The sequence below is a fragment of the Acinonyx jubatus genome, chromosome B2 (assembly GCF_027475565.1).
Source record: "Acinonyx jubatus isolate Ajub_Pintada_27869175 chromosome B2, VMU_Ajub_asm_v1.0, whole genome shotgun sequence".
Taxonomy (NCBI): domain Eukaryota; kingdom Metazoa; phylum Chordata; class Mammalia; order Carnivora; family Felidae; genus Acinonyx; species Acinonyx jubatus.
In genome coordinates, this window is record NC_069385.1 from 111,248,905 (window position 1) to 111,320,488 (window position 71,584).

At 49.0% G+C, this 71,584-nt stretch overlaps 2 long non-coding RNA genes and 1 pseudogene across 2 annotated transcripts; 2 read left to right on the plus strand and 1 right to left on the minus strand.

Annotated features, from left to right (window-relative positions):
* Positions 1–20,015: 20,015 nt before the first annotated feature.
* Positions 20,016–37,743, plus strand: LOC128315640 (uncharacterized). The gene is made up of 3 exons (XR_008298618.1): positions 20,016–20,751; positions 22,235–22,410; positions 36,713–37,743. It is a non-coding gene; the product is annotated as an uncharacterized LOC128315640 (long non-coding RNA).
* A 5,081-nt stretch (positions 37,744–42,824) lies between these two features.
* LOC128315641 (uncharacterized) lies at positions 42,825–52,811 on the plus strand. The gene is made up of 3 exons (XR_008298619.1): positions 42,825–45,383; positions 46,765–49,550; positions 51,768–52,811. It is a non-coding gene; the product is annotated as an uncharacterized LOC128315641 (long non-coding RNA).
* Positions 52,812–57,494: 4,683 nt separating this feature from the next.
* LOC106985416 (40S ribosomal protein S6-like) lies at positions 57,495–58,311 on the minus strand (annotated as a pseudogene).
* Positions 58,312–71,584: the final 13,273 nt, after the last annotated feature.

Consider the following 71,584-nt stretch of genomic DNA (forward strand, 5'->3'; position numbering starts at 1 on the left):
TCCATCTGGGGAGGGATAAAGGTTCTACACTTGATAAACACATGCCTGCACGGGTGACCCTTTGGAAACATGAGCTGGGTGAGCAGCAAGAGGTGAGGCTGCTGGTCTAGAAAGCTGAGGCACTTCTGCATTCCTGCCTCCTCCTGCTGGTGGATGGGCCCAACCTGCTGGATGTGTCAAGTCCCTACAGCCTTATCCCTGACACCAGCCCGTTCCCTCCTCTCCAGCTCCTTCCCTCCTTTCTTGAATGAGACTGTAATGCCTGGAGCCACAGATGCCATCTTGTTCTTGTGACCGTTAGACTGAGCATAGGGATGAGAGCCAGCATGTTGGGGCTGGTGGCGTGAGAGGAGTCTCTAATGGAAAGACTGAGTAGCTAAATCAATACCAGCAACACCTGTCCCTGGTTACTTGCTATTTAGGGAAGAAAACCTCCTTTTAATTTAAGCTGTGTGGTTGGGTTGCCTGTTAATTGCAGCTGAATGCATTTCTAATGATGCACTTGGTGAGTCAAAAACAGACCGTAAAGATCTGGCTGGAAAAGCCACTGGATCGTCAGGGATCCCCTATCTGGTTGTTAACTGGAAGGAGTGGAAGTGGCTTCACAGATGTGGTATTTGACCAGGTTCTCTTTGCCTACAGGATTCCTCTCCTTGTCCCTTCTTCTCTGTAGGGTGAGAGGTGCCTTGACTCTCAGCAAGCTGAGTATTCTCAGATTCTTGCCATCTTAACCCCATCTTGTCCAATACTTGCCCAAAGAAAGATCTTTTCTCTAGGTGCCAAAGAAATGGGATGTTTTCCATGTCTTCCATGCAATGTCTGCAATGGACTTCCATGTCTCCTCAGCAGCCCCCCTTTCCAGGTCATCCTCGGAGATACCAAACACATACTCAGCCTACCATATAGGGTACAAGGAAAAACCCAGAATAAAATCACCAAAAACCTTGGGAGAGAGGTATATTGGAGCATGACCTGTAACAACAATTTCTCTCATTTTCCAGCAGCCCACTTACATCTTCCCAATCTCCAAAGGAGGGTGTTTGTTGTTGTTGTTGTTGTTGTTGTTATTGTTATTCACTTGGCTTTGATCATTTCTTCTTTTTTAATTTATTTAATCATTTTTAATTTACATCTAAGTTACTTAGCATATAGTGCAATAATGATTTCAGGAGTAGATTCCAGCGATTCATCCCCTATGTATAACACCCAGTGCTCATCCCAACAAGTGTCTTCCTTAATGCTCCTTACCCATTTAGCCCATCCCCCCACCTGCAACCCCTCCAGCAACCCTCAGTTTGTTCTCTATAGTTAAGAATCTCTTATGTTTTGTCCCCTTCCTTGCTTTTATGTTATTTTTGCTTCCCTTCCTCCTGTTTTGTGGATAAAGACCTTACTGGGGTCCAAGCAGGCAAATCACGGGTACTGTACAGAGCTTCGGAGCTGGGTTATGTTGTTTGGTGATGCTCTAACCTGTAGCCAAGCTCGTTGGTGACTCTGGGGTCTTCAGTGGGGAGGGAAGTAGGCTGTGAAGAAGGGTCTTCCAGGAACCGATTGTAAACTGATTAGCTTTACTTTTATCTGTTTTTATACATTAGGGATGAGGTTTCTGCATGTTGGCTGCACCCATGTAATACTCAACTAACCAATAATTGTAGCTAACATTTCCAGGGCTCTTAGCTGTGTTAAAAGCAATTCCATCACCATTTGAATCAGGTGTGTGTGTGTGTGTGTGTGTGTGTGTGTGTATTCTTATTCTGTCCATTTTCCAGGGAACTGAGGCTCGAAGAAGTGAAGTGTCTTAGCAAAAGTAACAGCTTTTGTGAGACAATGATAGGGTTCAAATAACAGGGTTTCTGTTCCAAGTCCCCTAGAGGTGATGACTCCCACTTGTGAAAACCCCAGGCTACGGTGGAGATAGAAATCCTGGAATTGAGGAGCACCTGGCCAGATGGGAGAGGAACAATCTGAAAGAGGGACACCCAACCCATGCTTTGAGGGAACCCAAGGGGTTTCTGAAAGGGCCAAAAGGACAGAAGGTCTCCACAAGAGGAAGGGATGTCACATGGGGAAATGTTGTGTCTGTGGCAGCCCTATGCAGCTGCCTGCACTAAGCATAGTGAGAGGAAGAAGTGAGACAATCATCCTGACAACTTCCTAAGCAAGGTGAGCCAGCTTTTGAAAGAAGAGAGGAAATAGAGAGCAGTATTGGGGGCGGGGGCTAAGAATAAAGATTTCTGCCCAGGAAGAATTCTGGAGAAGTTTGCCCCTGGCGGGCCACCTGCTCAAGCTACAAAGTTCTGCTACATTTGGGTCGGTCTGCTTCCTCATAGCTCATCTCCCTGGCATGAGAGCTGCCCATTCATCTCCGGAGCCAGCCCAACCTCAGGCCCAGTGGAGCGAGGACAAGGACAAGTGCCAAGCCACCTGTGTCCATCACAGCTGCATGGCCAGCTCCAGCTGGCTATGGAAGGACACCTTGGAGGAAGTGCAGAGAGCTGGACAGAGGCAGGAATTGGGGCTGGACTCTGAGTTCCCCCATCACTTGGGAGCACTGTGTCCCCCATCAGACTGGAGGCTCCCTGGGGGCAGAGAGTGTGTCTCCTCCCATTAGACTGGGAGTTCCCTAGCAGCAGGGGCTGCTCCTCCATCAGACTGGAAGTTCCCGGGGGCAGAGAATGTGTCTCCCCAATCAGCCTGGGAGTTCTTTGGGGGCAGGGCTTCACAGACCTTCACAACCCTTTAAGGGTTCTCTGAGCACAGAGATCTTTTTTCTCCCTGCCTTGGATGTGAAGAACAAATAGTGCCCTCTGTGGTGGGGGCAGGGGTGAGGGGGTTGGTCTTGTCAGTCTGGGCTCTACACTTCCTCCATCCACCATGCTATGATTTAGGGACTTGTTGCCAGTAGACTGCTCAAGTTTTCTTTTCTAAAATCAATGTCTCAGAAAAAACCCAACATTTTTATCTACCCTTCCTCACTCCCACCCTGAATTTCTCTGTGGGGCAGAGGAGAACACCAGTCTCAGTCTCAGGCTCTGATTGGCTTATTAGTTCAGGCTACTGGCAGTCAGAATAGAAGCCAGGGTCGGCCTGGGTTCAGCCACAGGGATTCTGGGTAATGTAGTTCCATGCCTCCTCCCTGCCCTCACAGAAGAAAATGGCTTCAAACCTCAAAGTAGCTTCTGTGAGGAGGAATCCTTCTCCTTTCTTCAGAATGGGAGTAATGATATCATTGGAGCAATAGGAACAATTTTCTTCATAACCTAGCACAGTTTAGTGATTTCCTGAAAGAGCGGGTTTCTTTGCTACAGATATGCAATGTCTGTTTCTGATAAGATTCTGTCCCCTCTCTGCTGGTAGATGTTGTAGTTTCCCACTGCATGGGGCTGGGGTTGGGTGGTTGAGTGGGATGTGATAATCAGGAGACTGCTTGCTCTTTCCCTGGAAACACCACGATAGCGATGTGCCACAGGGCCTGGTTCCTGCACATGGTCCAGTCTGGTACTTACTTGTTCACAGTGAAGTTTACCAGTCCACAAAGAAATAAGAAAATAAAAAATATGTAGCTTGTTTGTCATAAATTTAAAGGCATTTAAATGATTGTTTTTTGTGGGACACCTGGATGGCTCAGTAAGTTAAGTGTCCAACTTTGGCCCCGCATTGGGCTTTGTGCTGACAGCTCAGAGACTGGAACCTGCTTCAGATTCTGTGTCTCTCTCTCTCTCTGACCCTCCCCCATTCATGCTCTGTCTCTCTCTGTCTCAAAAATAAATAAACATTTTTAAAAAATTAAAAATAAATAATAAATAAATAAATAAATAAAAATTTAAAGGCATTTAAATGATTGGCTTTTGTGGGGTGCCTGGGTGGCTCAGTCGGTTAAGCGTCCAGCTTCAGCTCAGGTCCTGATTTTGCAGTTCATGAGTTTGAGCCCTGTAGTGGGCTCTGTGCTGACAGCTCAGAGGCTGGAGCCTGCTTTGGATTCTGTGACTCCCTCTCTCTCTGCCCCTCCCCTGCTCATGCTCTGTCTCTCTCTGTCTTTCTCTCAAAAAATAAATAAACATTAAAAAAATTGTTGAATGATTGTCCTTTGGATTTATTTTTTTTCCTGCTTTTTGATGTAAAAATGTATGGGATATGTGGGGCTATGGGTGGGAGTTCAGGGGGTGGGGATGTAGGGAAGAGGTCTGTGGTGGGTCTCGAAGTTATTGCTTACGTATTTGGGATATTCATAAATACAGTGCTCAAAAGTCAAGATATGCTACTAATTATCTGTAAATTCTTAATTATCTGTACTGAAGAAAGGGAGAGGTGGGGATAATATAGGGAATCATTCAATAATGGAAGTGAAGCAAGGAAGGAAAATAACATTTATTAAGGACTCATTCAGAAAGGATAATTGACTTGCCCAAGGTCACCCTGATAGTTAATGTCAGGTCTGGGACTAGAATGTACGTCTCCTAATGCCTGGTCTGGCACACTACCTCGATTATGGTAATAGTGATCACGAGAGCAGTGAGCAACCATGAACACACACTAAGCACTTCACAAGTGTTTTCTCCCTTTGTTCTCACGGCAGGCAGCCCCGAGAGGTAGGCTTAGGAGCTCGCCTACTTACGGGTAGATGATTCAAAGCTATTTTCAGTTCAAATCAAGACACATTCACTGAATGCCTGCTAGGTTCCATCCCAGGTGCTGAACTAGGGACAGGAAATGAAAGATTAATAAGACAGAGTTCCTGCCCTTGGAACAGCTCAATGGGGGCAACATAAGCAAGGGAGTGCTTTCAGTAACACTTGATGAGTCCCACACAAGATTTATACAAAAGGGGTAGGTGGGAGTTCATTGAGAATGAGGCCAGATTTCAGTGGTGCAAATTGGGGGTAGCGGGCTCTGGGCAGAAGGAATGCATGGCAAAGCTCATGTGGAGTGGTAGCCACACAATGTGCAGGGGCAGGGGAGAGGGGAGAAGGTGGTTATAGGCTTGAGTGTCATCCTTTAGGCAGTGGGGAGCCATGGAGAGTCTTTAAACAGGGACATGGCATGATCCCATTCATAAGTGATAAGGTGCTTTGAGGCATCAGAAGAGGGATTAGAAGAAAGGTGTGGTGGGGGTGAGTGGGGGCCAGGAGACCAGCCAGGGGCTTTCCTATTCTAGACCAGGTGTGATGTGCCCTGAGCTGGGGTCCTGGGGATGGAGCTGGGGCAAGTTTGGAGATATTTAGGGAACGGGATCACAGGATGTGGGGACCGGCTGGGTGTAGGGATAAGAGGAAGGAAGGTGTTAGTGAGGGGCTAGGTTTCCCCTCTGGATAACTAGGTGGTTGGTAGGGACGGGGACTCTGTAGGAGAGCAGGTGGGAGGGTGTGGATGGTGGGCTCAGGGTGGAACACGATGAATCCAAGACTTATAGCACCTATCACCTTCCCCCACCATCTTCTGCAAGTCCTAGTTCTGCTGTCCCCTCCATAGCTGAGCATGTGGGTCAGAGAAGGGAAATTTAGGGCTGCTTTTGGAATTTGGTGAGCCTACAAAGAGTAGACCCCAAGCAGTATTACCAAGGACCTGGGTATCTGGGAAAAAAGCAGAAGGTGCGCCCGATCCCTGCCCTGAGCCCTGGCCTAAGGGACAGTGAAGGGGCTTGAGACACACCCCCACACCCACACACACCCCACCATGTGGACAGAGCCTCATTAAGGACCCTTACAGAGAAGACTTTTCCTGGCCTTATTTCTCACCTGCCTGGGAGACAGTAGAGAATTGGGTCATCTCACAACTGGGTCATCATTTTGGGGGCTTATCTCTCTCCTGCAGTGACTGAGATAGAATAGTGCTCTAAATAATTGTCATTACATACCATTCATTTGTTCTTGCCAATGAATGCCTTGTTATCCTTGTCCTCAGTGCTGTGCTGGACACAAGACACACAGACTCATAATACAGGCCATGCCCTAAAGGAGCTCACAGACCATCAGGGGATATGGGTGACTAAGGACCTGTGAGATAAGGTGAGCACTGCTCCTGTACAGGTACCTTCAGGGATGCTCTTGGTGGAGCGACCTCCAGGGATACTTAAAAGCATAGGCTCTGGAACCACACAGCTGTGATTGGATGCCAGCTCCTCTTCTCTCACAACTGTGTGACCTTGGACATACTTAACTTCTCTGAGCCTTCATTCTCCCATCTACAAAATGGGGATAACCTCACACCCATCTCCTGGGGTCTCTGTGAAGATTCAATGATTTATTGCATGAAAAGAGCTTTGCACGGTGCCTGGTGCAGAGCGAGACCTCCATGGTGTTAGCTGGCATTTCTTACCATGATCACTACAATCTTCATCACAAACTCAGAGGGAGTCTTCAGGGAAGAGGTTGCATGTAGAAAAAGCTGCTGGGGGGAGCTTCATAGAGCATATGACATTTCGGTTGGGCAGAAAAGTTGACATTTTGCGGAGCGAAAAAATCAGGCCCAGGGAAGCTGACCCAGGCAGAGAGAGCAGGAACAGAAGCAAGGAAGCATGCAAACGTAAAATGGCCAGGCCTCTAGTCTCCCTGGAATATGGAGGGTGTAGAGAGGGAGGCCCCTGAGAGGGTAGGTCAGGGACAGCTTGGGAAAGGCTCGAATGCCACATTAAAGAATTTGGGCCTTATCCCACAGGTAAAAGTGGTCCTGGAGGAATTTAAGAGAGGTGACATGGTAAGATTTGCCTTGAGGATTGTAATGGCAGCTGGGTGGAAGGTGGATCAGAGGCAGGGGGCTGCCCACCTCGGCCAAGAGAGAGATGGCAAGACTTTGAGCAAAGGCAGTGCAGGGGATGGTGGGGAAGATGTTTAGGGGGCTGTGACAAGCACTTGGTTCTGTGAGGCTACAGGATCAGAGGGGAAGCTGGACCCCCAGTTCCCCTTAGTAACCAGGAAAGATGCTAGAGTCACAAAGTGAGATGATGAGGCCTCCAAGAAGGTGGACTGGGGCCTTTGGGCTCCCTCCACCCAGCATCCCCAGCTTTAGAGTCACCCCTGTGCTAGCCACCTGCAGCTGTGGCCTATGCCTGACCCTGGTGTTGGATTTTGAAGGCCAGCAGACCTGGTTTCCAGGTCTGGCTGGGCCACTCACACACACCTAGCTATGTGACCCTAGCAAGTCTCTTTACCTCTGAGTCTTAGTTTTCCTCTTCTGTAAAATGAGGACAATAGTAGCTACCTCTGAGGGTTATTTCCAGGATGAAATGCATAATGAATAAAAGCACCTAGCACTGTACCTGGCACTAGCACGTGCTCCATAAATGGTAGGTGTTCATTGTTATCATATCCCTGGCAGCATTGACCTTGCAATCTCCTCACTCTGCTCCACCCCCACCCTTGCCTCCACTGTTCAGAACTCCTTCTGCCTGACCCTTCCTTACTACACCATGTGGTGATCCAGGATTCCAAGATGGATTTCTGGCTGGCAGGAGAGCTTTCTGCCCTCCCCTGCACCGGTTCAAATTCCTCTTATGTTTAATCCTGGCCTCTGCCTGAGACAAGTGGAGATCTACACCTTACTCTTTGGGGTGCCTCATGACCTGGGTAGAGTCAAGAGTCCCTGTCTGGGTGGGAATCTTTGAAGTTCTTCTTGGAGGCAGAAGGATGGACAAATTGACCCCAAGACCCCCCACCCCGAGTCCTTCCCTAAGTGTCTAACTGCTCACCCCTCCTGCCCACTGGCTCTGGGCCTGGTTCTAGAAAGAGTTTTCTGCCACCTACAGTGAGAAGTAGTCTGCTGTGTATCGGCCTCGTGTTTATTTCCAATCAGTGTATGGGGCCGGGGAAGGCGTGGCCGGATGTTCTACATCTCTGCAGCCTGGCTCTGTCACTGCTGAACAGATCCTCAGAACTGATTGAAATATGCTGCGTGGGTTTGGAAAGAGGTAGGGAACACAGGAGCTCAACCACAGCCATCCAGAGTTGATGCCTCTGCTGCCCTCCCCCCACCTGGCACTCGTCCCTCTCCCACACTGGGCTGCCACACCAGGTGTGGCCCTTTCAACCGGCCACATCTGGAAGCAAAGCCAGGCATGTTCCTCTCTCTGTGCCCACAGCTCACTCCAGCAGAGCTGCAGGACAGCATCTAGGGGCTCAGCCCGCTGGGAAGGGGAAAGCGCTCAAGGAACCCCTTTACAAAGTTCTCTAGTTCCACACCCTGCGACGCCAGGGGGAAGCTCCCTGTAGGAGCCGCAGCCACGACCCCGGCTAGAATCCCATTACCTGGCTGTGTGTGGGTCCATGCCTTGTAACTCTTCTTGTTTTCACATGGCCATCTCTTTCTTCCCTGTCTTCCTTCTGTTCTTATAAGGACACTAGTCATAACAGATTAGAGGCCACCCTACTCCAGCATGACCTCATCCTACCTCTATTATATCTGGGTGACCATATTTCCAAATAAGGTCATGTTCAGAGGTACTTCTGTCTTTTGGGGGTACACAATTTCACCCATAAAAAGACTGAGGGGGTCTTTGGGAAGATTTTCCTCCCAGATAAGGCATCAGTGTCAAAGAGAGCCACCACCCTGCCTCCATCCTGTGCTTGATCCCATCCTGGGAAACTTGAAGAGAGCTGTGGTCATCTTGGGCCCTGGAGGGGGATTATCTCTTGCTAAAGTTGGCAGCAAAGGAAATGGGAAAGTGAGATTGGTGGACTGCTGCCCCAACTCTGAAACCTCCTATCCCTCTACCTCTGATTAAATGGGACAAATATGCAGAAGCCACATTTTATTGGGGGTCCTGTTATTTGTACCCAGACACATCCTAGCTCATCTAGTGATCCCCAATTTCCCTGCTCAGTTCAGGGCAATGTAAGAGCCCTGGGATTTCAGAGCTGGAAGAGACTCTGGAGGTCACCTACCCCAACCTCTTCATTGAATGGAAGATGAAACTAAGGCTCCATGGGGAAAGTGACTCACTTAGGACCACCCCTGGTTAGGGGCCCAGCCAGGACTCATATCAGGTTCTCCAAATTCCCAATCTCCCACCATGTTTCTCTGGCTCCCCATACTCATCACTCTTTCTGTAGGGAAGCAGGGTGTTGTTTGAAAGGGGGGGGGGACCTGCTGGGTGGGCAGCTGAGCTATCAGAGGGAGGAACTGCATGATGGGACAAGAGATAAGAAGGATTCCAAGGGGGACATGCAGGAGCTTGCCATGTTGCAGAACCTGTTCAGCCTCAGGGACACACATTTATTCTAATCACATGCTCTGTGCGGGGCTTGCTGCTCTGAATTATGCACCTCGAAAGGGCCTTTCATCTCGCCAAGGGTTTGATGCCAGCCTGCTTGGCCGCTTGTGCTGGGCTACAGTTTAGCCTCCAGAGCAAGTCAGGGCAAGGAGGTGGAGAAGGCAAGTGGAAATGCCTGGGACCTTTCCTTTCCTGAGGACTCAGCCTGCCCGTTTGCTTCCTTACTTCCACTGAGGCTGGTGGGATGAAGCAGCACGTTTGGTAGGAGGGAGGTAGTGATCCGTCATCACCTGGTCAGCCTAGGAGCCTTGGAGGGACTCCCATGATCGTGTACTTGGCTGCTTTCCAAGAGTGCAGAGAAATCTAACTTCGTCAGCTCAGTTAAATCAAGATCTGTTAAATTCAAAGAACCTAGAATTCTAGTGTGCTGGATGGAAGGCACCTGAAGCATCTTCCAGTCTATGCTGCTCATTTTATAGGAGTGGACACCAAGGGCTTAAAGAGGCTTGCCCTAGAGGCAGAGCCAGTCAGAATCTTAAACGTCAGCCTCTCTGTTTTGCCCATTTTTGTCTGAGGCAGAGCTTGCTGGCTCTTGAGTTCAATCAACAAATACATTTGAGCCGTGGGGTTGGCAGCTTCTGACATGGGTCCTCTGATCTTTGCCTCTTGTTGTTCACGCCTTTGTGTAATCCCTTTTCCTGAGTGTGGGCTAGACCTAGTAATTGCTTCTAATCAACAGAATATGGCAAAAGTGACCAACGTCACTTCTGTGGTAAAGTTATAAAGGACTGTGATTTCCATCTTACTAGCTCTCTTCTCTTTCTCTCTCTCTCTCTCTCTTTCTCTCTCTCTCTTTTCCTGGCGTCTCTTCTCATGAATTTGCTCTGATAAAGCAAGGTGAGGAGGCTTATACTGCCAGAAGCTGAGGACCACCATCGGCCAATGGCCAGCAGGGAACCCAGGCCCCCAGTCCAACAGCCATGGAAGAACTGAATCCTGCTAATAACCACAGAGTGAACTTGGAAACAAGCCCTTTCCCAGTTGAGACTTCAGATGAACCTGCAGCTTTGACTGACATCAAGATTATAAACTTGTGAGAGATCGTGAAACAGAAGACCTAGTTATGCTATGCCTGGATTCCTGACCCACAAACTGTGGGAAAATAAATGTGCATGGTTTTAAGTTGCTAAGTTTTGTTATGCAGCAATAGATAAAGAGAATCCTTATGCTAGGGTAATATTTAGAAATATATGCCTATCACGTTCTAGGCAGTGTCAGGAATGAAAAGCAATGGTTAATGTGGATTTACAGGAACTTATAGTTTGATGAGTTGAAGTATGAATAATAGTACCCAACATTTAATTAAGGTTTCCTCCGTGCCAGGTATTATGCTACCCTTTACATGCATTAATTTCTTTAATTTTCTTAATCCTCACAACAACCCTGTGAAGCCTATTATTAGCCCCATTTTACAGATGAGAAAACAGAAGTGCAAAGAGGTGACTAACTCTCCCAGGGTCACACAGCTAGTGAGTGATAAAACTGTGATGTGAGCCCAGACATTCAGGCCTCAGAGGGAAACAAGACAGTGCTTGTTCATCTAGAAGGTTCTCAAATGCCTCCTGTGTGCTTGCTGTTATTCGTTGCTGGGCATATAAAGATATGCCCATGCCGTAAAGGAGCCAGTGGTTCTGCCCCTCACTAGTGATGGCCTTGATCAAGTTGCCTAACTTTGGCATCCTCCTCTGTTAAGGGGATAAGGGGAATAACAGTCCACATGGGGTTTAAATAAGATCAGATGAGCCAGAAAGTGTAAAGCATATGTAATATTTCCTGCCAGATAGTAAGTGTTATGTTTGTTCTATATAAGTAAGTAAATAAATAAATAGCCGTGTCAGCAGAAAGTGACAAGAGTGCATGGAAATTGTAGGGTGCAGGGTGCAGTGAGAGTTCAGAGGGAGCAATGTCTTTTACCTGCCATCTTTTGTACATGTACTTTCAGGCCCGGGCTCATTGGTGGGCTTCCCATGCAGCCTGTGGTCTTTTTTGATACTCATTAAGTATCTCATTAAAATACTTAGTGGCTCTAAGGTCAGTCTTCTCCTGCCAAGAGGCCCAACTCTTGACTGGTGTTCACTTTTCAGCCTAAGCTTCTCAGGATGAGGGATTTTGAAAATAATCTTTCCAAGTCCCAGGGTTCACTTGTGTCTCTGACTCCCCTCCCTGCAATGCACAAAGGCTCAGAAGTCATGGGGTAACCCCCACACTCTCATCCTTCCTCCTTTTCTCTATTGGCCAGAACAGCAATCCTTCTTGATACTTTGCCCAAAGTCCAGAAAATTAAATCATTCCCAACAGGGGAAATATAAAGACCCTGAAAATTCTTCATAAACTATAAATGCCAAAATGCATCCACAGATATAACTGTTGTTGGCCAGGTCTAGGGGATGTGTGCAGAAAGCAATGGCCAAAGAGTGCTTCAAGCTGGAGGTGGGACTCCAGCCAGGCCTTAAAGAGTGGTAAAAGAAGGAAGAATGGAGGAGATAGGGGATAGCCATGTAAGAGGCAACCAGCACCACCAGGGTGCCATGAAATGCGTGGCAGATGTTACTATTACTTACCCACATTGGTTTTTCTCTCTTTAGGGCACATGAAAGGTTGGTACCCCCCACCCCCACATTTGCTGTTATGTTAGGTGGGTGTCATTGGACTCAATTTGGTCAACAGGTTGCAAGTGGAAGTGATGCATGTCACTTACATGCTCAAGCATTTAACGGGAGCTACAAGTCTTCAGTGCTTTTTGCTCCTGCCACGGCAACCTCAGGAGCCTATGTGTAGATGGCAGAGCTGCCAGACTGAAGGGACCTAGCACACTGAGCCATCATAGGGAGGACAGCTACCCTAGAGAGTTGCCTGGACCCACTGTGAATTTTGTGTGAGTCATAAATTTAGAACTGTCATATTGAGCCACTGAAATTTTGCTGGTCCTTGTTCTTGTGATGACCTAGCCTTCCCTGATGTCCACAGAAAGGTATATATAAGTAGTGGTACATGGGGTTCATAAGTTAAGGGGGACCAGAGGCAGCCTGGTATAGGGCATCAGAATCACCTTGGGGATACCTCAAACCATCACAAAAATTCTAATTCAGCTGGGTGGAGTCTGGGCATGGGTTAATTTTCTAAAGCTTTCCAGGTGGACGCCTGGGTGGCTCAGTTGGTTGAGTGTCCAACTCTTGATTTGGGCTCATGTCATGATCCTAGGGTCATGGGATTGAGCCCCGTGTTGGGCTCCATGCTGAGCTTGGAGCTTGCTTGAGTGAGATTCTCTCTCTCAATCTCCCTCTGCCCCTCCTCCCCACTTGCACACACTCTCTCTCTCTTTCTTAAAAAAGAAAAAGAAAGAAAGAAAGAAAGAAAGAAAGAAAGAAAGAAAGAAAGAGCTGTGTAGGTGCCTCAAGGTGCCAGCAGGTAGGAACCGTGGATATTGCCCATCTTCACCTCTTATTATGACATAATCATAAGTAAACTGCTTTATCCTCCAAGCCCTGTGTTTTGGATATAAAAGGACTTCAGACTTGACCCAGTGGATTGTTCACTTTGAGAACGTCTGTGGCTGGTATTTTTAGTCTGGAGCTGGCTTCTCTGGCCATTGCCCTGTCCCCCTGCCCAGGATGCACTTGCGCAGGATGTTTGCTGTGATTCTCAGTACCTCTGACCTGGCCTGTGCCCACAACTCCATGCTATGCGATTTTGACATTTTATCCACTGATTGGATCAACAACCGGGCACCTATTATCCTCCAGATAGCCAATTTTGGACAGCATCCTCCTTCCATTGCAAAAACATTAATTTTTATTTTTATCAGGGTTTTATATATTTCAATTAAATAGGTTTTTAATGCGAAGCGACAGTGCCCAGCTACAAGCTGTCCACCCAGAATCCCCCTCCTCAGCAGTAACTTTTCAACTCTCTAGCTTTTTCCATTGGTATTTATTTCCTTGTTATTGACTCTTCCTTGATTTTTCCCTTCTGAGACGTTAGCTATTGACTTCCTACCTTCCTACCATGGAGTGTAAGCATTGAGCATGTTCTGATATTCCTCCTTCTAACCCTCCACCCCCAGCAGCTTAATCATGTTCCCCACCAGTCTCCCAGGGGAGTTTTATCCCAATTTTTCGTTAAAAATAAGTATTAGATGTTTACATTAACATTTATGATTATATAAATACTGTTTAGAAAAGAGCTGTGTATGATAACAGTATCTTTATTAAACTATTTTTAATTTTCTTAGAGCTAATAATTGTCTCTCTCTTGTTTATTCCTTTACTCACATTTTAGACTTTTGGGGGGGATCAGAGCTAAGTGGCTGTCTTCCATCTGCTATGTTCAGCCAAAAACTATGACAGATTTTCCATTTGTGAAAATTTACAAATGAGTCCTTAAAATCCTCCCCTCACCCCCCCCCCCAAACTTAAAGAGGAACAGTCTAGATGTCTGTTACACCTGTTTACCCTTGTCTTCTAGTTTCTGTCTCAGAGTAATAGCTATCTCCTCTCAGTTGCCCACAGGAAAATGTGTTTTCAGAGTCTGGGGAAGCAGGATCTATGTTTGTTTGTTTTTTCTTTATCCAGGAGCTCTTTGAGGGCAGTGGGTTTATCTTTTCACTGAGCTCCCTAAGGCAGGGATGTGTATCTTCACAAGACTGGGGCTCCCTGAGGACGGGGCTGTGTCTCTTCCCTCAGACTGGGTTCCCAGAAAGCAGGGCAGTGTCTCGCCCTCAGACTGGGGTTTCCTGTGGCCAGGACTCTGTCTTTCTCTCAGACTGGGGCTCCCTAAGGGCAGGGCTATGTCTCCTCCATCAGACTGGGACTCCCTGAGGCAGGGCTATGTCTCCCCCCCTCAGACTGGGGCTCGTTGAGGACAAGACTGTGTCTGTTCCCTCAGATTGTGGGTCCTTGAGGGCAGGGTTATGTCTCCTCCCTTCATCTTTTCCCCTTTGCCCCACCTCAGTGTCTAAGAAGGGACTCTACATTTAGGGGTTGGAGACTCTGCCTAGTATTGTGAACCCCCAGGACATGTTTCCTTCCTGCCCTTTCTTCTGCTCTTGGCCTTGGCCTTTCAGGAAGTAAAGAAAACAAGCACCTCAGAGACACCCTGAAGGGCTCTGTCAAGTCAGCGGCCCCCTGCTGAGGCTCTGTCCTGCTTCAAGCCTTTCAAAGACCTCAGTCCTCAAGCCCTCCTTGCTCTCAGGGATCCCCTCCCTTCCCTCTCTTTTCCTTTGCATATAGCTTTTCTTTCTTACTGATGTTGTCTGTGAAGAGACACTGTGGACGGCATAAATAATAGATTATTAATTTGGAATGTCTCCAGTGAATGAGACTCGCCACCCAGTGAGGACACACGTTATGTAACCAGCAAATTACAGCGGCATCAGAGGCAGCATGTCTGCTGAGGAGTGGAAGATCAGAGGAGTGAGACGAGCAGGGAGGAAGGCCACTTTGCAGGAGGGCCTGTGGGAAGCCAGGCTCTGGGCTGGTTGTTTTCAGCTGCCTTCTCTCATGGAAGCCTCACAGTGACGAGGGAAGCCGCGGGAACCCCCTGTGGAGGGAGGATGGGCTGGTGGAGGCTGGAGCTGACCCAACACTGAGGCCTGCTGAGTTCCTGGGGTCTGGCCTGTACCTAGCTGGTGGCAACCCCTGATGGTTCCCCCTCAGGTAAGTAGGTTGGGACTGTGCCACTGAAGGTATCCCCAAGGAGACATAAAAATAGGAAAATCAGACTTAGAAGCTGTCACCTCTGGAGGAGGAAGTCCTTGGCCATTCCCTCAGGAAACACTGATTTCTCCACCAAAGCTCTGGCAAGGTGAGCTGTGGCCCAAAGTAGATCACCCATTGTGTCCACACCATCTCTAGCATTGATGACAGGGAATCCCAGGCCACCCTAGTCTGAGTAGGGAAGACACAGCCCTGGCGTGAGGGAGCCCCAGTCTGAGGAGGGAGACAGAGCCCTGCCCTCAAGGAGCCCCAGTCTGAGGGGGGAGACACAGCCCTGCTCTCAGGGAGCCCCAGTCTGAGGGGGGAGAAACAGCCCTGTCCTCAGCAAACCCCAGTCTGAGGGGGGGACACAGCCCTGCCCTCAGGGAGACCCAGTCTGAGGGGGGAGACACAGCCCTGTCCTCAGGGAGACCCAGTCTGAGGGGGAGACACAGCCTTGCCTCAGCAAACCTCAGTCTGAAGGAGGAGACACAGCCCTGCCCTCAGGGAGTCCAGTCTGAGGAGGGGGACACAGCCCTGCCCTCAGGGAGCCATAGTCTGAAGGAGGAGACACAGCCCTGCCCTCAGGGAGTCCCAGTCTGAGGGGGGGAGACACAACCCTGCCCTCAGGGAGTCCAGTCTGAGGGGGGGGAGACACAGCCATGCCCTCAGGGAGCCCCAGTCTGAGGAGGGGGACACAGCCTTGCTCTCAGGGAGCCCCAGTCTGAGGAGAGAGACACAGCCCTGTCCTCAGCAAGCCCCAGTCTGAGGGGGGAGACACAGCTTTGTCCTCGGGGAGCCCCAGTCTGAGAAGACAGACACAGCCCTGCCCTCAAGGAGCCCCAGTCTGAGGAGGGAGACACAGCCCTGCCCTCAGGAAGCCCCAGTCTGAGGAGGGAGACACAGCCCTGCCCTCAGGGAGCCATAGTCTAAAGGAAGAGACACAGCCCTGCCCTCAGGGAGCCCCAGTCTGAGGGGAGACACAGCCCTGTCCTCAGCAAACCCCAGTCTGAGGGGGGAGACACAGCTTTGTCCTCGGGGAGCCCCAGTCTGAGAAGACAGACACAGCCCTGCCCTCAGGGAGCCCCAGTATGAGGGGAGACACAGCCCTGTCCTCAGCAAACCCCAGTCTGAAGGGGGAGACACAGCCCTGCCCTCAGGGAGTCCCCATCTGAGGGAGACACAGTCCTGTCCTATGGGAGCGCCAGTCTGAGGGGGAGACACAGCCATTCCCTCAGGCCAAACTGATTTGCCACCAAAGCTCTGGCAAGGTGAGCTGTGGCCCAAAGTAGATCACCCATTGTGTCCACACCATCTCTAGCATTGATGACAGGGAATCCTAGGCCACCCTAGTCTGAGTAGGGAAGACACAGCCCTGGCGTCAGGGAGCCCCAGTCTGAGGGGGGAGACATAGCTCTGCCCTCAGGGAGCCATAGTCTGAAGGAGGAGACACAGCCTTGCCCTCAGGGAGACCCAGTATGAAGGGGAGACACAGCCCTGCCCTCAGGGAGCCCCAGTCTGAAGAGGGAGACACAGCCCTGCCCTCAGGAAGCCATAGTCTGAAGGAGGAGACATGGCCCTGCCCTCAGGGAGCCCCAGTCTGAGGGGGGGGGAGACACAGCTCTGCCCTCAGGGAGACCCAGTCTGAGGGGGAGAAACAGCCCTGCCCTCAGGGAGACTCAGTCTGAGGGGGGGAGACACAGCCCTGCCCTCTGGGAGCCCCAGTCTCAGAGGGGGAGACACAGTCCTGCCCTCAGGGACCCCAGTCTGAGGGGGGAGACACAGCCCTGTCCTCAGGGACCCCTGTCTGAGGGGGGGAGAAACAGCCTTGCCCTCAGGGAGCCCCCAGTCTGAAGGGTGAGACACAGCCCTGCCTTCAGGGAGCCCCAGTCTGAGGGGGGAGACAGAGCCCTGCCCTCAAGGAGCCCCAGTCTGAAGGGGGAGACACAGCCCTGCCCTCAGGGAGACCCAGTCTGAGGGGGGAGACAGAGCCCTGCCCTCAAGGAGCCCCAGTCTGAAGGGGGAGACACAGCCCTGCCCTCAGGGAGACCCAGTCTGAGGGGGGAGACACAGCCCTGCCCTCAGGGAGACCCAGTCTGAGGGGGGAGACACAGCCCTGCCCTCAGGGAGACCCAGTCTGAGGGGGGAGACACAGCCCTGCCCTCAGGGAGACCCAGTCTGAGGGGGAGACACAGCCTTGTCCTCAGGGAGACCCAGTCTGAGGGGAAGACACAGCCTTGCCTCAGCAAACCTCAGTCTGAAGGAGGAGACACAGCCCTGCCTTCAGGGAGTCCAGTCTGAGGGGAGGGGAGACACAGCCCTGCCCTCAGGGAGACCCAGTCTCATGGAGACACAGGACCCTGCCTTAGGGAGCTCAGTGAAAAGATAAACCCCCTGCCCTCAGGGAGCTGAACTCTGATGGAGGGGATACAGCTGCTGGTCCTAGGCACACCTCAGTCTGAGGGAAAACGAAAATCTAGAAAACAATTGAAGAGCTCTCACACAGGCCAAGCAGTGTTTTACTGTCTGAGCCCTGGGCCCTGGAGAGAGAGACACAGCAGAGGCAGGGTCCAGGGGCAGGGCTGCAGCACCGCCCCCACCCCCAACACACCCCTCCTCTGCAACCCCTCCCAACTTTAAGGCTCAGGCTAAATTCAGGCAGCACATGGTTACAGACCCTTCAGCGAGCAATTAGTATTCTAAACATGAAATTAATTTGTCCTACACATATGAGAACTTAGTAATTTGTTTCACTTTTATTTTATTGTCAGATAGGATTCATTTTCTACATGATTTTATGGTTGGATAGGATTCATTAGAAATTTTCCCCCAACTACTTCTCTCTTTAAAAAAAAAAAAAAAATCCCTCTCCATCTGCAAAGCCGGTAGTTGAGCAGGCCTTAGCTTTTTCTTTGACTACTCCTCATAAGTACCCATTCCCACACCATAGCCCCAGGTTCTGCTCCTCTGTCTCACTGTAATTTCCAGTTCAGAAGAGCCAGGTACTGAAATGGAGATAAATCTCTCCGGAAGCTCCTGCAATGGGACCTTTGATAATAGAGTGGTGGGGACAGTTAATGGCTCCAAGGCTCCTCCGTGTTATTTACTGACATTGTGATCCTCACTCTTTCAGAATAACAACTCCAATTTATTTGGCACCTGCCCCAGTCACTTCACTTTGTTCCCCGCTCTTGCTTCCACCTTTGCCCTGGCCCTCCTCATCACGAGGCCACTGGAAACTGACCTCCCAAGGACGTGCTCGGCCTGTCTGGACAGGACTCCTACATGCCAACCCTAGCATATCGAGCGAGACTTGTCCAGCCCTGATCCACAGGCTCTCCCTTACCTTGTGTCCTGCTCACTGAATTTCATTTGTACCCTCAGAATTGGGTCCCTGCATATTTCCTCTTTTGTCATATAAGCAGGCATTTGGGCTCCATTTCCCCTCTCAGACTGGGGCTCCCTGAGGACAGAACTGTGTCTCCCTTCAGACTGGGGCTCCCTGAGGGCAGGGCTGTGTCTCCCCCTCAGACTGGGGATCCCTGAGAGCAGGGCTGTGTCTCCCCCTTCAGACTGGGTCTCCCTGAGGGCAGGGCTGTGTCTCCCCCTCAGACCGGGGGTCCCTGAGGGCAGGGCTGTGTCTCCCCATCTGACTGGGGCTCCCTGAGGCAGGGCTGTGTGTCCCCCTCAGGCTGGGACTCCCTGAGGGCAGGGCTGTGTCTCTTCCTTCAGACTATGGCTCCCTGAGGGCAGAGCTGTGTCTTCCCCTCTGACTGGGCTCCCTGAGGGCAGGGCTGTATCTCCCCACCTCAGACTGGGGCTCCCTGAAGGCAGGGCTGTGTCTACCCGTCTGACTGGGACTCCCTGAGGAAGGGCTGTGTGTCCCCCTCAGACTGGGGCACCTTGAGAACATAGCTGTGTTTCCTCCCTCAGACTGGGGCTCCCTGAGGGCAGGGCTGTGTCTCCCCCCTCAGACTGGGCTCCCTGAGGACAGAACTGTGTCTTCCCTCAGACTGGAGCTCCCTGAGGGCAGGGCTGTGTCTCCCCGTCTGACTGGGGCTCCCTGAGGCAGGGCTGTGTGTCCCCCTCAGACTGGGGCTTCCTGAGGCAGGGCTGTGTCTCCCCCCTCAGACTGAGGTTTCCTTAAGGCAGGGCTTTGTCTCCCAACAGACTGGGTTCCCTGAAACAGGGCTATGTCTCCACCATAAGACTGGGGCTCCCTGAGGCAGAACTGTGTCTCCCCCCTCAGAATGGGTTTCCCTGAGGGGAGGGCTATGTCTCCTCCTCAGACTGGGGCTTCCCAAGGACAGGATTGTGTCGCCCACCCTCAGACTGAGGGCAGCATATGAATGTCCCCCATCAGGGTGAGGATTTCCTGAGGGAAGGAGTCTTGAGGACAAGCACCAACTCTTTTCTCTGTAAAATGAACAGATACACAACATGTCCATCAGGGATTCATAGACCCTATGCTGGTCTCCTGGCTCTCTCCAGGTAGAGAAAGCTGGAGTATAGACATGGTGTAATATGAAGAACATTGTGTTTTCGTTTTGCTTTTTTTTTTTTTTTTTTTTTTTTTTGGTCCCTAATGCCTTGCGGTGCGAAATGTGAGTTAATTATCTACATTGAATGATATTAGTGGATCATCTGTTGAATGTTTTTTTTAAAAATCCAAATATTTTCTGTCCTGTTCTCAGAAACTCCTGAGTCACTTACACCAGCTTGAGTGGTGCCTGTTCAGAAGATGCTTGCCTCTTGTCCTGGTGACTGAAGCTAGTAGCTGAAGTGATGCCTTTACTGATCTCCTTCTGGGGCTCGCTGAACCATCACAGCAGCTTTACATATAGGCTAAACTTTATATCTCCTGGGGAAGATAGGCTTTATTGTGCTCGTTTTATAAATGATGCAAGCAAGAGTCCAGAAACTTCACTAACTTACATAAGGCCACACGGCAACAAAGCTTTTAGATGAGATTTGGATCCAGATCTTGTCTCTCATACTTTACTTCCAAACACCATTAGGAAAGTCAGCCCGTCCCCACTTTTCCTTCCAAAATGTGATCACATTCTTTTACACACATGCACGCTCATGCACACACACACACACACACACACACACACACACACGACTTGATCTCCTTTGTTAGGACAGAGGATTGAGAACTAGATGCATACTGCTTCCTGTAAAGTCTCTGAGCCACAGTTTCAAGCCCCAGGTCTGGCTTCCAGGCATGTAGCCAGGCTAGTGGGAAGGTGGCATGGCTGGGATAATCTCCTTTTCTCATAATTCTGAGTCAACACCTGTTAGACGGACAGCATCATGCCAGCTTCTGAGCAAACAGAAACCTGGTCTGACATGGGTGCATTCTTGTGGACAATCCCCCCTGTCTGATGTCACCACTTAAGAAGTATCTGTGGAGCTTATCCTGGCTTTAGTAGCCCTTCAGTTAAGACTAACTGTGTAGTTTTCAAGGGGTGTCACACCCTGTCTGGGTTCAGTCTCCCCACTATCCAAGGAGACATTTATACTAATCCAATGGCACTGAAGGTCCCCAGTCTGTGTGCCTCCCTGTCTTAGGGTGAATAGTGCGTATTGTAGGGATGGGGCATCTCTCCCTGCCCACCTCTAGGCCTTTCATGCTTTTCATCCTTCTGATGACCCTTGCACCCTAAAAATGCTGAGAACATGAGTGTCTGTCTCAGGGAGACAGACTAATGACCAGGATGTCAGGCTGGTCCTTGCGGCCAAGGCTGGTGAATTTGTAGCGCTGGCGCCCCATGCCTGATACAGTGCCTGGTATGTTGCTCATGTCCAATAGCAGTTGATGAATGAATAAATTGATGGATGAATGAATAAACACACACTCCTCCCACCCTGCCCCTGTCCCCCACTCCAACCCCTTGATCCCTCTGCCATGTCCTTTTGCATCAGAGGCTGAAAGCCTTTCACGGAGAATTACAGTGTGGCCCCCTTCCCACACCACTGGCTGTTTCCACTGCTCCCCACTTTTCCTCATCACTACACTTTGCTGCCTCCCCTCTCCTCCTCCTCTAGCTTTTGCATTGCCCTATCAGGAGGGAGAGTTCTTCCACAGAGAAAGAGTCTCTAGAGGGGAGACCAGGCTTCAGGCTTCTGCTCAGGGGTCTGGAGGTAGAAAGCATAGCTGAGCAGGTGTGGGGGACTGGCCATTGAAGCTAGGACTCCAGGACTCCCCAACCCAGAGCCTGGGCTAGAGCATAATTACCTCCCATTAATATGGTAATCTCTCCTTTATGGAAGGAAGGCCGCTCTTTTCCTTAAATAATGAAGAGCTAGGAGGACACACAGTGCCCAGAAGTAGCTGGGCTGAAACGTGAGTTTTCATGTTTTAATTCAAGTCCCTCTGATAAGTGTTTAGCATTACTTCTGATGGTGCCCGGGAAAGACAGACAGAAAGGAGAAAGGAAGTGGGATGAGAGCAAGGAGAAGGAGGAAGTGGGGAGAGAAAAGGAGGAAGAGGAGGAGGAAGAGAGGAGGAGGGAGGGAGGGGGAAGGGCACACAATGATAAAAGGACCAATAGCAGGAGAACAAGAAATAAACCAGCCTGAAACCCCCACAGGAACAAAGTGGGGCCCTGATGATCTTTGCACAGTCCCCCAGGCCTGTTCCCCACTCTGGTCAGTGGGGCTGTATTTCTAATGTTTCTAATTCTTGTCCCTCCTGACCCACCCACATCAGCATCTCCACATTCCCAGGCAGCTGGGGTCATGTAGTCAGCCCACTTTTGTGTGTGTGGGGGGGAGGGCTTCCTGAGCGGGGTGCTGTGGCTCTCCCCCTGAAGTAGACATCTCCTTGCCCCCTGGTTCTCAGAGTCCCCATGTGTTGGGTCAATTGAGCCACAAGTGACAAGCAGATGTGGTCACGGGGGTGGCCATTTGACCACTATGAGCAAATGTTTACAACTCATTTTGGGAATTCAACCATCCCTTCTGTTCAGGGCAGCTGTGTGTGTGTGTGTGTGTTTGTGTGTGTGTGTGTTCTCAGTCCAGCATCTCTGGTCTCCCCTCTCTGCTGTCTCCCCTCTTTGCTAGCCTTAATTACAGCAATTGAGAAGGCTTGCTTAAGATTGCAGAGTAAACCTATCAATATTTCACTTAAGAATGGATTTCTGTCGGATGGTATCAGAGGCTATAAATGAGAAATATGAGACTTGTTCTCAGGTAGCCTTACACACACACGCGCGCGCACACACACACACCTCCGATGAATTATTAACACGTGATTTCCTTTCTGTCTCAGGCACTGGGAACAGCTGAAGGCTTTATTCAGCTATAGTCAGAGATGAATGTTTCTACTGAAGCTATTTGCCTAAAACACATTCAGATAAACCCAAGAGAACCATGGCTACGTGTGCTGGGGTTTCCTGTTGGTGAGGAGGTAGAAGACCCTGCTGCTCTGTGCACCTCCATCTCCAGGTCTGTTGGGAAAGGAAGGGTCGTTTCCCCCAACCAAGAGGGCAGGGTCACCAATAGGCTGACAAGGCAGTGTCTCTGCTGGGGTGGAGGAGGGACCTGGGCACAGGATCCCTCTTGCTCCCTTTCCTTGTCTTCCTCTCCTTCTAGAGGGATCCAGAGATACAGGCTCTCACAATCCTCTGTACTTCTTCAGCCTTGGAGTCTGCAAGTACCCTGATGCTTTTAGCATCGGGAATAACTTGTTGTGGTGGAATGAACATGGGCTAGGTGATCAGACACACCCAAGCCACTTGCAATCTATATAAACTGGGTAAGTCACACCTTCTCTGAACCTCAGTTTCCCCAGCTCCAAATGAGGAAACAGTTGGATCCATCTCACTGGATTGGTGATGGAAAATATAAAGCCCTACAATGAAGGGCTCCAAGGTGGCCACTTGGCTGGTGGAGATGACAGTGTGATTTCTCAGCATTGTTTGTTCTGGGTACCCCCCTTAAAAAGGACATTGACCAACTCAGTTTGTCCAGAGAGAGGTGACTAGGGTACTGAATGGTTGGAAAACCATGGGCGTGTAAGAGCAAATAGAAGACATTGGAAGTATTTAGCCTGGAGAAGTTATGTCTCGGGATGATATACTTGTCATCTTTAAGTACATCTTCAACATCTTCTTGTTGAAGAAGGATCAGGGGTGTTATGTGAAGTCCCCAAGGGAGAAATAGAAATTACAGGAAAATTTAGGTTAATATAAAGACTATTTTAACCATCAGAAGTGTGTGACAATGGAATGGATAATTCAGATGGTACTGAATCCCCACCACTGACCATTTTCAAGAGTGGCAAACAACCAGTGGCGGGGAGGTAGTAGAGGTGATTTGGCACTCCCAGCTGGAGACCTTAGGATTTCCTGACAGCTAGTCTACAGTTCCCTGGGGAGGGTCCTTTATTGGAGAAGGAATCCTCTCCTCCCTCCATCGAGTCTCTCATTGTCCTTGGGAGAAGGTAATTTCTTTGTCGGCAAATTTGGGGAGAATCTGATTGTTCTCCACTTTGAAGATCTTTCTGCTGACAGAAGACATATATTTTCTGCTTCTCTCCATCACAGGATTGGGGTAGGACCACAGGTGACAGCTCTGCCTGAGACTCACTGAGTCTTGTCAAAATTATGAGGTGTTAGCAAGCCCACCCATAATGTAATGGTACAGTCACCACTGTTGTAGTGGCATTAAAGATAATATTTTGGTCTCCAGCTACTTGGCTCCATTATCTATTTCTTAGAATGCTCTGAACTGGGTATGGAAGAAGGGATAGTAGACCTCCCCAAGACCCTAAGGTAGTTCAACTTCCTAAGGTTGGAACAAGAGTGGTCAATGACCATTTGCTTTCAGATCTACTCCCTGCCCTTCTGCATGCTACATTTCCTAGACTCTTGCCAGGGTTAGTAAATGGGAGCAACAGAGGGAGACTGCAGGAACAAAAAAGTGAGAAGCCAAGGTATTTCTCCCTCTCTCATCCTGATTCAATGGTTGTCTTCAGGGTGGCTGAACTTCCAGCATGGCTCCAGCCTTTGCCAAATAGCCTTGCCATGTGGTTTCTGATACCAGCACCTCCTGTCCTCGCTCCAGCCCTAAGGTCATAGTGGCTTCCTACTGTTTGCTTCCCCTCCCTTTTTTGGTTTCTCAGCTCTTCCAGCACTCATGCAACCAATTTCTTGTATTCCTGACCTCTGTTGTGAATATATAAAGTCATTTATATTTTCATGAGTGGATCCTGAATGATACAGAACATAGTCTCCACTTAGGGAATTTATGTGGCTGATTCCCTTGAGGGCAAGCTTCTTGAAGGTCCCATGTGATTCACAATTCCCTGAGGATCCATCCAAACCTCAGGTGCCTGATCTCTATGCCCTGGAGTGCTGGTATCCCTGCATGGTCTCCATCTATAGTCAAGGCAAGGGTGGAGTGTTAGCAGTCTGTGGCATGGGCTTTACCTTGCCCCAAGAAGCCAGTCACTGGGTGCTCCTATAGCAGGGGGGCTGAGGGTATAACAGTCCATTGTTGGAAGCGATCTTTGAGCTGATTTGACTTTCCCATAATGGGGAGGGGCAAAAATATGTGCTTTCTGTCAGCATGAAGATCCTCAAAGTGAAGAACACTCAGATCTTCTCCCAAACTCACCCAGCCTGTTCCATTTGATTGTCAGCTCCCCCTTCTCCATTCCTGACAGTTCACTTAGATTCAGCTCATCAAACCTTCCTGTATCTTGGCTTGTGAGTGGTCTTGTCCAGACCATCTGTTCCATGTGCCCCTGCCCAATGGGGCAGCCCTGGCTCTGGGGCTCCAAGATCTTTAGTCTGTTTCCATCCTTGACCACACCTGCATATGACAGGCCTTGTTAGAGATAGGTCTCTTGAGTCTCCACAGGTGCCTTGCAGCTGCCAGTGCCCATCAGCGAGCTCCCCCTCTGTCCGAGGACACTGCCAGAAATGCAGCAGGCATCTGCACCTCTTTTCCACAGGCCTGGAAATGGGGCAAGCCTGGGGCTGCAGACGTGGAAGCAGGCGCCATGGGAAATCTGTCGTACCAGCTTCATTCTGCATCATTGTCTGCCCATGAGCAACCTTAAGAAGTTGATTTAGAGTTTCTTGCCTGAAGAAAGAAGTGGATGGCTTAATACACTCTGAGATTATTCCATGAGCACCGTGAAAGGACCTAAGGGTATCAGTCTACAAATGAATCTCTGTCATAATCATCACTATTGCCATCCCTATCTCTGTGTTGGTCATAAACTCTATCATTGCCACCATCACCTCCATCGCTACTCCCACCTCCATCCTTAACACCCCCTCCTGTCGCTATTACTGCCACTGCTCTGTGATCACTATCACTATGAGCACCATTACGCAAATCTACACTAGAATAGCACCAACTAGCACATGTCACACACCATCCACTCCCCTCATTACTCTTCTATGAGGATTTGGCTGGGCCAAGTACCATAGGGCCAAGTACCCAGGTACATGGAGGCTTTCACCAGAGACAATCCTACCTACATAGGAACCTGCACAGAGCAGCAACACAAAGCCAAGACACAAAGGAACAAAGGGGTTATTTCTGCATGGGACATTTTGGTAGTGAGAGGAGAACTAGGTAAAGGGATGGGAGGGGAAATCAGCCACTGGAAAGGGAGCAGCCAGAGGAGGTAGCAGACCCCATGCCTGGAGTTGGTGAAGGGACCCGGAACTACATGGGGAATCAGTCAGTGTGGCTGGAGTGTGGGAGATAACAGTGGGTTGTACTGGCTGATGTGCTCCTGCCTTTGGATAGTCTGCTAACCACCCAATTTCCCTAGATGGGGGCAGGATGGGGTGGTGAGAAAGAGGAAAGCAACCCCTGGAGTCTGGGAGCTGCTCTTGGTGCCCTCCTGTTGAACATAAACAATTTCACAGGACATCAACATCAGAACAAGGCCACCCATGACCATGACAGATCAAGACAAAACCAACTCTATTCTGCAATCATGTCTGAATGCAGAAAGAGCATGAGCATTGTCCAGACCATAAAATGCCAAACACCCCTCCCCCAGCCAGTTACAGCTTTAGCCTTGTTCCAGACTGCCCAGCCTATAGATCAAGTTGATTGATACCCAATCGTAGAATTGTCCCTGCTTTCCAACAACACTCAATCCTGGGCAAACCACTGCCTCCTTGGATCCTCCCCCCAATCACCTAACTCAAGCCCAAGTCCTAGAACTGCTTCTCTCCAGCTCTGTCCTCTTCCTGAGATGCCCCACAGTCCCCCAGTGCATGTTCTTCCTGACTGCAGCGAGTGATAAACCCACTGCTCCCCTACTGCCACGTTGCTGGGGCCCTTTGGCTGAAGGGCACTGACAGAGATGTGGGAGAACATTACTTCTAGTGCCTCTGAAAAAGTTACTATTGCTCCCCTCCATAGGGGTCTTCCTTTCTCCTGGAAGGACATATGGAGTGATCAGAGTGTGGTGCAGTCAGCCTGAGAACCTCTTTCTGGGACCCAGCTTTTCCAGTCAATCACCCTAATAAGAGAACATGAAAATACCGGTCAACAGGCCATCACATTCCCCTGAGCTTCTTGGTGAAATGCAGGATACTGTACCTTACTCCCGGGGACCGCCACACAAACACATGAAGTCCATTATTTTAACAAGTTCCTCAGATGGAACTTGGATAGCAAAGTTTGGGAACCTGTCACTCTGAGGGCCTTCAAGGTCACCAAAGACTCAAGATTGGGGCTAACTAAAAAGCCTCTCACACCCTGGAAGCCATATATTTCCTAGGTTCAGGCCCCTGTGGTGTTTCTATCCCACTCTGGAAGGGCCACACAATATCAGGTCCCCCCTGCCTCCCTAGGTGTGACCCACATCTTCTGTTAGAGGTTAAGGCACAAAACTGCTCAATAACGTTCAGGGTAAAGGCATCTGCCTCCAGCAAAATGTGTCTCAAAGGGACTCACATTTCATATCTTGAAGTGAATGAAAATGTTAATCAATAGATCCATCATCTTGGCCCCTGTGTCTCTGAGCTGCAGATGCAGAGAACACAAACCAATAATGGTATTTAAATACACACACATGCACATGCACATACACACATGTGCTTGAGCATGCACATACCCACACGTGTGTGCGCGCACACACACACACACACACACACACACACACACACACAGTTGTTCCCACACAGGGGTTGAATAGGCAAACAACTCTCTTATAGTCAAAGTCTTGCATAGCCTCTGTACTCTCCCATCCTGTCCTCACTGGCCCACTCTCTTCCATGAGGACAGCCCTGGCCTGGTGAAGTCTCAGGGTCAGACCATTTGCTTTGGATGCATCCTTGGCTGCCCCACCCAAAGCTTAGACTCTGCTTTATGGAGCCACAGGCCTAGGAACACCTCCTTTCTCATTTCATCTCTTTTCCACCCTGAGTCATCTCCAGCAATTTGGGCCCCAGGTCACAGCCTTGCAGCTCAAAGCTGATGCTGGAATGGTTTAGGACTATGGGGCTTGGGACTGGGGGATGTATTTTGCATGGAGAAGGACATGACTTGGAGGGATCCAGAGGGTAGAATGTTATGGCCCTCCAAAGTCATACATTGAAGCCCTAACCCTCATGACCTTGGAATGTGGCTGTCTCTGCAGAGAAGGCCTCTAATGAGGTAAATGTATTAGGATGGGGCCGTTAGGGCAGGTCCTACGTAATCTGAGTGGTGTCCTTATAGGAAGAGGAGGTTAGACCATACAGAGAGATACCAGAGAGGGTGAACTGTGTCCCCCCCACCCTTTGACCTCTCTCCGCTTTTATTCATCTTCAGCAATTTGGGCCCGGGGCAACAGCTCTGCAGCTCATACTTGGGTGGAGAAAAGCTACTTCACCACAGACGTGAAGTCTTGGTGGGGCAACGTCACAGTCAAGCGTTGTCCAAGTAGCCAGAGTGTCCGTCAGTGTAGCTGCATCCAACCAGTCACCCCTTATGCAGTCACTGGCCTCCCACTCCTCCCTCTGCCAGCTGGCCCAGTGGTGAATTGGACCCGCAGAGCAGCAGGGCAGAAATGGGCAGAGTTGGAGGTCCTGCATGAGCCCTGGCCCTGTCCGTTCTAATTTTGCGAGGCTGGGCTAGTTAGGAGACTCTCTGAGCCTCAGTTTCCACACTGCCCAAAAGGGAATACTACCATCTCTATCTCCACAGTGTTGCCACGATAATAAACGTTAAGTTCTCAGTGACACGGGCTCCTCTCTTGCATCATGCCAGGCTTGTCTGACACCTCCCACGGCGGCACTGGGCTCTATGCCATGCCCTCTGCTCCTTCTCAGCCACCTTTCTCCTATTCTTATTGTCCTCACTGCAGACACCGCAGTGAGAGCTTTATCTCCATTCCTTGTTCCCTGGCTTCTGAAAGGTCCTCTGCCTCCCTCCCCACCCACAGCCTTAGATGCTGGGTGCTGCTGTCTGGCCTAATACCTAGCACACATCAAGTCAGTACCAGTCACAGAGCAGTAGTAGCCACACACTTCCTTCTCTTCCATCAGGGTGCACTCCTTGAAGACAGAGGCAAACTCTTTCCTCATTACATCTGCTCCAGACCCAGCTGCACTCAATGAGCATGCTCGGGGTTGGCTGGTAGCCTCTGAAGTACACCTAGACCTGGAAGGGACTGGTGGTTCCACGGGTGGCAATGCTCCATTCGGCGTGGGCATTCATGGCCTTTGTTTTCAGCCTGACTCTTAACTCCTGATCCTAACATTCCTGAGCATCTCAGTTTATTAAGAGAAAATGGAGAGTTGGAGTAGTCTGGAAGTGAAGATGACCTTAGTCTGTTATTCAAGTATTTCCAACCTGTACTTGGAGAGGAGGCACGCGGACACTTGCAGGTGACTGTTTCCATTTGCCTGTGCTTGGGTGAAGGTGCCACTGCTGCCTTTCCCACTTATTCCACCCCCACCTCCCACCTGGACTGGAAGAACACGTGCATCTTGGATGCAGGAAAGTAAGGAGGAGTGTGATTATGTGGGGACTCCTGAATGATTTCCCTAAAAGAGAGGGATTAAAGGGAAGGACCTGGTCACCAGATTGGAAACTATGAGAACCCCTCCTCTTTCTCAGTCTTGATAAAGCAGCTTGGAGGGGCTTAGTACTGTGAGCAGGAAAGATCCCTGCTCTGCCTTCTCATTTATGCTGCATGACTGCAAGCAGCTGCTTTACTCCTCTGAGCCTCAGTTTCTTCATCTGGAAAATGGGGTTGCTATGGGGATGATGCATGGTAACTCATGAAAGTAGCTGAGGTCTTCAATAAATGGTAGTCGAAGCTGGCGAAGTCCTTCAGTTTTTCAAGGCAAGGAAGAAAAGACCTCCTACAGCCACCACCTCTGTGCCAGGGCACAGATCTTCAGTATATCAGAGACTCTTCCTTGCCTCCCCACCCCCCCCCCCTCTGCCCAGCAGGTCCCAATGGTGGTTCTGTGTTGGTGCTCTGCAGTTTGCTGAACCCTGCAGTTTTGACAGGCAGCCCCAGGAACCCAGAGGATCTGAATGGAAAGCACCTAATTAATTACTGCTGTAATAGTTCCAACAACAGCAGCCCTGCCGTGCTGGGCTACGGGTGTCGTTTTCAGCTTCCTGTGCACATTCACCCCACAACTTCTACCCCAGGCTGCCTGACTGGGGTAAAATAAGACCTGGAGAGGGACAGCTGAAGTCCTCTGGCTTCCAGAGATATGGATACATCCCATTTGGCCTTCCTCCTATGGCTCTGTGTTTCTGAGCTCTTCCCCTGCTAAGAACCCCAATGGAAACAGGAATCTTATGCACACTGCAGTGAGGACTGAGGAAAAGCACTGCATTCAGAGCGAGGAAACCAGGAGTCTGTGCTACCCTTATGTGCTGTGTGCCCAGGGTAAGCCTCTTTACCTTTCTAAGCCTCAGTTTCTTTATCTGTGAAATGGGGATGGTAGGCCCATCCTGGCTAGCACATAGGACTGAAGTGTATTACTTAATAAATGTGAATTGCTTTAGATGCTATACCAAACAATGAATGCCTGGAGGTCCCATTCCACTTCTTGGAAGGCCCCTCCCTGCATAATGGATGGAGACAAAGTGCTCTCTGGCTCCTCCCCGTGGACCTTTCTGAGCAATACATGACCCCAGCTGTGCCCACATTATCTTGATGGATGAGTCTAGGGTGGAGTTTCCTATGCATGGGGCAATGGAGGCTTGGGAGGCAAGGCTGCCTGGTTCCATCATGGGAACCCAAACTGTATAAGCCCCATATCAAGGAGAACAGGATGCTCCAGCCTCAGAGAAGTTTCCATGATTCACTGCACCTGACTCTCACCCTCACCCCCACAATCAGACCTGAGCCTTATGGGCAGAGACCATTTTGAGGACTGAGAGAATATCCCCATGTACCTGGAGATCCTACTGTAGCTGAGGGCCCTTCTACTTTGGGAAACATGGTCCACTTTCTGAGCCTCCTGGTCCAGGTGGAAAGTCTCCAAGTTCAGGAGATCTTCACCTGAGTCCAGAGCAGAAGTAGCTAGAGACACCTGCCAAGTGGTTGTAGACAAATGGTCCTTTGAAGTGGGGCAGCTGTCAGGGGATGGGTATCTGGGAGGGTCTGTGCCCTCACCCTGTGAGCCCCTCCAGGGAGAATCAGCTCCACACCCACTTCCTGAGCGATGAATATAAGCAGAAGCATGCTCTCCAGATATGAGTAGCTGGGGATCAGGCGACACCTTTGCGGAATCTGCAAAAGGCATGCCTTAACTCCATGACTCAGTTGATTTCCTTGGGGCACATTTTCCCCCTGAATGGTCTTCCCAACATCTTCAGGCCTTGGCATTCCCTTTTGAGAAGAGTCTCCGGGTCTCCCTTTGCCCTGAGAACAGAAAGCTTGAAGGCAAAATGATGATCAATACAATAAGACCCCTTTCAAGCAAAGGTACTAGGAAAATGAATCCATCCCTCCTTTTTGCAGGGGAGCTAACATTTTTACAGTGTTTACCATCTGCCTGGCTCTGTCCTACTGGCTCTTCATATATTACCCATATCAATCCTATGAGGTAGGTACTGTTAATGTCTCCATCTTACAGATGGGGAAATTAAGGCCCAGAAAAGTTAAGAGACTTTCCCAAGGTCCCACATCTACTAAGTAGTAGCTGGCATTCGAACCCAAATAGCCTGACTCTTGAATCTGGGCTCTTAAACTCCAGCTCTTCTATCTCTTGCTGTCCTGGCCGTATTCTCGCTACTTCTATGTCCATCTTTCATCCTAGACTGTGAGCTCATGGGCCAGGAATCTGGTTTATTCTTCTTTGTCCCCTCCAACTCCAGGCATAACCCCTGGAGCATACCAGGTGTCCAGGAACCATTTGTTCATAAATAAATGAATAAATGGCATGGTGACAGGTGCCAATGAAAAGATATTTGGAGTCTAGATCAAGGGGGATCCCAAATGCCTGGCATTTATGTAGACAGTAGAGATCTCAAGCAGGACAGTCCCTGCTGGGTTGTGCTTACTCTGTTAACACAGTTTGGACACATGCTTATTGGAGTCACGAGACATAGTGGCGTTAACCTGGGATCCAACTACAATTTTTGCATTTTTAGAACCTTTACCACCAATGTACCATGGGAAAGGACGTTGTATTTAGGGCCAAATGAGGCTCATGCACCACCTATCCTCCCCACCTCATCCCCCACCATCATCAGAATATTGTGAGACCCATTCTGCTTTGTATTGTTCTCATGAACACTAATATTATTACTAACACCTAACCATAATTTTCCCCTGGAGGAAAAGTTACTTCACACACTGTGGCTGGAGCACTACATGTTCTAGAAGGGATTGGAACAAGCAGGGGGTGTTGTACGAGGTTCACAGTTGGTGAGGAAGGAGGAGACCCCTTTTCCTCAAGAGATCCTCCTCTTCACCAAGTCCTAGGCTGGGTGTGAGGCTTCCAGAAGGGGAGGTCTTCAGCCTGGGAAGCAGTAAAGGAGGGAGCTGGGGGAGGTGGAGATGCCCTCCTGGTTGTAGGAGAAAGGGGATAAATATCCAAGGTGGCATGTCGTGGTGGGGAGACAGGCAGGCTTACATTGTAAGAAATAATGAGTTAAAAGAATCATTCAGTGAGTAAAGAGAAATATCAAGAATCAAATTGCAGGGAAGATTTCAAGTAATCATAAAGGGTTTTTCAAATATATTCACTGCTAAGAGCTACAGATGTCAGGGGAGAAAATTGGTTCACTTACCAATAATAGTCGCAGAGGCTGGGGGAGCAGGATGCAGACAGGGAAAGTACTTAACCAGGCTTCCTCACCTCCTTCTCTCCTGGGACGCTTGGGGATGGGGGAGGGAGTGGCCTGTCCCTTCACTGAGAAGGGTGGCTGCGGGGGTGTTAGGCAGGTGAGCAGAGCAGGCTGGGCAGGAGGAGTGGCTCAGACATGGTGGCTCCAGCAGCCCTGCTCCAATGTGACTTCCTCTTCCCCTCCCCAACCCATGCGCAGATTACGTGAGGTGAGGACAGGTGCCATGTTTGGCATTGAGTAGGAGGCTTGTTGTTATTGTCACCAAGAATTTATTGATGGTTTATGATGAGCAGAGCAGTCTTCCAGGTGTATGAAAGATTGGAGCCATAGGCACATGGTACCTGCCCTGCCTTTACAACCTCATTAGGGAGACAAGAGCCACATCCAAGGGAAAACGAGAAAGATCGTCAGCACCACGCAGGGAGATATGGACTGATCGTGCTGAAGGGGGTGTTTAAGTGGTCATCACAGGCAGACCAATCAAGGGGAGCTTCAGGGGCACTCGATGATGACGCTGTCCACCTATGTTCTGCCATGATGCTGCCTCCCCCTTTTAGGATCCCTCTTCGTACAGCAGGATATGGTATCAGTCACACACCTCAACCTGCCAAGAGAAAGGCCAGGGCAATGCTGCCATCAGGAACAACCCAGGGCAGTGGGTTGAAGCTGACTCAAATGTCTCTGAGTGCAGAGGTGGTGTTATTGGTCATTCTCACAAACATCAGAGACAAATGTCATCTCACTTTGTCTAATGTAATTCTCATACCAGTTTCCTGAACCCCAGTTCCCACAGGGCGATGTGAAGAGGACCAGGTGATCCGTGTATACCCAGTGGGTTATGTTACAGGAGAGAAACCTGTGCTGGGGAACCCGAATCTTTTATCATGGACAGTAACCATGCTTGTCCTATTATCTCCAGAAGAGATAATAATTGTACTAAACTGGATAGTAAGTATGTCTGCCTCTGTTGCATCAGAAGATACTGTCTCTAGCTCCCAGGAATGTTTGTTACACAAACAGCCTTGAAAAGATAATCAAGAACAAGAAGCAATCAGTTTCTCACTTGCAAGATATACAGAAATGCAAGACCCATGGATAACTATCTTTGGACATTAACAAACTATGGAATGCATTTATTTATTATAATTAGTATTATGTTTGTCTTTTCCTGCTAGAATGGCTATCTCTTTTGTTTACTGATGTATCAATAATTAGAAAAGTGTTCCATACATAATAGGTGCTCAAAATGTGTTGGTTAAATGAATAAATGATTACATGAGGAAGGAGAAGTCCCTGCTTGGTATCTCCCGTCCAGGAAATTTCTTTGCCAAATTGCCAGCATTCTGTGAGGAGAAGGAAACTCGGTTCTGAAAAAGTAGTCTTGTCCTGTGTGCATTGAATTGGCATGGGTCACATGTGTCCCCTATGTGTTCCCCGTGTCTCTCTGTTGCTGGCACCCAGGAGGCAAGGAAGGCACTCAGGGAAGAGCCAGCTGGTTGTGACTTTATTCCTGCAGCAGGGAATGTCCGTGCATCACCAGGCCCCAGGCATCTCTCCTGGGCCTCCCTTCCTCTTCCCTGCCTTTCTCAGACTGGTAATTAAAAGTATCAAAGCAAAGTAGGGCTGTCTCATTACATGTCCTGTTTATGTGACTCTAATGTGCTTAGAGATGATTTGAAGCCCGCAGAAATCAGCCTCAGAGCTTCCTACTCGTCCAGCCTGGAGCTGGCAACCTAGAGATAAGGGTATCAAGACGGGGCTGTGAATTAGTTCTAAAGTAAACCAATAACGCATTAATGTGGGTGAGGAATTAAAAATAAGAGAGATGCTGCACATTTCTCTGATTAATTAGCCGTTCTAGTTAATTTTGCTTCTTGTAGAGACAAATCACAGGACCCTAATAGGGGAGCAATTTCCTGTTGGTCACTGGGGCACCAGCATGGGGCTACAAGCTTCAGTTCTCTCAGGCCCGCAGGGACCACAAGCAGTGAGGCTCCATCAAGGAGGCTGCTATGGCCACTTGGGAATTTTTCTTCACTTCCTGATTCTCTCCCCAACCCAGCAGGAGTACACAGAGTAGAGGGAAGGATAGGGATTGGGACCAACAGGCCTACAGTGCCCCATTCAGGAGTGTTTGGTGACTCCTAAGGACAGGAGGCTGAGAGGGGGGATGGTGAGCTGTTGGGACTGTGCCATTCATCTGGGGTTTATCACACAATGCCCTGGAGTCTTGCCATTTCATCCACTCATTCATTCACTCACTCATTCATTCATGCATGCACTCAACTGTGGAGGTTTTATTGTTATCGTTTTTGGTTTGTGTTTGTTTGTTTTATAACCTCTTCCACATACGAGACTTTTGTTAGCCCCAAGGATGCCAAAATGAAAGAATTACAACAGACAATCTCTGTGAGGAGGAATTCCTAGCCTGGGACTAGCACAGAGCTGTTCTTGCTGTGAGATGGCCTCTGCCCCTGTCACAGGTGTTTTGGAGGTTAGGATACAAGCGGGGAGGGAGGTGGGCAGTCTTCACCCAGACGCCACACCTACAGGTTCTTGTCTGCATGCTCCCACCACTGCCTGGATCTGGACATGGTGGAAATGGTTTGTGATCTTTTTGTTTCTTTCTTTTTGTTTGTGTGTAGAACAGGAAGACTGTTTCTTTCCAGGCAGGAAACTTCCATAGGCTCCAGAGCTTGGCTCACTGGGCTGGGGCTTTGGATACCATTTCTGTAGTCTACTCAGCCACAGACTTGCCAATGGTCCAGGATAAGTTCTTGCCCTAGTCCCAGACACCTGTTTCCCACCTTGCTTTTGCCTCCACATATAACCCCTTCCCCAAGAAAACTTCCTCCCTATGGCCATGACAGTGAATGAGACTCCAACTGGTCGCAGAAGATGTATAAGGGTCCCAGGCTCCCTGTGGCTCATATGGAGAAGGCAGGGAAGGGAGGGTTCTCAGAGAAGTGAGTGTGGACAATAGGGACACCTGCCCAGGATCTAACTCAGAGCCATTAGAGGCCAGAATGTGGAATGGAGAGGGCTTATTCAGCCTCTTCCAACTTTTCCAGGCTGGATTACAGGTCTAGGGGTGTCAGATCTTGCATATTTTCAGAAGTCAACTCAAATTTTTATGTGAAAAAAAATCTCTTGATTTTAAAATGCTGGACTTGAATTTAAAATATTTGAACACTGCTATGTAGGCAAACAAAATATGCCTGGGGACTAGATTCAGTCCTTGGATGTGTCAGTTAGAATTAAGTTTATCCAGTAGTAACAGAAAACAAACAAATAAACAAGTAACAGTGGCTTAAATAACATAGATATTTCTCTGTCACTTATAAGAATTGCAGAAGGAGTCAGTCAATCTTAGACTGCTAAAGTGTTACGTGGTATGCAGGCTCCTCCTATCCTGTTCCTCTATTTCATGGTCTCTATCCCAGCATGACCTCATGGTCCAAGATGGCTGCTGGATCCCCATCCATTAGTTCTGCCTTCCAGACAGCAGGTCAAAGGAAGGGCAAATGATCATGTTTCCTTCTTTTTGATGACATCTTCCAGAAGTCGCACACTTTATTTCTTCTCCTATCCCATTCATCAAAACTCAAGGCCCCAGTTTGCCTTCATTTTGAGAGCTGGTTGACCCAGGCTGCTCTTTGTGGTGGGTCTGGGGAGGGGGTCATGGGATCTGGTCACTTGGAGACTGCCCAGTGAAAGGACATGGCTGCTTTGGAGAAGGGTTTGCTCTCAGATAGGGGACTCTGGTAGGGCAGTCTCTGCCAGAGTGATTTGGCCACACTGGATGTGGGGCTCCAGTGACTTTTTGGGGTTATTTCTTTCTTGATGTCTTGCAGGAGCAGGACTTCTCTTTTCCCCACAAGTGTCTCTCAGTCACCAAGAGTCAATATTCAGGCAACACCCCCAGGACTGTCAGCCATAGCTTGGTAGGGCAGGAGTGATGCCTTAAGTCAGCTCCTGGGTCTCCAGAAAAAGGTAGGATGTCACCAATTTTTTCTCACCGTAGTGGTGGAAGGACCTTCAATTGCACTGAGACTAAATTCAGGTTAGAAAACCAGGATCTCTTAACTGAGTCACAGAAGATATAGGGAGCACCTGATACTTCCTCAAGCCAGTGAGTCAGTTTATTCCAGTTCCTTCTGGACCAGTCCCTGGGCACTTCCTTCAGGACACCTCAATTTCCTCTTTTGCATATTAAGCATATGAATGCTTACCTTGCAAGATTGTTACCATGGTTGTGACTTGAAAGCACATCTGTAAAATCTGTGGCACTCCTCTGTTCAAGAGGTAGAGTCTCACTTTCTCCCCTTGGCTATGCACTGACCTCAGTGACCTGCTTCTAGTGAAATACATGTGGCAGAAGTGGGGCTGCCTGACTTCCAGGGCTCGGTCATAAAAAGCAATATACCTTTCTCTCTCTCTCTCTCTCTCTCTCTCTCTCATTTCTCAGCCACGTGCTCTTGGAACCCAGACACCATGCATGCTGTGGGGAAGCCAAGGCACATGAAGAGGCCACATGTGAGCGTGCCCTCTGTCAGCCGCAGTTGAGGCCTGATGACGACCAACAATGACCACTAGATGTGTGGATGAGAAACCTTTGAGATGACTCCATCTGACTTTATCAATCGCTGTGGACAAAACCCTGAGTAAGAGCTACCCAACTAAACCCCGTTCAACCCTGAGATTCATGAGAAAGGTAAACAACTGGAATTGTTCAAGGCCATTGTTTGGGTGTGGCTTGTAGATAATGGGAACAGTGTTAGATGAAACAGCTTTATACCCAGTGTCTCACACGATGCCTGGAACATAGTCGATATGCCATAATACATAGCTCTTCTGGTGCTTTATCTGGTGCCCTGGGTTCGGGGCTGTGCCCAGAGGGCTGGTGTGCGCACACTCATGGGAATCCCTGACTGACACCTGGTGTCCTGAAGATGCTGTGGTATAGGAAGGAGCAGGATAGAGAAGGTGGGGGAGAGAATCAAAGAAAACACACACAGGAGCTAGCTCTGGCTGGCAATCCACAGGCATGGTGCTAGGCACTCTACACCACTGACCTCATAGCCAGGCCCTAAGATGGGCCTCGCCCCATTCTGCAGCTGAGAAAACTGAGGCTGGGATATGTGCTTTGGGGTCCATTCCACGACCCTGGAGCCCAACAGCATGGGCGCCGGACAGTGAGCAATCTGCCTGTGCCCTCCCCCCACCGCCCCTCCTTTCTACCCACTCCCCCACCATGCGCTCCTCTTACTCTCAGCCAATCAATAAACAAGTCATTACCATGGCCCCCAAGGTGCTTATCAGCACTGCAGTGCCAGGAAGTGCTTCCCAGTGTCTCGCATCTGTCTCTGCTGCTGAAATTTCCTTAGTTTTTTGGAGACCAGGAATGTGGGCTTGCTTTCCTCCTTTATTTAATAAAGCTCCAGGGACCTAATAATTCTTGCTAAGTTCCTCGCTGCTCCCCGCCTGCTCTCAGCAACCCATGCCCCAACTCCTCTGATGGAAGAGCAGGCCCCCCCGGCCTCCCTTGGACTTTCTCTTCTGGGACCCACCGATCAGATCATGAGTGCTTCGACCAGGGCAATATTATCCTTATGGGGACACAAATGGGCTCTTCAGGGGAGTGGGGGGAGTCATCTCAGCTGTTACAATGTTGTGTGGCCCCCACAGATGCAGAGTAAAACTGTGGTGTTAATTATGGGGTTTCTGCCGTACTGCTCCAGGACAATAATGAAGAAAAAGATTGCAAAACAGTGATCTAGAGCCCTCACCCCACAAGGTCCGGGTGCCGTTGGCTCTTTCTGGGGTAAGGGTGGCATGGGCTGGGGCCTCCTGGAGCCAGGGGAGAAAGTCCTGTGGCTCCGATTCCCTTGTCCCACAATGGTCTCTGGGGAGGGGCGAGGCGACCACACAGGTGCCAGCTGAGAGGCAGGGACTGGTGCGTCTCCTTCTCCAGGACTCCAGCTCCCAGCACTTGCTTCTCGTGTCAGAGTGCACAAAGCAGTGTTTTCTTTAGAAAATCAATAATGATTGATTATTTATTCTGCTGGAAATAAATAGATCTGGTCACCAGGGTCAGAGATTAACTTGAAGCTCTGGGCTGCAGCTGGGAATTTGGGCGTCTGTGTTTGAGAGATTCCTCCCTCTCACGTTTCCACCCCACCTCTGGCACCAGGGTTAGCACGGGTCAGGGGGTGACAGAGCCTTCTCCACCAGAGGGACAGCCGCCGCCCCAACTGCAGTCCGCATCCTTCATCCAATAGGAAGAGATGACAGATGGGCCTCTCTCCTGGTCTCTACGTGTGGAGTTGGCAGGTGGGGAGGGGCCCAGTGTGGGCAGTGAGCCCAACCTCTGTGTGCTGTGTGCTGTGTCCGCTGGCACGTGTGTGGCTAGGTGTACAGTTTCTTACAGGTGTCTCGTGGCCGTGTGTCTGTCTGCTGAGCTCCTTCTCTGGGTTGTTACACGGTCTGACGGTGGTGAAATGCCAGGCAGGGTGATCTGCATGCCAAGCGTGGGCTGCCCTATTACCTTAGGAGAGAGGGTTGGTTTTTATGGGAGCAAATTAACTCTTTTTTAAATGTGTTTAAAACATCTCAACTCTTTTAGATTCTCTAAACATTTCGGGCAGTGAGGAGCACAGGGCCTGGGGGCTGGGGATGGCTGCTTTTGAGGGATGTGGACTTGTCCCAGCACAGTAGGGGCGGGCAGTGGGACAGGGGTGGGGTTGTGGAAGACAGAGCTTGAGGTTGAGGAAGCAGCAAGGGCAGGCATCTAGGATGGCAGGAGGTAGTGGGACCAGGGAGAGAGACTGAGGGTTGAGAGGAAGGTGTGGTTGGGACTGGAATCCCAGCTCTGCCACTGAGCCATCTGGTTTTGTCTGCCTGGAAAAGCACAGAGATACACATCTAGTGCTCAGGACAGCGGCTGGCTGGCCCGCAGGAGGGCCTCAGGGAAATGGTGCTGGAACGCTAAATGGGTGAGCTCCAGGTCCCCAAAGCAGGCTCTGCCTTGGGTCTGAGACCAGCTACTGGTCCTTCTCGAGTCCTGAATGTGAGAGATGCCCGGGCCCATACCTGTGCTAAGGCCCTGTCTGGCCAACACACCTGGCACCTCAGCCCCACTGTGGTAGCCACAATCCAAGCACAGCCAGCCAGACGTGTGAGGCATTTTACACATGTTATGCTTTTGAGGTCCTCACAGAAGCTCCAGGAGCATCTCTCTGAACCCCACTTTTCTCATCTGTAAAGTAGGTCGAGCTAGGGACCCTGGCTGCATGATGTGTAGACAGCTCTTAGGACAACACCTGGCCCATTGTGGGCACTAAGTCAATGCTACCGAAAACCATTGTTCCCATTTTACAGGTGACCAAATCAAGGCATGGAGAGAACAAGCAAGTTGCCCAATGGCACATGGGCAGTGCATAGCAGCCCCAGGATTTGGCCCTGGATCTCTGACTCCAGGGCCTGCGTCCTTCCTTCTATTAGCACTTGTCTTGCTTTTGCCAGAAACCGGCCAGCGACCAGAAGCCTACTCTTTTCGCCTGCTGGTGGGCTGAGCCTTATCCCTGCCGAGCTGGCTGTCAGACCCCCTGATACCGACTTCCAGCCCACCTGCTCACTCAGATTCCCAGGTCCTCTGTCCCCTTATCACCACTCCCTTCCTGCTACCCATCTTGTCATCCTTCCTGGAGGAGTCCCTGCCTGCCTGCCTTACTCCTGCCATGGCAACAGAAACCCAGAAAAAGCTGAGATTATCGCCTCCACTTAGGCTGTCCCCCAAACTGCTGTGGTCTGGGGAGGCAACGACTACGGCCTAAGGTCAAGGGCAACAAACTGCCAGGTACTGAGAGCCCCTCCAGTCAGGCAGTGGTGACTCAGGGCTTGCCTACTGGGTATCATTTGTCAGGAGGGTTTTTCTCTGTCTTGTCTGTTTCACTGTTTAATTTCTTTTTGCTTCCATTTGTTAATTCTTTGGCTTTAAGTTTGCTGGTTTTTTAAACTTGCTGAGAAGGAGGTTTGCTCTGTGGGAAAGACGAACAAATGCCATCCTCTGAGTTTGCTTTTGGCTGTGTCCTGTTGCCTAATTACAACAATCATCTTAGATCCTTTCCCAGAAATGCAGGTGGTGTGCACCCTTTGTTTCGTGTTTCCGACAATTGGCTTTTCTGCATGACTCAGTGGTCTGCTGTTCCATTTGCATGGAGGGGCTGGGGGTGCAGGCCAGGTCCCTTCTGCCAGACACAAATCCCAGCTCTCGTGCCCTCCCTGACCAGGGATGCACACTGTGCTCAGCACACACACGTGGCTGCATGCATATGTATGTTCATGGGTGGTATATCTTCACCAATAAATATTGACTGAATGAACACTGAGGTCGCGCACTATTCTAGGTGCCAGTGTGCATTGGCAAGAAAGACGGACAAGGACATTGCTCCCATGAATATTACATATGCACATACACACACACACACACATCACATCACATCACATCACACAGACACGGACACACACAGTCATGCATGCTCCTACCCCCCACCATCCTTTTCTGTCTACTCTTTCTCTGGGATAAAGCTTTGGATACCTTGAACACGGTCTGACTTTGTTAGCATGGATGCCACTGCCCCATGTAGACCTTGGAGGTTCTCAACTAATGGGTCTCTGGCACCCACTTACTTGCACCACTTCCTCACCTTACAGAAGTGACTGCCCAACCAGGCCCCTTTTAGCTATGTCCCTGAGCTCTCCTTCATGTGCACATAAGGAGACAAGCTTGGATGCCTTGCAAACACAATTTTTGGAGAAAACCAAAATGTCCAACTAAGTAGCAGGAAAAAAAAAAAGATTGAATCAGAGCTGCATGGATCAGCATGGATAAATCACAAACACGTAACATGCTATAAAGAAAAGCAAGTTTTAGAAGGATTCCATTAATATACCGTTTGTATAAATCATGAGAGTAGACAAGCCAGTGATCCATATTATTTATGGATACGTGTATCATGCAAGAGCACACAAACCCACACAGGCCTGGGCATGACAGACACCAGACTCAGAAGTGCGGCAGCCTTGGACCAGGGGCAGGGATTGGGACTGGGCCAAGTTTATCAGCGCTTCACCTGAAACTATAATGTTTAATTTCATAACCTGATTGCTGGGTACCTGACGTTCATTGTGTTATTAGTCACATGGGTTATGTCCAAAATATTTTATTTTACAAGATCTGATATCCAAAGAGAACCTAAGAGGTGTGTTTATCCAGGATTCCTCTGCAGTCAGAGAATCATATTGGAGGCTCTATTTCTTCACTTGATTTGTCTTCAAGTTGCAGGTAAATTGTTGTTGTTTCGATAAGAATCTTCCAGTTAGAGCCAATGACTGGAGTTCCTTGGGCAAGAGGGCCATGATTGCCAGTGAGGCATCTGGATCCTTTTATTCCTGTTTGGTTTTCAGTTTGCCTTATTGCTAACGCTACAACAGTCCATATTTCCCTGCCCGGTTGAAGAGTGTGGGATGCGAGTAAGGGCTGAGTGGTGTGGGAGAAACCTTTCTCTGGGGCCTTGTGGCTGGCAAGGGAGGTGGGGCCGACCCTCTTCGAAACTGAGCCTGTGAAGTCTTCCATGTCTGAGAGCCTCGCCCCATCTTTGCGCAGTGCAGAAGCCTGCAACTTGATCCTTGCCTCAACCGGCACTATTCTGCACTCTTTCCTTATCAAAGCTCACCGGTTCAGGGTCCCAGCCCATTGGTGTTCTGCTCTCTACCAGGTTACATGGTGAACCGACCCTATCTAAGGATCCTTGTGAGGACACTTTCTGAAGGTGCGGCCCCATAGGAAGTGGGGCAGACAGACATGTGACGTGGGCGTCGTCTCGCCTCCTCCACCAGGGTGGCCCTGAGGTTGAGGTTTACATTGAGCCTGTCAGCTGGAGTGCCAGGCAGGTTGGGTGCGAGCAGGGGATGGTGGGGAGAGGCGCATTGAGAGGGGCCCTTCTGCTTACAAGGGCTGCCCCCAGGCCCACTGCTCATCCACCCCTTCTCACCCCGCTGCCAATAGCAGTAATCTGTCCTCTGCCACCCCTCGCATTTTTGTTATCAGTGAGCATCAAATCTGGCAAAATGGCAGGAAAAGTGCTTGCATGGGGCTTTTCAGCAAAACTCAATTAAAGTGGGAATTGGACTTGAAAATGAGCTGCTTTGTTCACTCCTGTACTCAGAACATTCCCTTCCTTCCTGCACACGTTGGACACTTCCAGAGGGTCGCCCCATCCTGGGATGCAAATGGAAGTTAGTGAGAGAAGCCATGGGACTGGTCAACAGGTGCTGACACCTACACCCTGTCACAGACACTCCTATGACAGGTTGGGGGGGGAGGTGCTGTGAGTTTTATCTTTTTTAAAAAATTTTTTAATGTTTATTTATTTTTGAGAGAGAGAGAGAGAGAGAAAGACAGACAGACAGAGCATGAGTGTGGGAGGGGCAGAGAGAGAGGGAGACACAGAATCCAAAGCAGGTTCCAGGCTCCGAGCTGTCAGCACAGAGCCCGATGTGGGGCTCAAACCGTGAGATCATGACCTGAGCCAAAGTCAGACGCTTAACTGACTGGGCCACCCAGGTACCCCAGTTTCATCTTTTTTTAATTATTATTTTATTTTATGTGAGTTCCATCTTTCAGTGGGGAAACTGTGGCAAGTACCCGTTAAGCACATTTCCCCAGGCAGCACAGCAGGTCAAGGGCAGAGCTGAAATAAAAATCCTAATATCTTTGGTTCCCCAGCACAACCTCCATGCTGTCTTGAGAAATTTCTGTCCTGATCCCCTAGGATTCCAACCCTACCGAAAGCTCAGCTTCCTCTTGTCCTCTGAGCAAGGCAGGTGTAGACTCAGCTCCACTCCAGAGTCTGCCCCCCAAAAGCACAGAGTGGTTCTCCAAGTGGTGAGTGCCATCTAGCACCACTAGTGCTCAGCCCGGACGCTTCTGTGGACAGAGCCACCCCCTTCCCTCTAAGCTGTCCCAGGTGGCCACTGTCTCCCCACCGGGGACTTTGCAGAGCTCTACTGGAGATCACCTTCTCTGAAGCTGGACAGCCCCAGAGACACAGCGGCAGCTGTGGCTTCCCTAACTCCTCCTCCAGGCTTCCACTGTCACAGTAACCCCGGGTGGTATCATTGCTCCTGTTTTACTCTTAAGTATGCTGAACCTCAGGGAAGTGGCGTGTGGGGGTCACACAGCCTCACAGCATGGGGATTCCAAAACCCATGCCTGTCAGTCCTAGAGGCCCTGAACAGCGCTGCCACTCTGTTCCAGCTGGCAAGGCTTCAGGGACTGCCCCCTTCCCCGGGGACTTGGCTCATATTCTATGCAGCTTCTCTCGTCCCTGTCAAGGCAGCCTCCTGGATACCAAAGTTCTGTCACTTCCACACATTCCCAACACCTCCCAGGGCCCTGCAGACAAGGTTTCTTAAAGTTCCTTCTGTTATAATCTCCACTTGGAATGAAGGAAAAGAAAGCAGGTGTCCACCTGTGTATGGGGGAGTTTTATTTATTATTAGAATTTTGTCTCCCTGGAAAAAGAGAAGTCATGTGATTGTGTTTAGGGTTAGCTAATGAATACACTTTGATTTGAAATGTGCAATGAGGGTGGCGGGGTGGCTCAGTCGTTAAGCTTCTGACTTTGGCTCAGGTCATGATCTCACAGTTGGTGAGTTTGAGTCCCACATCAGGTGAGCACAAGCCCCGCACTGGGTGAGCTCATGCCATGCATTGGATGAGCCTCGCTTTGGGTGAGCTCAAGCCCTGCATCCGGTAAAAACATGAGCCCTGGGTGAGCCCCACTTTTCTCTCTGTTTCTTTCTCTGTCTCTGTCTCTCTCTCTGTCTCTCTCTCTTTCTACCCCTTGTGGGATTCTCTCCCTCTCTGCCCCTCACTTACTTGTGCCCTCTCTCTCTCTAAAAAAAACAAAAAATGAAATGTGCAGTGAATCACAGTTAATTGTGTGTTGGTCATTGAGATCTGGCCCAAAGAACACTTTTCATTCCTTGGGTATTACCAAGGAGGCCTTCCTAAGTATGGGAACATAGCTACTTTGGTGCTGATTGGATTTCCTGCCTCTCTGGGTCTTAGGAAGAAATAAGACAGTGAGAACTGATTTAGGTGAATTGTTTTAGGCAGCAAGTAACCAAATATCTGACCAAAATGGTTTTAGTTATAGGGGTTTTTATCAGGTCACACAACCAGAGGTCCATATGAGACCTAGGGCAGGTCCATATGAGACCGAGGCTTTTCTTGTCTGTCCAACTGCCTGGCGGCCATGCTGGCCCTAATATTACAGGATGGCTGCCCAGCTCCCAGGTGGCCAGGCAGGGAGGGGCATTCAGGAGGAATATATTCCCCAGTGCCCCACCCCTGGCAGGTTTCCTTGTGGTCTCATTGGCCAGAGCAGGGTTACATGCCCAGCCCTAGACCAATCACTGGCAAGACAGAGTGGGATTACCACAATAGATCTCATCCCCTGGGGTTTGGCACAGTCCCACCCAAAATAGAAGGGAGAAGAAGGCAATAGCTGCTGGGGAGCCGTGAACAGCAGGGTGACCTCAAGAAGGTAGCCAGCAGAACTGGTCTTGAAATTATAGCCTGGGAACTGCCACATGGGGCTGGAGACCAGGGGGTGGGGGTGGAAACAGGTCTGGTTTCAGCAGGGTCTGACACCTTCAATGTGTTATAGCCTCCCTGTTCAGATGATGCTCTGAGGTCCAACCTTAGTCCTGACTCTCCACAAGACAGGAGAGGTGGGGACCCTTACAGAGGAGCCAGATTTCGTGCAGGTGAAATGTCACATCGCTGGAGTGCTGTTGTGGTGAAGAGTGTGGGCTGTGGAGCCATGTGGATTGAGTTTGAGTGGGCTGTGCAATCCTGGGCAGGTTACTTCATTTCTCAGTGCTTGAGTTTTCTCATCTGGAAATGGGAGCGATAGGATTTACCTTTTGCAGACCCAGGAGGACAGCACCCTGGTTTAAAATCTCTGCTTCTTGTTGCAGAGCCTATGGTATGTGGTGTCCCTTTGCAGAACCCCTTGGCAAACATTTTCCCAGAGTGAGTCACCTCTTCTCTGAGCACTGCGAGACAGGTTCATGCAGCCCTCCTCTTGCATGAAGCCTTCTTGGATTGCCTCTGGTGGTGGGCCTGATACCTCCCTGATGATCTAGATGTGGTCCCTGTGGCTCTCTTCCCTTTCTTCCTCATCTCTTAGTCCTGCCTCTCACTTGGTGATCTCTGAGAAAAGCTCACATTTGCACAATCATGTACAGTTGTAGTAAACATGTGCATGTGCATTATTACTTTCAATCCCCACAACAACCCTATGACCCAGGAATAAGTTTATACAAGAAAGGAAAGCCTGAAGAAATTAAGCACCTAGCTCATGGGGTGGGCTTAGAGCCAGGTGGAAATCGAATTCAAGCCCTCTGAGTCCCGTAATAGCTGTAAAAACAATAAGTTACACTTAGGTACAATTTACTGTAGGCGAAGCACTGTCCCATTATCTCATTAAATCCTCACAGCTAATGTAGGAGGTAGGTTGCTATTATTGGTTCCATTTTATGGTTAAGAAAACTGAGGCACAGAGAGGTTAAGTGAGCATCCCAGGTTGTCACAGCTTGTTGGCTCTGGAGCCAGGATTCAAACCCAGGCCATCTGATGCCAGACATCATGGGCATAACCACCATGCTACACTCCAAACCTGGTGAACCTACCATTCCAGCTTATGGGGGACTCTGTTTCTCCATCACCAACCATTTAATCCCTAAAGCCGGGAACAAAAGTCTCCCTGCCCTAGGCTGCGTGTTGTGAGTTATTCACTACCAGTTGGCTCACATTCCAGGCCTCCCAGGACTTATCTCTTAACCCCACAGTCCACTTCCATTCAGATCTTTGATGCATTCAGTGATGTACTCTTGTACAAAAGACATGGGCAAGAATATAATCGATGTGACCCAGATGTCAGTATGCCATGCGGCCAAGAAACCCATTCCTGAAGTCCCAATGTTACCCCAACTCAGATCGGGGGGCCTCGGAAGGACACCATCATCATCGTCAGAAACAGTCAAGAGCTCCTTACCACCCTTAGCTTGGCCTAAGGGGACCCTCATGGCTTCCACCTTGACCTCAGTCCAGAGAGCTTCAGCTCTGCCCCAATGACTTGACCAGTGGTCTCTGCTTACCCAAACCCAGGAATAGGGTGTGTTGAGGCTGTGCCCAGTCTACCTGGCAGGGCAGGGAGACCCCTGCCACCCCACATGGGGGATGAGGGGGTGACAGAGACCTTGAAGAAGGTCTGGTCATAGCAGGGTCTGATACCTTTGACATGGAATTGCCACCCTGTTCGGAAGACTCTCTGAAGTCCAACTGTGCTCCCGAAATAGGAAAGGTGGGGACACTTGCAAAGGAACTCCAGGGAGGGGAGGCAGTGTTGGCGTGGCCACCTGACACTTCCTTCTGTCTTTGCCTAGCCTCTGGACCTGCTCCAGATCACCTCTCCTGGCGTGTGCTTTCCCTCGCTCCTCGCTCTCAGAGCTGGACACGCACAGGAAGTCCGAGCCAGTGTCCACTCTTCAAGGTCAGCCTGAAGGGCAAGTTGAGCCCTGGGAGGCTGGCGGGGTCTCTCCCGGCATCCCTCCCCCTCCAACTTCTTCCTGAGCTGCCCGGTTTTGGCTGGCGCCTTCCCTCACCAGCCTTTCAGCTTGTTGAGAAGAATGAGCTGCTTGAAGGACACTTTACAACTCCATAAATAATCAGGATGTGGAGCACACAGGATGGGAGTCCACACTCTCCGAGTGGATGGAGGCGGCTGGGCGCTGGCTCTGATTCTCATCCCAGGGCCCATTGTCCCAGCACCTTTTCCTCCACGGAGCTGCTTGTAGCTCACCGGGAGGGGGGGTGGTGGTTGTCAGCACCTCCTCCCACCCCTGGCTGATTTTCCTCCTGGAGGAGTGGAGGCCAGTGAACAGCAGAGCGCTTGCTGCCCAATGAGAGCCAGAGGTCCAGGCCGAGTGGGTAAACAGCCACTTTAGAGAGTTTTTCTGCAGACGCAGAGAGGGATGCCCAGGAATCGATCCCTTCTGAAGATGAATCACAGTGAGATGCACAAAGAAAACCCCTTTGGTCTGAAAAGGCAGATAATGTTCCTGACAGGGCCTCTACTGTGTGTCAATTTGTTGTGATTGGTGGGAGGAAGCCGGGGGTGTCAGGAAGGAGAGGGTGCTACAGAGAGCTGGATGGCACCAGAGATGCATGTGGAAAGAGAGACACCGAGGCTGTGATAGGGAGACAGAGAGAGCAGGAGAAGCAGAAAACAGAGAAAACGGGACAGCTGTTAGGAGATTCAGAATGGAGGGCAGAGGTGTTTTCTTAGATTTTTGGTGAGGAGGGTGGGGGTTACTGGGCGCTGGGAGACTCTCAAATGTTAAGCTGGCATTCAGGTCACATTAGGCTCGTGTTCATTGCTAACATTTAACTCAAACCATTGGTCAGCTCCCAGTTACCAGTGATAGCATGTAGCTTCTCCATGGGTCCAAGGGGGTCGCCCTGCTATTACAGATATTTGTGTGGGTCGGGGAGAGACAGGGGCAGGCAGAGAAAGAGATTCATGTTGCATCTGAGGGCCAGCCAGACTAAGTTTGATTTATCTTTTCCTTTAGAATTAGCAATGGTTGTCTATCTTGTTCAGGTAATTAAGAGGTAACTGTGGGGGAACTCATGGAATGTCTGCCTATCCTCGATGTAAGACAAAATCAGCCTTTTTCTAATTATAATCTTAGAGCTGGAGAATCTCAGAATGTGGTTCAGCAGAGTTGGGCAGAAACGCCACGTCTTCCAGCTCAGCCCTTCCATTGCATGGATGGAAGGACAGAGGCACAGAGAGCCACGGGTGCCCTCTGCTTCCACCTGCTCGGGTGAGCAGACAAAAGTGCCCATGGCCCTCCAGGGACAGAGACAGAGCATCCCCATGGCAGAGCTTTGTCAATTCCAAATCCTCCTCTCTTCTGCCTCCCGCTGACTGGTGCTAATGCTTTTTATTTCTAGCCCCTCCCAGACCCTGCAGGGTGTCTGAGGAGCGGACCCCAGAGACCAATGAAGAAAAGCATCCATCTTTAACATTTATACAAACTGTCTTCTCCTTGGTGCTTTTGGAAGTGTCCCATCAGACATGGGGAAAGGGTGGAAGAAATACATTGAGAGGCCAGCTTGTGAGGCAGGTCCTCTGGAGACCCGGGAAGGTAGAGTGGCTATTTCTGTGACCATGTCAGGAAGCCCATGGCCCCTGCAGTGCTGGTTCTTAACCATGGGCAATTTTGGTGATGCCTGGAGACGTTCCTGGATGTCACACTGGGAGGTGCTATAGGCATCTAGTGGGTAGGGAAGAGTGATGTTGTTAAATGCCCCACAATGTAGGATCAGCCTCTGCAACAAAGAATGCTTCTACCCTAAACGTCCCCTCTGTCTCTCTCTGCTCATTTGACAGCATGACCTTTCCAAAAAGAGGAGACTCATTTTTTAGTGGTGCTCCAGGAGCTGACTTGCCTGCCAGAACCCCAGACTAGTTCTCCAAGGTCATTTGTAGGAGACATGTTCACTAACCAGGGTGGCTTTCTGTGAGGATCTTCCCTTTGTCCTGAGCACAGGAGGGAGGAGGGAGAGAGGTCAACCCAGTGTCCTGTCCTCTTATCTTCTTTCCTTGTCATCCTTACCTTTTATGGTCTTACCCTCATCCTCCTCCTTATCCATGTTCCTCTGTTCCAGCTCCTTCTGGTCTAGGTCCTGGCCAGGTGTCCTCTGATTTTCCTGATGCCTCTCTCCTGCCCAAAGCTAAATATTGTGCAGAACAAAGCAAAAGGTGTCATCCTATCTCCTTGGAACTTGTAGACAATTGCCACCAGCCTCACACCCTACAGATTGGTGTATTGTGTCCAGGTGTTGAGATCCTGCAGAAATCGGCCCATGGCCCAGGGTCCCCAGCACATCCCCCTGGCTCCAGAGCATAACCCCAGGGTGGCCTCATGGCACTGACCCTTCCCCTGACCACTCCACCTGTTGATAGGTAAGGGACTCAAGCAACTGCTTAAGGATGCTGCTAGAACAGAGGCCATAAACATGAGACATGGCTGTACTATTTACTGGCGTGTGTGACTCAGGCAGCAAAAGTGTGACCATTTGTCATGTGGAGTGGCAACGGGATGGCCAGACAGGAACATTTTTTTCCTCCATCTCTGTGAATACAAAGCCTTTTCCACCCCAGGTGAGCTTGGGTAGAGAAGCTGGAAGGATTGGGATTCACACAGCTTAGACCCAGACATGCATTTTGCTCATTTTTTATTCTGATCGGGGTTATTTGATTCTAGAAAGGTGGCATGTGGGAGTAAAAAGAGTACCAAGAGTAGGGAAGTGGGGAGGAGGCACTTCCCAGGAGTGCCAGTCAATAAAGAGTATCTTTATTGATACTCTTTATTGTACCACTCTCTCTTCTGCCCGCTCTTCCTTCCTCCCTGTGGGGTATCCTTCCTTCCTTCGTTTGGGGTATACAACCCTTTCCCCACCACCTGTCTGGCTCCAAGTCCCACTTTTGGAGGCTCAACTCTGTGTGTGTGTGTGTGTGTGTGTGTGTGTGTGTGTGTGTGTAGAAGCAAAGAGCTTCCTGGAAGATAAATGGACTTTCCCCCTGAGACATGCCTGTGTGTGCAAAACTCACCATTTCCACAAGGGCTTTGAGGGGGGTAATGGGGAAAATGAAATGAAATTAAATGGAACTCAATGCAGCTACATTACAGCATGCAAATGCCATATCAGCTTCCACAATGCTTTCATGTTTAACCACCAGAACATCCTGTGAGGTATCTGAATTACAAATGAAGAAACTGAGGCTCAGAGGAGATAAGCTATTTTCCTGGAGATCCACCACTAATGAGTGACAGAGTGGGTCTGGAGGCCACTTCTTGTGACTGCAAAGCAGAAGCTCTTTCCACCACATGAGGAGTTGGCAAGAGCAGAGGACTAGGTGTGCCCAAGCATCCAGGACAAGAGAGGCTCTGTGACTGAACCAGGAACGAGCTTCCATTCAGAGAGCCCAGGCCAACAGCTAGAGAAGAGAGGGAGAGAGCAGGACAGTTTATGAGGGTGGAGGGACAGGGATAGTTGTGGGGAGCAGGCATGAGGAGTATAGGGGCTTCAGGGACAAAGTGTGCAGGCCTAAGGGGGCTATGGGGTGAAGCATCCTAGAGAGATGAGGGGGCAGGGAGATGACCCCATATGCTCCCTCTGAGGGCCTCGCTCCCTCTGTCCATGCCTCCTTTTCTTGGCATTTGCCCCTCCCAGAGCTGATTCTTGGCACCCCCACCCCCTTTGTACACACTTTAGGAGGCTTTCTGGGGTGCTGGGAAGGTCACAGGAGGCATGAAAACACCTGGTCCAAGACTCTGCAGAGCCCACTCTCTCCTGTCACTCACTCCTGCTCCTCTGCCCCCCTGGACACCAACCCCCTGTGGTGTGACCACGGGAAACCTTATCTATACAGACAATGAATGATATGGGTCATCTGGTCAACCCGGAGTACACAGCAAAGGAAACAGACCGAGAGAAGGCATGTGGCTTGCCTGAGGACAGATGCTGGTGAAGAGCCGGCAGGTGGTGGCATACTGGTCTCCTGAGCCAGGCCAGACCCTTCCCCCACAAATGCAAGGGCTGGGGATGGCACTGGCACCACCAAGGCACAGCCTTCAGGACCTCAGCCTGAAGCACTGCCTGCATCTCCCAGAGTCGGTCCCCACGTTCTGTCTCCAGGGGCTACCCCCCTCCCTTGTTTACTGTTTAATGTTTTTAAAGCACATCTCAGTTCAATGCTTTTGCTACAGTAAGTATCTAATAATCGCTTCAGACTCTATTACTTGCCTCACAAAATAGTGCCTGGAAATGGTGCTTAGTTCATTTTGTGCTGACAGAGAAAGACTCAGAAAAGGCCTACAAAACACCTGTGTCATCTCAAGTGCGGTTGACTATTTGTGGTCCAGAGAGGAGAGACAGCCCTTGGACCAGCACCTGGGGCTGACGCTCATTCTAGCTCTGTGGATATTGGTGCTCTTATTAACCTGATTCAGCCAACCTTGCCCTTCACAAAAGCAGCTGAGATAATGTGTGTTAGACACACACACGCACACATACACACACATACACATACACGGAGAAGAACTTAAACATTTATGATTAAAGCAAATCTCTGAGTACAAATATAAAAGTGTATATACCACAAGTCACTTTGCTGGTGTGTGTGTATGTGTATTCAATCATGAGAGTGTTGTCCATGTTTTTAATTGTCACAACCAGCTGGTAGTCCCAAAAATGGTTCCCGCAAAAGAGCACAGCTGGAATGACTGGTCATATCCATCACAGTGACTTTACCATTTGCTCATCTATTCACTGTCTCTGTTGACTCAACCTGGATATTATCATGTCCATTTTACAGATGAGTATCCTGTGAGCTCAGGGAGCTCCGAGTATGGACTGAAGCCCAAACACAGAGAAGTTTTGGAACCTGAGTTCCTGACTCTGTGGAGACACCGGATTCAGAAATGTTAGCAGTGGCATCGGATCTAAATTCTGCAGGACACTGGGGAGGGAATGATCTTGACTGATTCACAATTTTCTCATCTGCCAAATGGGGATTGAAGCATTGACCTGTCCGTGTCATAGGTTGTTGTGAAGCATGAATGGTCGGTGTAAGAGTTATGCTAAGTGACAGGTGTGAAGGTTCTACATCATGCCTCATCTGTCGCAGACACCTGCAAGTGTTTGCTTCCGTTCTTATCAGCGGATCTGGTTTCCATCCCCTGTCTGTAGTCCCAGCTGTGGGAGAGCTCCTTCTCCTTGCTCTGGGTCAACTCTGGGCTCACTTTATCAGCAGTCCTAAAACCATTTGGTCACAGGACCTCTTTGCACTGTTGCATGCTATTGAGGACTCCAAAGAGCTTCCACTTATGTGAGTTCCTTCTACTTTTATCAACTGAGAAATTTAACAAATATCTATTATTTTTAAATAGTAATAACAAACCCATCACTAGTTAACATAAATTGTATTTTATGAAAAGTAGCTGTATTTTACAAAATAAGTTTGTAAACAGAGTGACCTTGTACATTTTTGGAAATCTCTTTAGTGTCTGCCTTATTTGAAGACAGCTGGATTCTCATGTCTGTTTCTGCAAGCAGTGTGTTGTGAGGTCACATGTCATGCAGCCTCTGGAACACGCTACTGCACATTCATGACAGAACAAGAGTGAAAAAGGCAAGTCACATCTCAGTTTGATTATAAAAAACAATTGTGACCTTATAGTTTCCCAGAGGTCCCGGACCACACTTTGAGAACCCCTGCATTAGCTGAACATTGAACTCTCTCCCTGCTCAGGCAGGCTGTGCTTCTCTACACTTCTGTGACTATCTCTGAAAAATTAAAATTGACTAAGACAAAAACAAGCAGTCGACTTCCTCAAATTTCTCTCCTGGGACACGTGCTCGTAGACTTAATATTGACAACTAGGGTTTGGTGACTTTTAGCTGAGCCATCAATTGTTGTCAGCTTCTCAGATGGCATCAACCATTGGTCTCAGACTGAGGCTGTTAATTGATTGATACTGTATGCTTTGTCTTGGATGATGCACTCCAGCATAAGAAACAGAAAACCAAGCTCAAAATGATGTCAACCATAAGTGAATGTATTATCTCATACAATGAGGAGTCCCAAGGTTAGGAAGTTTCAGAGGATCAACAATAATCATCAGTGACCCAGGTTCTTCCCACCTTTTTTCTCCGTAGGCTGATTGTATCAGTCTAGTGTCTCATGTTCACAAGATGGCTGCAGCATTCCCACCATCACAGGCAGACACAATAAGATCATCATCATCATCATCATCATCATCAGAAAAATCATTGTCTCCTTTGGGTTTCTTTGTAATAGTGAAAAACATTTCCTCCAATCCACTTCCCTTCCAATGTTATTGTTCAAAATGGAGTCAGAGGCTGTGTTCATTTCCTAAGGCTGCTGGAACAAAGTACCACAACCTGGGTGGCTTCGAAATGTATTGTCTTACGGTTCTGGAGTCTTGGAAGTCCAAAATCAAGGTTTCAGCACAGCCCACTCCTCTGAAACCTGTAGGGGAAGAAGGATCCTTCCTTGCTCTTCCAGCTCCTGTGGCCCCAGCCCTTCCTGGACTTGTGTGGCATCTCTCCAATCTTTACATGGCCCTCTCCCTGTCTCTCACACTGCCTTCCCTCTGCACATTACATGTCTGTGTCCAAATTTACCTCTTTTTATAAGGACACATCACATTGGATTAGGACCCACCTTAAGGACCTCAACTTAATCATTTGCAAAGACCCTATTTCCAGACAAGGTCACATTCACGAGTACAGGGTGTTAGGATTTCAACGTATCTTTTGAGAGAGACACAATTCAGCTCATAACACCTTTTTCTTAAATCACTGGCAAGAGGAATGAAGTCATTGCAGTTGGCTTCCAGTGACTCTCAACCAAGACATAACAGCTTCACTCAGGGACATTGGGGCACGTAGGAAAGTTTTTAGAAGTCCTTACATCTGGGACCCCTCTGAACACACAGTCCCTGGGGGCAGAAATGCTATTCTTCCTGTAATTGGAACGCCAATAGTGCCCCACTGAGCAACACTCCAGACTAATCAAGGGCATAGGGCACCTGCCCTGCACATGGAGCCTCTGGGAGTAGGGCAAATATGGGAACAAAAGCTCTGCCAGAGACACAAAGAAGGGAACAGATTCGGGAAGGCCATTAACAAGGCCTGCTGACTACTGCACTGATTTCATGGTGTGTCCTTCCAAAGGCCTCTGACCCAGACCCAGAGCATTGGGTAAAGCAACAATTATCTTTCTCTATTCCTCTTGATGGTGGTGAGGGAGAATAGCAGGAATAATTTTCTTATTGATTTGAAATACCTCCCTCCTCTTCCCCACCATGCCCACACCCACCCTGTACCCTCAGTGTTGGTAATGTAGCTGGAGGGGGCAGGGAGCGGGGAGATTGAAGGAAAGAAAAACATCACACATAGCTTCAAAACATAGCCACTATTACTTTCTTTTTTATTTTATTTTATTTTTAAGATATTTTGCTATGTGCGGTTTGCTTACCAAATTGACATCCTGCTTGTATTCAAAACCAAGCCTACTACTTTTAGGAAAGCAATACCTACTGTTCTAATGATGAAATTGAAGGGATGCGAAGAAATATAAATAACAATTAGCCAGACCTAATTCCCCAGTGACAACTACTGTTATGCTGCTGGATATGTTCTAGTTTTCTTTTTCCTCCCTAAGCATTCTCAAATAAAATATTTGAGATTATACTACTATATACACAGATTTTTTTTTTTACCCTGGTTAACCAGTAACATTTAGAAGTTCTACAAAACAATAGTATAAAGGGTAGCTTGATGGCATAAAAGATCTGCCACTAGACTCTCAATTTAAAAAGTGTAATGATTCAGAACATTAGTGCTCAGGTGGCTGAAAGCAACGGCGCCTATTCACCCAGGCAGCACGGACTGGAATCAAACATGGAGGTCTGCTTTGCATCATGTGATGCAGTGGGATTGTGGGGAAAGCCCAGGCCCAGGTGAGGCAGGTGCTTCCTTCTCCCAGGTCTAACCTGTCCAGTCGCCTCCTGGGAGGCCTCCAGGACAGAAGTGACAGATTGGAAAGGGTCCTCAACAAGGCCCTTCCAGGGCACACTCTCACCCTATCTCCTTGGGCACCCACCTGCTTGGGCCCCTAGCAGGGGTAGATGCCGCTGGTGCTGGGTGGGTAACTGACTTGGAAGGTTACCTTCCTGGCATTAGGTCCTCTCCTCCCATACAGGACAGAGGTACAGACATCCTCTTTTTCCAGGTTTTCTGCAGCCCTACCAACTCGCTCTCCTCCTCTGGGCTCCCAGCTGAAGGCACCACCCCCGCTGACCACTGGCTCTGAAGGCCCCTCCTGAGCACAGCACAGCCAAGCTTTAGGGCCTCCAGATGGGCTCTTGGACTGCGGATTGTCTAAGCACCCACTCACCCAGCCCTCTGGGAGAGAGAGGTCCATGCTTAGCTCTATGGGGACATGCAGGGACCGTGGGGGCCCTTTGATCACATTGTGGTCACACCGGTTGCCTTGTCTTGCAAATGCTTGCCCCTACCCTGCAAATCCTGCCCCCTAAGCTCCCTCTGCCTCCCTGAAGATTGCCTCACCTTCCTTGCCCGGACCCCTTCCTCCGCCCTGGCCTGCACCCCCTTCCCTCCTGTGTGAAGGGAAAGGTTAAGTGGAGACACGATCACCCTGTCTGTTGCGATAGAGACGCAGCAACTTTCTCCTCTAATCAACCTGTCAGGCACGATTAAGCTGCTAAGAGACTCAGGCCACGCAGCACAGCCGGATCCCAGCATAGCCCACACAGGCGCATGCATTCATGCACATGCGCGCACCTACGCATGCGCACCTGTGCGCATAGACGTGCACTTGCCCACACAGGGGGACAGACATGCTCACATATGTGCTCTCCCACACCCGTGCACGCACCCGGTCTGGGGCCTCACTCTGTGACCGGGGAAACCTACGTAAACAGAGAAGCCCGCTGCTCAGGTGACAACTTGCCCCCCAATCACTTCTTCATCCCTCCCACAAGCACACTGGAGCAGCTCCTACGTGACAGGTCCTCTGGCCGCACGCAGCTGGGAAGTGCCTGCCCTCAGGGTGCCTGCAGGCCAGCAGGGAACACAGACAACCCCAGGTAAACTTTATAGACAAGAGAAGGTTGCAGCATAGCCCAAGATGCTGGCTGCTTGGACGAAGGGGAGGTGAGAGCCAGATCTGGGGAGGGAAGGGGGCTGGCAGGTAGTAGGGGGAGTCTAAATCCCCTGTTACCACCAGGAGCAGACTGCCTGGGTGCCAGGCTTCTCTGCCACTGACAGCCACGTGACCTTGGGCACATCACCTAATTTCCTTGTTCCTCAGTTTCCAAATCTGTAAAATGGGGTTATAACCATTCTAAGGTTAGTTAGTGTGTGTGAACTGCTCAACAGAGCCTGGTGTAGCATGAGTGCTCAGTGAGTTTCCCTAGGATTGACCCACTTAAGGAATTGTGCTCAGCAGGTGGTGGGCATCTGGAGGACCCAATGTTAGCATAGGGTGACCAGGACTAACGGGACGGGGCACTGAGGTTGGGGGATGGAAAAGAACAGGCAGGCCAGACCCTACAATGGAGGGCCTAGAGAGGTAAGGCCTGTAGCCAAAAACATGTCTTATCCACTTGTGATTTGGGCCAGGCCAAGCCTCCAGGCAGAATTGAATTTCATCCTCCAGAAATACATCCTGTACCAAAACTTTCGGTATGAAAACATGACGTGAAATAGCTCAGATTGGCCCATATAGCTTCTTGTGGGCCCAGAGTACATTTCACTTAGCCTCTGTCCTGGAGATCCCATCTCTTTCCTTCTCCACCCCACCCCTCTTCTCCCCCAGCCCCTGCCCCAACGGAGATCCCAGGATGTGGCAGAACCACTGCCAGTAAATCACCCTGTGTGGACTATAAATAAGTCAAGTGGAAAGTTACACTAACAGAATGAGGACATCCTCAGTTAACACTTGGACTCTCTGCTCCCTACCAGTCCGGGTCAAGATCCAGCCTCCTCACTCCCCAGTCCCCAGAGCTGCTCAGAGGTTCTTGGATCTGAGGTAGGATTGCCTAGCCTGAAGATTTCTCCTACAGCTGCCCATGCTCAGGACCAATATTGGGACTGTGCAGAGGGAGAGACAAACAGCCCGGCCCTCAGGGAGCCCCAGTCTGAGGGGGAGACACAGCCCTGCCCTCAGGGAGCCCCAGTGTGAGGGGGGAGACACAGCCCTGCCCTCAGAGAGCCCCAGTCTGAGGAGGGAGACACAGTCCTGGCCTCAGGGAGCCCCAGTCTGAGAGGGGGACACACAGCCCTGCCATCAGAAGCCACAGTCTGAGGGCAGACACAGCCCTACCCCCAGGGAGCCATAGTCTGAGGGGGGAGACTCAACCCTGCCCTCAGGGAACCCCAGTCTGAGGGGGAGACACAGCCCTGACCTCAGGGAGCCCCAGTCTGAGGGAGGAGACACAGCCCTGCCTTCAGGGAGCCCCAGGCTGAAGGGGAGATTTTATTTTTATTTATTTTATTTTATTTTATTTTATTTTATTTTATTCTATTTTATTTTATTTTATTTCACTTATTTTTTGATATCTGATCCTATTTATTTGTCACTCTTAGAAAACCTCATTTTTGACTGGACTTAGAGGTGGAAGCTTTCAGAGAGGACAGCCTCCGTCTCTTAACAACCTGTTCCTGGTGTTTTTCTTTGGCCTCCTTCATTCTCTTGGCCAAAGGTTCAGCATATTCTGTGGCCTGTTCCTTACTTTTCTTAGCACACTGTTTCTTCAAAGCAATACACTGACCTTTTTGTTGGAGGACATGTGGATTCACAAGACACTGAATCTTGGGCGCTTTGGTCCTGAGTTTCTTACCTCTGTGTTTAGGAGCTCTCACACTGGAGGACATTGTCTTCTTTAGAGAGACTGAAATGTTTGTGGATTCTGCCAGCCAAAAGAGGCCTGGTAGTATCAGGGAATCCAGAAATATCCTTCTCCACAACCCCCCCTTCTTTTACAAAGACCAAGTTGAGAACACTGAGATTAGCACCCACAGGGCAACCCTGAACAGATTCACGCTTTCTTTCTCAAGTCTTCTTTGGTCTGTAACAGGAAGGCACCTTACTCAACAGCGGGTGGACACGGCCATGGGTCAGAACACCCTGCTTCAGGAGGAAGCCTTGTCTGCCATCGTCACCACTGATTTGGGCCACAGAACCCTTCGGTTCTTCACCCAGAACGTCAGCAGCTTCTGTGGCCATCCGCTTCTCATAAAAGATGCTAAGTTTCATCATCCACTTCAATGAGCTCCTGGCCGCTGGTAGCTTGGAAAGAGATGTTCAGTCACCTCGGAGGTGCTACAAAAAGAGCGAGGGGGAAATTTTAAACAAACACATCAACAAACACAAGATTAGGATATTGGAGAAGAGACAGAACGTCTGGAGAAAAACTTCCCAGGGCTGTGAACTCCAAAGTTGCTTCAGGAATTCAAAGAGGCAGGAACAGGGATCTCACCCCTCCTAGATGGAATCCTCATCATCAGGGCTGGGAGCGGCTGCCCGGGAGAGATCAGCACGTTCTTCATCCTTCCTTTTCACGCTGAGCCTCCTTCTCCCCAAAAACTTTCCATGCCCTCTCTGTTGCTGGAGCTTTACAACCCCTTTACAATAGCTTGACAAGGCCTGTGAGGAGGGTGGGCGAGGAGCATCCTCTTGTGGTGCAAGGAGAGGAAACTGAGGCTCTAGTCCAATACCCTGAGCAGCTCGGTCCAGAACTGGGCCTGGAATCCTGGATTTGGGCTAAAACTTGTGCCAGTTTCCTCTCTCATGACTCTATTTCTTCCGTTTTGAAGTGGAGAAAATTGCCATCCTTAGCCATTGTAGAGATGGAATGCATCAGGAAAGTCAAGCAATTCAAGAGGGGCCTGGCACATTGTGAGCTCTCACTGGACTGCTACTACTACCACTACTTGTTAGTAGGTGTATCTTGGGGTTCTTTCCAAAGCAGAACCTGGAACAAAGATTTGGCTGCCATTAGTTTGTTTATTCAGGAGGCGAGCTCAGGAAGTGCCAGCAGGAGTAAGGGGATGTGAGGCAGGCGTGGGGAGGGAGACAATTTGGGGTGTCAGTGAGTGGCTCCCACTATGGGGAAGTGGGTCTCCATCCCACTGAGGACCTCTTGGCCACTGTGTAGAACACACTACAATGGTGGTCCCACCTGAAGATGAGGACGCCAGGATATTCACCTTCTGACTCCTATGCAGCACTGACTGCTACCGGCCCATTAATGCCCTGGCAGTTGGGGTCCACCCTGCGTGCCAGGAGAAAGCCCTGAGCCAAGTCACAAGCATTGGCAGTGGGGCCCTGTGGGCACGAACTGGGACAGCGAGTGGAGAGAGAACCGACATCTGTTACGTGCACCCCCAGACCCTCAGGGGAATGCCACTCTCCTTATTGGCTCACACTGTACTCAGACTTCTGGCTGAAGCTCTCAAGGGAGGAACTTCATCTGCTTTGGCCACTACTGTATCCTCAGTGCCCAGCACAGTGTGCTGCACAAAGCAGGGGCTCAGGAAACATCTTTCGAAATATGAAGACCCCCGTAATAACACTGTATGACACATCTTTATTTCTACCCATGCCTCTCAATTATGCGTGCACACCCCTCTAGGGCAGGCCTGGGACTGTGTGTCCTTGTGTCCAGCACAGTGCCAGGTACATGTCGAGTAGTTAAGACTCCGTTGTTGATTGAATACAGGGGGTTCTTGGAACCCAGGTGTAACAGAACTGCATCTTGGACGAGGAGTGGGAACCAGAATCCAAAGCCCTCAACAAGTACAGAGCTGGAGTGGGGGGCAGGCCAGCCGCGGAGAGCCATCCAGGGAAGGCTGATGGATGAAAGGTTATGGGTGTCAAAGCCACCGAGAGGAAAGGCAGGAGATAATGTCTCACTACCTCACCAAGTTGGCTGGCCTTTGGGATTTCCAACGGAGCTGGCCTCTGGCCGGAGGAGGCCGCTCTGGAACCCATATTATACAAAGAAAGAATAAATAGGAATGTTTGAGAAAGGAAGGTCTGCAGAGGAGGCTTTGCAAGCAACAAAGGAGGAGGCCCCACCAGAGACTGTGCAGCTTTGGCAGTAATAAGGAGTCTGCAAATAGATTCGGCAGAACTGCCATAGCATGAGGGTGGGCGGAAGCAGAAGGGCAGAGGGGCTTCTGGGGGCTCCTTCAGCCTAGCGGGTGATCTAGAAGGGAAAGAACACAGGAGATGGGGAGGGCAGCAACCACGGGAGCGGGGAGGCCCTCTTGAATGTCCTTTCTGTAGCTCCATTCCCTCCAGATGAGTCCGACCTTGCAATCTTGGCTGACTCCCAGCAGGGCATGGTTTGAAAGGCGGATCAGTGGGTCATTGTCATAAGAGTGCTATCTAAAAAGACCAAATTCACTTGTCTAAAGCAATATATGTTTATTTTCACCATTTTGTTTTGCTTCTCAAATTTGTTCTCACTGCTCCCACCAAGGCGTGGGGTCTGTGTCCTCCCCCCTTGAATCTGAGCTCAACTCAGGGAATGCCTATAATCAGCACTGAAATGGTCCCTCTCTAATCTTTGTCATGCAATTCATAAGTGTCACTTTGATTAGATACTCTGTTAATGACAGCCCAAAGCACCCTGACAGATGCAAAGGGATTTCAAGTCACATCCAAAACCAGGGAGAGAATTTTAGCCAAGGGGTCTTGCCCCCAGGGCCCCAGAGACATGCCTCCACAGGCCAAGAAGAAACAGTTCTTCTCTGATACTACTGGTCCTTAGGTGGATCTCCCTCCCTCCATCTCCATCTCTAACCAATCAGAAGAATCTCGTGTTCTCTGTCCCCGTGGCTTGCATGTCTAGCCCCATATATTTAGGACCTGTACTTCCATCAGCGACTCCTCTCCCAAACCCAGCAGGGTTTTCCAAGTCAGGGATTCAGGGAAGATCATGGTTCTGCCCTCCCGCCCTCAGGGAACCAACCAACCACTTGGCCCTACTGTACTGTTCTCCACACGTGGGCTTAGAGCCATGCGCCTCGTCTCTTACAGTAAGAAGACTCAACCCCAGCCAAGTGGGTATACGTGCAAATGACATAGGGATTTGGAGAATTACTCAACACATCCCGGTGTAGCTCCCAGGACGGGGATCTGGAGCAAGGGGGTGGGGGCTGAGTAAAAGGCTCTGGACCTGTGGGCTCTGCGGGGAATGAGCGAGGGGATCCAAACACTGGAGGAGAAGAGGTGGCCTAAACAAACGTCCTCTGTTTACCTGTGGTGTTCATGACTCTCATACCCTTCTCCGTGTATTTATAACTCACCCCAAAGGCACGGGATGCTATTGTTCCTTCTCCGCTTCGAGGTGCCTATCTCTCTTTGTCCCCACTTGTTATTGGGCATGTGTGTGTGTGTGTGTGTGTGTGTGTGTGTGTGAGTCGCTGTTACCTTGTGTGTCGCTCTCTCTGTACCTGGTCCCTATTATTCTCTTTTCCTTCCATGCACATAGAATGTGTAGCACATACAAGGCAAGTTTTGCTGACTTTCAGGGAGTACCTGTCTGTCTCTACCGGGTCTTCAGAAAGTCCTTCAGTTTTGAAACTCTGAAACACTTTAGGTCCAGGGGCGATAAACAACAGCACACGGCATTTGCAGACAGATGAAATTTTCTTCTCCCAGCTGTTAAGGACGTTGGCTCCTCTGGAACACAGATTTCCTTCTCTTTCAGAGCCGGGCTTTTCAGTGGCTACCAAAGCTGAGATTGTATAATGCCATTTTCTTTAACTTCAACAAAGGGAATAAATTTGCTTATGGGCTGCATGAGGACTTTGGGGAAACTATGCATTGCAGGTCACTAAAGGGACTGGCCCTCCTTGAACCCCCCAGGCCTTCCCTAGCCCCAGAGGCCAGGCCTGGGGCAGTGTTACAGTCTCTGGCCACCACCCATGCTTCTTGGGTTCCGGAGAAAGTCAGTGAGGAAAGGCTCACCTCCTCAGACATCTGCTCTATCAGCTGATTGGCAGCTGAACCCCACATCCATTTGCCCCCCATCCCCCTATCTGGGAACCGAGCTGTCATTCTTTTTTTTTTAAGTTTTTTTAATGTTTATTTATATTTGAGGGAGAGAGAGAGAGAGAGAGAGGGCATGAGCAGGTGAGGGACAGAGAGAGGGAGACACAGAATCTGAAGCAGGCTCAGGCTCTGAGCTGTCAGCACAGAGCCTGATGTTTGAGCACAGGGCTCTAACTCACAAACCATGAGATCATGACCTGAGCTGAAGTTGGACCCTCAACCAACTGAGCCACTCAGGTGCCCCCAAGCTGTCATATTCTTAAGCATTCTGATGACTAATGTAGGAACAAAGTCCTCAGCAAACTCACAGGGGGCAGGAAACTTTTGAGCTTGGCCCCCTGCTTCATTCCCCGCTAGGGGCATGGCATTTTCTCAAGGCAGAATAGCCTTGCAACATCTGCCTACCGACTTTCTTTGGTTCCCTTTCCGCTTGCTTAATGAAGCTAGAATGTTCCAGTTAAACCTGTGGGGTTCCAAGCTCTCTACCTGTGTATAGTTCCTGACACCTGGACGTGGGTGGGGAAGTGAAGAATGAGTGCCTTTCCCCCTTCCCGGCTGGCTGAGAAAATCCAGAGCTGAAGGTCTTTGGGGTTCAGCTTGGGGTGCTAAGAAGTTAGGAACATCAAAGGCTGAGAAAGATCCCTGGGCAGAGGGGGAAACTGGCGCTTCCCCATGCACTCTTTGTCCCACCCATTTTCTCCCTGGGAAAGGACAGGTGGAGAAGTCAGGCTTAGGATTTATAAAATCAGTGTGGGCTCCTTTCTCTTACCTGAGCTTCAGCATCCATGGAGCACAGAGACCTCCAGGGCTCAGGGGACCTACTCCAGTTCCATCAGCCAAAATGGCTCTACCTTGACATCCAGGACTCCAGGACATGGATTGTGGCGGGAGGGGGGGTGTTGCACAGCCAAAGAAGGTGGGTCTCTGCAGCTCTGATGGGTTCTCAGAGGTCCATAATGGTATCTCTTGAATAGGAAGAACATTGGCTCTTTTGTCCAACTCATTCATGTTACCCCAGGAGAAACTAAGGCCCAAAGGAAAAAAATAAATAAATAAAACACTGCCAGCACAGATCCAGTGAGACTCAGTAACTCACATAAGCACGTTTATGGAAGTCTTCTAAGCTTACTGCCTCAGACTCCAAACCCCCACCCTCAAAATCCAGGATTCTCTGCCCTGGCTGTACATTTGGACGTCAAAATACCCATGCCAAGACTGAAGCTCAGACTAATGGAATCAGAATCTCTGCAGATAGAGTCTGGACATTGGTATTTTTTTAAGTCTGTTTGTTGAAATATAACATTCTTCTAGAAAAGTCTATGAATGCTAAATGTACATGCTTGATGAATGTTCACAAACTGGATACACTCATGTACTCACGTAACTAGCACCCAACTCAAGAAACAGAGCATTGCCAGCCACTTGGAATCCTCCTTGGCCCCTCCCCATCTCCCCCTAAAGTTAACCAATATCCCCACATCTGACATCTGAGATTGGTTCTGCCCATTTGTGAGGCATGTCTGGCCTCATTCTTGAAAATTACACCTGTGGGAGGCATCCATGCTGTGGCTTGTCATTACATTTGTCCATTCTCATCGTGCTCTCGAATCTCATTGTATGAACATGCCACCTCTATCAGTTCTCTGATTGATGAGCACAAGAATCATCTCTGGCTTGGCTTACTTCAAAGAATGCTGCCATGAACATTCTTACATGGGCTTTTTGGTGGACATGTGTGTGCCTGTCTGAGGGTACACCCTTAGGGAGGTGCTAGGTCAGGAGGTATGTATACATTTAGTTTAGACACTGCCAAGGAGCTTCTGCTGTGATTGCCCCATTTATATTCCCACCAGCAGCATGTGAGAATCCTGGTGTCTTTACACCCAGGCTAGGTCTTGGTATCAACTGTGCTTTTCGTTTTAGGAAGCCAATGAGGGGTGCGGTGGGATCCCACTGTATTTCATTCTGCATTTCCCCGATGGCTAGTGAAGCTGAGTACTGGACATGTTTATTGTCCATTTAGGTAGCCTCTTTTGTAAAGTGCTTGGTAAAGTTCTTCTCCAGACATCTGTATTTTTTAAAGCTCCCCTGGTGATACTAATATATAACCAGAGTTGAGAACCTCTGTGTCTTAGCCATTATGGTAAGAAGCTTTCGGCTTTGGGAGACAGAATTGGTGAAGCGAGGGTGGACTGTGTGTGTGTGTAGCAAGGGTACCTAGAGAAGTTATAACCCTGGAGTCCCAGATGCCCCTTGGGAGCAGCTGAGCTGAAACCTTGAAAGCTACTTACCAAGAGAAAGTAAGAAACTTCTATCAAGAGAGGAGCAAGGACCACATCCCAGCCACATGAATACACTGTAGGTGGCCTGAGCAACAGGTGGACAGAGCCCCATGGCGCTGACCCCAGGAGGTGCTGGCTGTCCCAGAAGGCTCCCTCTGATTTAACACCCTCTGAATTAAAGGGCTTGCAGCTGGCTCAGCCCCATTGGAGCTGTCTTTATTAGGAACAAAATAAAGGAAGGTCACCGAGCCACATAAACCAGGGAAAGTGACATCAGATATCGACTGTAAGAGAGAGGGATTAATGATGGTTTGTTGACAGGAAAGCAGGAGCCAGCCCCAGCCGCCCCACCCCAGATAGGGACCTGGAAGCAAACATTTCATTTTGACATCTGCCAGCATAGCCCAGATAATCAGATTTCTCTGGGAGGACAAGGCGAAGGCATCAATAAAAAAGGGCAGATTTATCCTCTTGGCCTCCCAAGCTTGGTATGTATGGGCTAGTATGGTTGTCCAATCACAGGAAGACTCAGACACTGTCGCTGTCACCTTCATCATTCCCAGTGCCCCCTTGGGTTGCTCAGCACAATGAGTAGGGTGGTGCTTCACAGACCCCTGCTGTCCCTGGCTTCCCAAGGAGCTTGAGGGTCCCACTGCAGGTGACAGCGCCTCAGGGCTATCTGTCTCTGCCCTGGACACCCCTCACACTAAGACCTACTTGGATCTGATTGTCTCTTGAGCTGTAACAATCACAATCCCCAGAGTGAGAACCCATCAAGGGACAAACCCCAGACCAGGCAGCAGTTGTCATCTCAGAGATGAGTCCCGGGACCCAATGTCAGAGGCACCTGAGGGCTCCTTGGACACGGACTCCTCTGCCTGCACCTCCAAAACAATCTTCCCTACAAGTTTCATTCTGTATCCAACCTGCAGAAAAATCAGAGAAGTTTTTATTTGTTCGACCATGTTGAAAGCAGTTGTGGGTTGGTTTTCTAGCCAGCGATGTTTCTAGAAGGATTATCTAGTCCTTTCCTCTCACTGTGTATCATCATCATCACAATCCTATTTTCGAGAACTCACTGTGGACATAGGTGCTCTCACTTCAGCCCCTTCTACAGATTAGAAAACTGAGACACAGAGAGATGATGTAATTTATCCATAGCCACACAGCCACATTATGTAAAAAAATACAGACTTAGAAAAGTACAGTAACTTCATCATCATAATTTACTGAGTGCCTATGTTAATGTCAGAGGCTTTATATACTTTACTCTGAAGTCTTATAAAACCCCTTTAGGGTGGTGTATTGATTTGCTAGGGCTGTTGTGACAAAGTACCACACACTAGTGGCTTGTACAATAGAAATGTATTGTCTCACATTTCTGGAGGCCAGAAGTGTAAGATCAAGGCACCAACAGGGCCACACTCCCTCTGAAGGCAGTAGTGAAGGATCTGCTCCGGGACCCTCTCCCAGCTTCTGGAAGTTCCTGGCAGCAAGATGCCAATCTTCACATGGCATTCTCCCTGTGAACAGCTCTCTGTGTTCCAATTCCCCCTTTTATAAAGGACCCTGGTCATATTGGATTAGGGAATCCACCCTAATGACCTCAACTTGATGTGATTACATCTGTAAAGGCTTCAGTTCTCAATGTGGCCACATTCACAGGTGCCCGGGGTTAGGACTTCAGCATCTTTCTGGGGCACTCAACTCAACCATAGCAGGTTGTACCTCTGCTACCAATGAGGAAAGGAAGACTTGGTCTAGGCAGCAGAGCTGGTCTGTAGAGGTGCCTGTACCCACACCTGGGGAACTTTCGGAAGTGCTGCTGCCTGGTCCACTTGAAGAGATTTATTGGTCCCCAGGGAATTCTATGTGTGCCAAGGTTGAGGCCGTCAGAGTCCAAGCCTGGGCAGCCCACCACACTGGTGCTGCCTGTGTCCCAGGCTGGGGGGAGTGTCAGAGCTGCCCAGATGGCACCCTGCCAGCTCCAGCACCACCACTGTCCCCTGAGTCCCTTTCTGCACAGCGTTTCCGGTAGCCAGCTCCTTTGGGATACCTTGAGCTCATTTCTACCATCTTTAAGCGCCCTTTGCATCCCAGGTGGGTGCTTGGCTCTGAGGTTTAAGCAGGAGCTCAGCACCTTTCCTGCTTTTCCAGGGAGCTGAGGCATCTCTTCCCTGCTCATTTCAATGATCTCTTAAGATGTATCAGGGTATCAGCACAGAATTAGTGCAGAGAGATGCAAGAAGGCAGCATCACACCAGCCAGAGGATGCCCATCACTGGCAGAACACTGGCTTCCATCTCATGGGAATGCAGGGAGTTTCTCTCCTTCCTGAGGCTGCCAGTAAGGAGTCAGTGAGTTTGGAGTCCAGGCCCAGCCCAAACTAGAGTCGTTTACTGGCTTTCCCTGTGCATAGCCCTCCAATAGCCAGCCCTTGTGCAGAAAGTCTATGAGGGCAAATCTTGCAAACCGTGCTCTTTTAGACAGATGCTTTAGAGATGCCATGTGACTTATTTCCATCACAGGTGGTACTTGTGGGGGCAGGGCAAGATCTGGGATTCCTCCTCCAGGGTGCTTTCTGGCTATCTCTCATGCAGATATATATATATATATATATATATATATATATATATATATATATATATAAAGTTCCATAAGAGAATCTGGAAGGCCTTACAAAAATATATATATTAAAAGAGAATAAAATACCTTAGGAAGCACAGATAAAAGGAAAAAGGGGTAAAGGAGACAAAACCAGTGAGGAAGGTTGTGTCTGAAAGGTCCCCTCTCAGGCCTGGCTCTCCATGAAACAGAGTCCGAGGACATTAGCATCAGGAAGTTTATGGGGCGCCTGGGTGGCTCCGTTGGTTAAGTGTCCAACTTCGGCTCAGGTCATGATCTCACGGTTTGTGGGATCGAGCCCCGCATTGGGTTCTCTGCAGAGAGCGAGGAGTCTGCTTCATATCTTCTGTCTTTCTCTCTCTCTGCCTCTCCCCTGCTCCCTCTTGCATGTGCACACAGTCGCAAAAATAAATGAAAACATTAAAAAAGGAGTTTATTAGGGGTGCTCTTGGGACCTACACTTGTAAAAGAGAAGGATAAATGGCAGGACCGGGAAGGAGTAGAAGCTGGGCCATGATTCAATCACTACAACCAGAAGTGGAATGAAAATGGAATTGGGGCAAGGCCAAGCCATTCCACTCCTACATGGATCAGTCTTTGGATGTGGGCTGCTGGGGGGCATAGTATGACATTGGGCAAAGTAGATCTCTTCAGCCAGAGGTAGAGTTGTCAAGCTGAGTGAATAAATATACGAGATGCCCAGTGAAGCTCAAATTTCAGATTACCAACAAATCCTTCTTTAGCATATATAAGTATGTCCCAAATATTACATGGAATATACTTACACTTTTTTAAAAAGAAGGATATGTTGTTCATCTGAAATTATCATTTAACTGAGTGTCCTGTATTTTTTCTGGAAATCCTAGGGGAGGATTCATTGGTGAGCAGCCAGCAGGCAACACTGAGCAGCTGGGGGAATGGGTACCTGAGCCCTGAAGGTGGGATCTACCCAGCCCGATATTGCATCTGCCAAAGGTGTTATACATTTGCAATAATGCAGTCCAAGGTCAAGGCTCAGTTTCTTGGCATCCAAAGAACGATACATCATAACTTTAGCAGTGGCCTAGCAGTTTTTAAATCTTGGGGAATTTTGCTTAGGAGACATGAGGATTGTTTTGGTCATGAAACTTGACCAAATTTTTCCCTGTGCTTTGTCATAGTGGGCATAAGGTGATGTAGTGGACAGTTATTCGTTTTTTTAATGTTTATTTATTTATTTTGAGAGAGAGAGCAAGCAGGGGAGGGGAAGAGAGAATCCCAAGCAGACTCTACACTGTTGGTGTGGAGCCTGACTTGGGACTCGATCTCACAAACCATGAAATCATGACCTGAGCCGAAATCAAGAGTTGGATGCTTAACTGACTGAGTCACCCAGGTGCGCCCCATGCCAACTTTTTTTTTAATGAACTTTATTCTAATTCCAAGAGGAGGTGGTATGGCTAATGTTACATCTTGTGAAGGACAAGGTTTATTTATTCACATATTTGTTCAACATATATTTATTAAGTCCTTACTGGGACCCAGGCATTGACCTGGATGCGAGACATTTGGAGGTGAACAAGACAAATACTGCTCCTGGCCTCACAGAGATGATAGTCTACCCAGTTGGGATCTAAAGCTTAAATCAGGATGATGACTAGGTCTCAAGAGAAATACTAATCTATTGGTATTAATGCTAATCTGGCCTTATGTGGTGGGAAAGCTTCACTATCAGTCAGAATTCCAGTTAGACTCCTGTAACAGAAAGACCCCAAAATATAGTGGCTTACATAAGATTGAAGTGTATTTTATTCCCACCTAAAAAATCTTACAGTGGGTTATCTGGAGCAAGTGAGACTGCCTTCTTTCCCTCACTCTCAAGGTTGCCAAGAACTCAAACTGTGGTAGGGTCACCTCCCTAAGGAGAAACAAAACAAAACAAAACAAAACAAAACAAAACAAAACAAAACACCTCGAGGCAACCTGGCTATGCATACATGACAACATCCCGCAAAACCTTGTAACATGAAACCACTTAATCAGACTGCATATTTGTGTATGTTACCACATATGGGAGACAAAAAAGTAGAAAATGTGTAAAAAACTATGCCACATGGCGTTTGGGCCTCAGTTCTTCAGGTACGAACCCAACTGAGCAGTGCCAACATGAATAAAGTTGCTTCCTGGAAAAAAAAAGCCCAAGTGTCATGACTCTCTGTGCAAGAATCCTTCTACAAAACTTCTTCTACCTTGATGCTCCAAGATGATGGCTCATGAATACCCTATCTGCATTCTAGCCAGAGGAGGGGGAGGGGATCGCATGCCTCTTCATTGTAAGCGCATAACAAGAAAGTTGCACACGTCCCTATTCTTCACTTCCATTGGGCAGACCTTCATTACATAGCCACACTTTCCTGCCGAAGAGGTTGGGAAGCCATGTAGTTCTTGTCTGAGAGGCCATGTGCCCAGCTAAGAGGTGTGGGATCTATTTAAATAATAGATTAATAAAGAAGGAGGAGAAGATAACTACTGGGGACCACCCACGGATTCTGAGAGGAAGTGCTGGGACCATTTAGTGATGTCCATCATGGAAAAAGGATATAGAATTAAGGTACTTGTGGCACCTGCAACATACAGGGCTGATGCTCTCTGGCCCCAGCTTCCTGACAAATCCTCTGGTACTCTACTCAACTATTTTTTAAGACAGCCAGCAGATAAGATAGGACCATGTGTCAAAGCCTAGTGAGGTCAGAGTCTGATGACTGGGGGGAGGGAGCAGGGGCCAGGAAAAGCATACCTCCATTTTTGGAGCTCTGTCTGTCCTTTCATTAAATTCATCTTGACTGATCATCAGGCCTCAGGGAGAGACTGGCATAGGGTTCAGGGGCCACATAAGAGAAAGGTAACTGGCATTTTTAAAAGTTGCATATACCACATGCTTTATATAATTTTATGTTCTTATATAATGATCAAAGCAGCTCAAATTTTGTTTTTGTTTTCAATCCCCTGGTCTAGGCAAGGAAACCAGAAACAAAAATCGTAATCAAGTTTGAAATAACAACTACCTTGACCTAATTGATATTTATAGAATACTACCTCCAACAACTGTAGACTACACATTCTTTTCAAGTGCACATGGTATGTGGTACAAGATGGAAACTTTCTGGGCCATAAAACAAGTTCCAATATATTTAAAAGGATGGGAGGTATATAGAATATGTTTTCTGATCTCTATAAAACCAAATTAGAAATCAATAACAATAAAATACCAAAAAAACTACAAAGATTTGGAAATTGAGCATTTTTTTAAAGGATCATATATTAAAGAAGCAATCAGAGGAATTACAAAATACTTCTAAATGAATGATAGTAAGAAATACACCACGTCAAAATCTGTGGGAGATAGCTAAAGCAGTGCTTAAAGGGCAATTTATAGCTTTAAATGTTTATATTAGAAAAAAAAAGAAATGTCTGAAATCAATTATTTAAGGTTACACCGTAAGAAGCTGGAAAACATGGGCACCTTGGTGGCTCAGTTGGTAAGCATCTAACTCTTGATTTCAGCTCCGGTCATGATCTCGTAGTTCTTGGGATCGAGCCCCTCATTGGACTCTGTGCTGACAGTGCAGAGTCTGTTTGGGATTCTCTCTCTCTCATTCTCTCTCTTTCTCTTTCAAAATAAATAAATAAACATAAAAAAAAGAAGTTGGAAAACAGAACAGGGGAAACACAATGTAAGTAGAAAGGAAAAGAAGTATAAAGATAAAAGCAGAAATCAGTGAAGTTTAAAAGAGGTGACAGAAAAAATTATTCATCAAAAGCTACAACAAAACTCCTAGCTGGATTCATTTTAAAAAATACTAATTACTAATCTCAGGGATAAGGTGAGGCCCTAACTATAGATGTTAAAGATAATTAAAAAAAGATGGTAAGAAAATATGAATAACTTTGTCCCAACAAACTTAATAATTTAGATGAAATGGAAATTTCTTGAAAGAATCAGATTGCCACAACTGATTCAAGAATAGCTAGAAAAGTATTAATAGCTCTCTATTTAGCAAAGAAACTCAATTTGTAATTAAAACATTTACACAAAGAAAACTCAGGTGATTTTGTTCATAAATTCTATTAAACATTTAAGAATGAAATAATAGCAATTCTACTCAAACTCTGCAATGGAATAAATTGTACCCCCCCCTCCCAGATCCAGATGTTTAAACCCTGAACCCTAATATTGGTATTTGGTATTTGGGAAGGGGATCTTTGGGACTAATTAAGTTTAGATGAGGTCATAAGGGTGGGGCCCCATGATGGGATTAGAGAATAAACACCATAGAGCCTCTCTCTTTCTCTCTCTCCATTGTTCTCTCTCTCTCTCTCTCTCTCTCTCTCTCTCTCTGCCATTTGAGGACACAGAGGAGAGGTAGCCATCTGCAAGCCAGGAAGAGGATTCCCATCAGAACTTGACCATGCTGGCACCTTGATTTTGGACTTCCAGTCTCCAAAAAAGTGAGAAAATTAATTTTTGTTATTTGAGCCACCCAGTCTATGAATTTTGTGATGGTAATCTGAACTGACTAATATAAACTTTTCCATAAAACAAAGAAGGTGAGAAAACTCTCTAACCAATTC